The 72,089-nt window shown below is 38.1% G+C and overlaps 1 protein-coding gene across 3 annotated transcripts; it reads left to right on the forward strand.

Annotated features, from left to right (window-relative positions):
• Positions 1 to 9,316: 9,316 nt before the first annotated feature.
• LOC126299042 (DAZ-associated protein 2-like) lies at positions 9,317 to 52,088 on the forward strand. Of its 3 annotated transcripts, none has more exons than XM_049990694.1 (6): positions 9,347 to 9,503; positions 29,220 to 29,285; positions 31,540 to 31,667; positions 32,519 to 32,683; positions 45,463 to 45,664; positions 46,969 to 52,088. In XM_049990694.1, the coding sequence occupies exons 1-5, from the start codon at positions 9,488 to 9,490 to the stop codon at positions 45,643 to 45,645; spliced, it is 558 nt and encodes a 185-aa protein (XP_049846651.1). In that variant the 5' UTR covers positions 9,347 to 9,487; the 3' UTR covers positions 45,646 to 45,664; positions 46,969 to 52,088. The 3 variants fall into 3 exon arrangements, with proteins under 3 accessions (XP_049846652.1, XP_049846651.1, XP_049846650.1); XM_049990693.1 differs by having other exon boundaries at positions 9,351 to 9,503; positions 50,944 to 52,088; XM_049990695.1 differs by having other exon boundaries at positions 9,317 to 9,503; positions 45,463 to 52,088.
• Positions 52,089 to 72,089: the final 20,001 nt, after the last annotated feature.

A 72,089-nucleotide genomic window follows, 5' to 3' on the forward strand; every position in this document is an offset into this window, starting at 1 on the left:
ACTAAGCATGGCAGTCCACCTATCGTTCAGTGACCAACTGATTACCAAAATCAGGAACATTTCACCTCATGGCATGCATGAGATTTGTTGCAGCCACACCACAAAAAACTTGCTTTGACACATTTATATACTGGCAGCCTGGCCTAGTCAGTCATTGGACCGAATTGGCGAGTCATTGAGTTGGCATTTTCTGTAGTGCAGTCTTCTGCCATGAAGCAATTAGCACTCTACCATCATCCTGACAGGACTGCCTGCCAGGAGCTCCTACCACAGCACTGATGGGCTGAGGGTCGAACCAAGACCATTCCAGCCACAGAGCCAGTGAGCATCTGCCAGTGTCACACTCTGCCAACCTGCTAGCTTCACAGAGGCCAGAGCCTGACAATGCCACCATGCATCACAACTGACCCAGGATGGCCAGCAGCTTCAGTATGCAGACATCTCTAAGTCTCCATTCTGCTGTGCTGAGCCAGATGTAGCAACAGCCAGGCTGTGTCATCATTACTTCTTGTGCATCAGCTACACAGGTCACGATGCCTGCTACTCCAGCACCCACGGGTTGTGGGCATGAGCTTCCTGTAAATACTGTTGGGGTGTAAATAAAGGTTACTATTGACACTGAGCTACTTGTGACTCATTCTAGCCCACCATCCTCCACAAGAGAACAGCTGTCCACACTCACACTTCTACACTATCCTCAAGAACTGTGTTTCTGTTAATGGCAAAGGATTTAAGGGGAGTAGGACGTCAAACGGGTTGACTTGGACCAGGAGAGGCAGCATAGAGCATTTTAATTTCCACTGTCTATACTTTTACAAATAAATCCATGAAACTTTGTCACCATGACCAGGAAGGATTCAGGATTCCCACTTATAGCAGTGGAAGTTCAAAAACACAACGAAATAATGTTTTACATGTGAAATTTCATCATTTTTTCACTTACTATTGGCTGCATTTGTTGCTATATGTACACTTTTCTTCAGAAGTAAGAAAAATTCCTTGATGAATTTTGCATAGCATACAAACCTCACTTACAAGTGTAAGACACTCTAGAATTTATTTAATTTATGAGAAAACGAATGAGTTGTTACATTTTAAACTTAATGTTTAGAAAAAACTCAAATTTTATAGTTAATTATCTCAATTTTACCACAGTTTTTCATAGGTTTGGAAAATTCTAGAGTTTTTCATTAAAGAGTTTGTGGTTAATAAGCATACCAAGTTTGAAAGTAACAGGAAATTTATCTTCGATGTTACATGTACCTAAGTATAGAAAATGGTGTTTTGTGGAAAATGGCCATTGAAATTTCTGCTCGTATTTGTTAATCTTTTACAACTGTCCAGCACCATAAATCAGTTTTCTTCCTTTTCACATTCCTATGATGCACTCTTCTTGATTATATCACCTCCAAAAAGAATTTATCTGCTTTCACTACATGCTCTCTGTCTGTCGCATACAAAACTTTGATGCAATTCAGTCCAGGTTCAATTCCCATTTCCTCTAAAATATATTTCCTGCTTTGCACACCAAATCTAAAACATGAAACTGGACCATAAACATCAATAGCAAGTTTATTTCTTACCACAACAATGGTTTTTGGCAATCTTTCTCATACACATTGGTTAAAACTTTCATTTGGGTTTTGGATACTGCCATGAAGACATTTCTAGAATAAGTTTTCATTTGCAAGGTCCCTGAACATAGGTCTGATGGTTTCCATCAATAGCAGAAATATACTTATGTATGACAGAAGAATGCTGTGCAAAGGAGTGTGGCGCTGCATCTTGGTACACTTAAGACCGAATAACGTGCGTTATAACCTCACAAATGCATATGTTTTATAATCGACTGTTCAGGAAGATGTGCACTACAAAATAGGCATATTTTTGAAAAGTAGAATTTTTAATTTTTTTAAAGTTTTTGACGTCCTACCCCCCTTAAGCGTCTTTTAGCTTATTCAGCTTTTATATCTATTTTCATCAGAATTAACAATGAATTTAATAACATACTACTTACTTAATAATAATATTTACCAGTTTCACAACTTTGGTTACACATTTAATTTTTCGTTTGCAGATATCCACTCACATGTTATAAATCGCAAGGAATTATTATTTTGTACACAATGCAAGAATAGCAATCGGTCAGAACAAATGTTATGTGCACAAATCTACATAAAATACAGAAAGTTAAATAAAGCCAAAATCATAGGTTTCAAATTCTCCACCAGTCATTCACAGGTGAATATCCAATTCTTGCAGGTAAATTAATACTTGATTTAGCTCTTCTATTAAAGTATTGAATGCTTGCAATGAACATCGCTTTCGATGTACATCGTGGAGTCTATATCAGTGCCACAATCATAAACAGAATTCAGCTAGCCCAACTGACATAGAGCAGAAGCGTTTCGTCCCACACCACAGCACATCTTGCTTAGTTTTGTTCAGTTATGGAAAAGAATACTTCTAATTGCATTACAAAAGCTTGTCAGACAAAATAATAATATATTGGTCACTTTGGAACGCTGTAGATGGTATAGAACTGGTACCATGCTGCCCTCTGACCATCGACCACTGACACATGGAATGGGAGTGAAGTGATGTGTATGTATCAGCCAGTTTAAAGAAATTGCTCAGGAGGATGGGTCGACTTTGAGATGTGACAGGATGGTAGAAATGAGCTATTGTGTTGGGATTTGCCCATGACCATGCGGTGAATGAAGATGCCCAATTTGTTGGTTTGTCAATGTGGATTGTCCAAAGTGTCTGCAGGGAATGGTATACAACTCGCAGCCATGTAAAACGGCGTAGGAACGGAGGTCGTAAAAAGATCCTGACTGACAGGAAAACGAGAAGAGTGTCACGCCTTGTCAATGACAATCGACTTCAAACTGGACAGGAATTGTTGTTTCCAAAGAACGCAAGTCCATACTAATCTCTTTCAAAGCGAAATTTTAAAGCAACTGCATCTGCTGGACATTTATGTGGATACCTAGGGAAAGTCCATTTCCCACAGGAGCAATTAAAGGTGCAAGCCTTCAGTTAACCAAAAAACAGAAACAGGACACCAGCTAACAGGAAGCGAGTGATGATCCGAAGAGTCATAATTTTGCCATTCCAATAACCCCTATTAGGCGCTATATCCACAGTGTGTGGAGAGTGTAATTCAGTTGGATGTGGTTCTGTGATGTTTTGGAGTGTTTTTCATACTATGACTTGGGCCTACTCTTTCAGGTTACGTTGAAAATGAACCAAGATGTTTACTTCAATATTCTCAGTGACCAAGTGTTGCGCTTTCCCCTACCATATTTCTTCATGATGTGATTCACTATGGACATTCCCCTCCTCTAAGACAACAACAGCCATATTCACAAAAATGGTTCAAATGGCTCTGACCACTATGTGACTTAACTTCTGAGGTCATCAGTCGCCTGGAACGTAAAACTAATTAAACCTAACTAACCTAAGGACATCACACACATCCATGCCCGAGGCAGGATTCGAAACTGCGACCGTAGCGGCCGCTCGGATCCAGACTGTAGCGCCTAGAACCACACGGCCACTACGACTGGGCCATATTCACAGAGCTACACACATACATTCCTTGTTTGTGAACACTATCGAACTTCGACTGGCCCGGTTAATCGCATAAGCTTAATCCCACGGAAAATTTCTGGGACTATTTTGAACAGAGGGTGAAATGTAGCTATGAACAACTCCATACTTTGATGGCTCAAAAATGGTTCAAATTGCTCTGAGCACTATGGGACGTAACATCTGAGGTTATCAGTCCCCTAGAACTTAGAACTACTTAAACCTAACTAACTTAAGAACATCACACACACCCATGCCCGAGGCAGAATTCGAATCTGCGACCATAGCAGTCACGCGGTTCCAGACTGAAGCGCCTAGAACCACTAGGCCACACTGGCCGGCTTTTAAATTACTCTGCAGGATCTAATCATCAGTGTGTTTTCAAGTGGATATGGTGTACCTGAGGAAACATGTGGACTCTTATACTCGCCGAAGGCCACTGTTGAGGCCAGAGGCGAGATTGCGCAGTACTAGATTGAGATCTCCTTGGGATGACTATTGTTTGGTCCAGTGTGCTTATTATGGTCTCTTTCCATTCAATTCGCTTATGGAGTGTGGGAAGATGAAAAACTCATACGTGATGTAACCAAAAACAAACGATTTAAATGTAACTATGATTATTTTGTAGGTAATCATTATGGCATTGACGATAAGTTGGATCTTGAACAGTTGGATCTCACTCATGTCATCCAGCATGCATTCTGTAAACATTAGCCATGTGATACCCAACTCCAACTTTTCTTAAATGACATCTTGAAAGCTACGAATCAATACAATCAGGTGGATGTAGTATTTCTTAACTTTTGCAAACCTTTTGACTCAGTAACACAACGACATTTGTTAACAAAAATACTATCATATGGGGGATGAACTAAAATTTGTGGGTTGCATTACGATTTCTTGGAAGGGAGAACACTGAGCCCCATCATGGAAAAAGAGTCACTGACATATGTAGTACTAACTTGAGGGATTTCCCAGAGAAGAGTGTTTAAACACTGTTTGTTTGTGTTTTATATAATGACCTGATAGAAAATATTAATAGTAACTTTAACTTTTTGCAGATGATGCAGCTATCTATAAAGAAATATATTACGAAAAAATACAAAAATATCCAGTCAGATCTTGACAAGATTTCAAAGTGGTACAAATATTGGTATCTTGTTTTAAATGTTTATAAATGTAAAATTGTGTACTTCACAAAATGCAGATACATAGTACCATACAACTATGATATCAATGAGTCACAATAGAAATCAGTCGACTAATAAAAATACCTTGTTGCTCCAATTTGTGAGAATACTGGAATGATCACATAGGCTTAGTTGTAGGTAAAGTAGGTAGTATTTTGTGGTTCAGTTGTAGGATACTAGGAAAATGCAACTAGTGTACAAAGGAGGTTGCTTACAAAACTCTGTGTGACACTACTCAGGCAGGACTAATTAATGCCAAAAAGGACTAATGAGAGATATTGAATGTATAGACAGAAATGCAGCACAAGCGTCCACAACTTTTTATTCATGGAGAAGTCTCACCGAAATTGCGGAAGAACTAGAACTGGTTGTTGCTTCAAGATAGATAACAATTATCATGTAGCATTTTCAAGACAGTACTTCTGTTCCCCACAGAATCTTGTACTATTCGCTGTAGAGAAAGATGTGGACCATGAGTTATTACAGGAGAATATCTGCACTTATAAAGTCTCTAATACGTCTTCTGATTCGTTTTTTATAATTTTGGCTGGGTTGCATTTTGCCACTATTTCGATTCCTCGCCTCGAGTCGGCGAAAACATACCGTTACTGGCGTGAATAATCTTGGTTTCACTATGCATAAATACACTCTGCTCGTATATAATTCTGGCGACTTTCCCTGAGTACAATAAGTATATCCAGCATCTCTTAATTGGAATAATCCATTACTGAACGAATAACATAAACAAACTGAAGATTAGCAGAGTAACCTTTACCAATGGATAACCAAAACTACTCTTGTTAGATGCAAGTAATGATCCAAGCAATGAGTAGTCTACATGCAAGTTACTCTTCCTAGCGTCATAAGATTAGGTTCACTATGATTGAATAGCTTGATGTGGAGTGTTGCCAGGAAGAGATTTCTTAATATCATCGAAGCGACGAAAAATACAAAAAAATATTTTAGTTAAAAATGTTCAGTTCTGAAAGCTTTTTTCAACTGCTCTAGCTTTTTACCAATGTTCCATTTGGAATTCTGAAGTAAAGATTGTTTTCTCCCTCTCCAGCAGCTTCCAGGTAATATAAAATTCACCATTCTATTCAACCTTATCGGAACGCCTAGGACGCATTTCAGCCGAAAAAGATTGGATGTGCCATTTCCAAGGAAAAGTTTCTGGACATAGGTCTGAGGCAGCATACACACAAAAACATGAACAATAAAGGTCCAAACACTCTGCCTTCGGATACACCTCAAGTTACCATACCATTGTGGACTCTCCATCCACAAGAACATGTTGTGTCCTCACTGCTAATAAATCCTCAGTCCAGTCACAAATGTCGTTTAATACCTCATGTGATCATTCGTTGACAAGCGTCGTTGTGGTACTGAATCAAATTTTTTTGGAAGTCAAGAAATGATACATCCACCTGTGTGCTTTGATCCATGACTATCAGGATGTCGTATGAGAAGAAAGGCTTTCCCATTACTAACGTTTCAAGAAGCCAGTCCAGTTGAAATAGAAGAGATCATTCTGTATGAGATGCCTCATTAGGTCTGAGATAAGCATATGATCAAAAATCTATAGCAAGTATTGGACGACAGTTTTTTTGGATCACATCTGCTGCCAATCTTGAAGACAGGGTGTGAATCTGTCCTTACTTCCAACCACTGAACACATATTTTTTTTTGTTTTGTTTTTGAGTGATTTGTGGTATATGATGGTTAAGAGTTGGGCCAGAACCTGTACAAAATCTGGAAGGGATTCCATTCAGTCCTGGAGCATTGAAAAATTTTAATGATTTCAACCATTTCTCAACGCTACTGATACTAACATCTATATCACTCATCATTGCTAGATTTAAACTGTCACAGCAATTCTGGATCTTTCTTCGTAAAGGAATGTTTGAAAATGGAGATGATCATTGCTGTTTTTGCTTTGCTACCCTCAATTTCGGTTACTGTGTCATCCACGAGTGTTTGGATACTAACTGCAGTGCCACTGGCAGCCTTATGATGTGGCAAGAATTTCTTTGGCAGTTGTGAAAGGTTTTTCGATAAGATTCTTCTATGGTAGTCGTCAAAGGCTTCACTCGTTGCTCTCTTGACAGCCAAACACGTTTCATTTAGCAGTGCTCTACCAACTTGCTTTGTTTTGCACCTGTTGTGCAGTAGTTACTCAGTCCTTAGCAGTTTCTTCGCAAAGACTGTGTACCACGTGAACAGTCTCTCCCATCATGAACGCTTCTAAATACATATATGTCCAGTGCTTGTCACTGACGTTGTAAGGATGTGTGTCAGACAATTTTTGTTTCCACGCTTCTCCTGATATAAAGGACGTGATAGCTGATTCTTGAACCAACTTCCAGGCACTGTCTTCTGTTTCCTGATGGATTGGAAAAGAGATGTGGTCCAGTTCCCAAGACCATTATCTAATGAGGTCCTTTCGCCGTCAGATGCGAAGGGGCCCAAAGTTGCTCAGTGTGAATAAACGTAAGACAAGAGAGGAAAGTGTTGCGCCAGATATAATTCTCAATATATGGCGCAGATGTATGTCAACTAGTGGAGTGTGCACGTTATTCAGATATGCAGCAGATCTTTTTCACAGTGCTAAATCAGTTCTTCATACTCTCATTACATCTACTTCCCATGATGTTCTTACGGCTTTTAAGTTAATTAGCTAATTTCTGAAGATAGCACTGATAGGTTAAATATCTGTATATTATAATGTGTGACTTCTCAAACTGAATATTGTCTGTAATTTGCCTTCCTACTATTGGGATAGGACGTAGCAAGGTGGTGCAGTGGTGGACTCATATTCGGGAAAATGTGTTCATATCCCCGTTGAGTCATTCAGATCTAGGTTTTCCGTGAGTTTCGTGGATCACCTAATGCAAATGCTGGGATGGCCTCTGAAAGGGCATGGCCGATTTCCTTCCATATCTTCTCCAATACGAGCGAGTACTCCATCTCTAATGACCTAATCATCGAGAGAACTCTACAGCCTAATCTTCCTTTTTTATGGAGATGGATTGTAATTATTTCTATCTTTAGTTTACTAGGTTGCACGGTATATTTTATTTAGTAATTGTCCATCCTCTGTAGATCTTTTCACTGTACATTTCCTGTGTTACTGAAATTTCTTCATACCATCCTGAAACTGATGTTGACAGCATCAGTAAATATGCGGAAGGGGATGTCTGGGAGGCCAAGAATGTGCAAGTTGAATGTCATATGAAATACAAATAGTGACGAAGATAAAGTAATCCTCAGTCAGTTAGTGCGATATTTGGAATGAAATACATGAGGCGAGACTCTACATGAGTATTTTATTTAATTTTTACGTTAGAACGGTACCGAATACCTACACGTGACTGATATCCTAGACTGTCTACGTATTAGGTTAGCCCACAAGTCCTGGGGTTCGTTTAATGTAAATTTTGCGTGAGAAATAAAATGTTTTGGCAAATAGTTTTATATTATACTATGGATAATTATATGCTCTCTAAAATAATGTGTTTAGTTTTCTATGTAGATATGCTTTCTGTTGTATTCAGGTCATTAATAGGAGTGTCAAGTCGACACAAAAGAGCATTTTGGTCACCTTCTGCAGTTTGCTTTTAATCTGGGTTCCAAAGGCATAGGAGTTGCTTCAGACATTTGTAAACAGTATGGCGAACAAGCGATGCCTCTTATAACAGATAAAAATTCGTTTACTCAATTCAAATACGGTAATCCATACCTCAAAGACCTGTAAAACCATCGAATCCTAGCAGTGAATGCCGAATTTTATGTCCACCAAATGCAAAGACTCAACAACGCTGTCCAACAAAAACGAACTTTCCCGTGGCATGGCTTCTGCAACGTAACAGTGCCTCCATATCACCAAGGAAGCCATTCAGACACTTGGCTGAGACTTGACACATTCTCCGTAACCTCCCGACATGGAGTCTTGGTATTTCCAACTGTTCCGATCCCTCTCGAATTCATTACGTGGTGTTTCGCTTAATAATGACGTAGACTGAAGGCTTGGCTGGAGCATTTCTTCGAGTGAAAACCAAGAGATTTCTACCTTCGACGCACTGGACAGCTTGTTGAACGTTGGGACGAAGTTGTAAACAACGACTGAGAATATGTTATTGATTATTTAGCTGTCCGTTTCCTGTTTATTTGTGTTAAAAACGTTAAAAAAGCCAATCCTTATGGGCCATTGCAATAGTTGCATACAAAATAGACTAACATACAAAATCAACAAACAAATTAATTCACATGTCTTTTACTACATACTAAAATATTATTGTAGAAATCGTAACAACAATGAACCGATTTGTATATTTGAAAGTAAAAACAGACAAAAAGCTAACCTAAACAACAGGATGAATGAGACAAATTTTATATTTACCTCGTGAAATTAACAAAATTATTTAGTAATCATTTCGTTCTATTTATACTGAATCAAATAGAAACAATGGTTATTAGTTTCACCTACAACGCAAACTACGCAAGTGCTGATGACGCCGCCTTTCCTTTTGTTTCTGATAACCGCCACGTAAGGCGCTGGTTGTTTTTCAGAGGTTCCATTGGGGTGTAGGAGTCGACAATTTGTTTGCATCTATGCATGTTTCGACTTTTTGTGCTGCCATTAAGCCATTTTAGAGGCAACTGAGTTCTGCACATTAGACGCGTTACTTTGTGATACCGAAATAATGTCTGACAAGAAAGGTAAGGAAAGAAAACTGAATATTTCTATGAGAATTAGAGATAATTCCGTTATATAACTTTATTGAGGAAATAGTAGATTTCACTATTAGGGAGTGTTACTTCTTACGTCTTACGATTATAATGTTATTAGTTCAGATCAATACTCATTGTAAGCGATTCAGACGGTAATCGATGTATATGCTGTAAGTTTGATTATTGTAATGAAATAAGAATTGCGTGTTTCAGTGTATGAGATAATCAATACTTTGGGATAAACAAAATGGCCCCTAGGGTTATCCTGTCAAAAGATTGAGTAATTGTGTGTTCACTCCATTAATTATTGAGTCTTTTTATACTTTTCAGTGAGAGTTATCATATGTACTAATTATGTAATTTGTAAAAAGTCTAAGAGAAATCTTAACTCTTCAAATGAAATTAACAAAGCCTATTTGAAAGTGGCTTTTAGTGTTTCTTTTTCTTAAGCTCAACTTTACCATATTATTTCTGTTAGTGCTGCTTTTTGTTGTCTTTTTATTTCAGAGAGCTACTCTCGTGCACTAGGCGTATAAGTGCAGTTCATCAAATAGCCTACATGGCAAATTTGAACATGATCCCCGTGGGCTATCAACTTGAACAAAGAAAGAGATAATTATGCATTTTAAAAACAAAACTTTGTCCAGGGTAAACATTGTATAATTATTCCTTGCAGCTTTCCTGTTGTGGATGTTTCTTGGCGGGGATAATCTCGTTGGCCTGTTCTAGAAAAGTGGCAGCGTATTTAAACACAAAACGTATTCTTCTTCTACGTGTTATTCCGAACTGGCTGGCTGCTTGTCTTTATCATTCTCCTTCACTAGATCTCCTTAGTGTAGCAAATTGGAGTGCAAACGTCTGTTATATTTATTTTTCTTGTCAATATGTGAGACATTTTTGCATGGGTGGAATGCAGGAATAGACTAATGTCAGCATTTGAAGTCGTAAACTGCAGCAAGACTTTCGTTAATCTGTACACTATTTTTCCATGGCTTCCATAATGAAGGTTGTGGTGAAGAGTATGGCAACTGCAACTCGTGCTGCAGTTTCTTTGCGTTGAAGAAATATTTAAATATAAGTAGCAGTAATTTATTGAGCATTGCTGAACCTTGTGCTATTTCTGTTATCAGTGCCTAATATATTAGGTATTGGATAGCAAAGAGCACACAATTCTGGTAAAAATTAAAAAAACGTTTGAAGGCAAAATTTTAATATTAGTGGAAAGTTTTGGTAATCTTTATAGTACTTCATAAGAACATAACAATTTAGTTGTACTGAACAAAACTATCATCTGTGAGATACGTTCATCTTAAGTGTTGGTAGCCATTTTACATTCCTGTTGACCTTTTAAGCTTGAACAGTAAAAGTTTTACTTTGTTGCAACTATTTTAGATGCAATTTTACCTCCACAGTAATCCATGGAGACAGATAATGTAACGTTTCGCAAATAAGTCAATTTCTATGTGAGATACTGTACATTATTACAGAGCAATTAATCTAAAAGTTTTTTGTTGCCACCAACAGTCTTTATTAATGCTGGTAAGACAGTTCGTTGTCCCTTACCAATGAAACCACATCTGTAATTTTTCCACCCCCACTTCCCTTTCTATAATGCCACATCTTATGGGTATGCTGATGTGGTTCATATGATCACAGTACAGTGACAACTATCATTAGTGCTTTATAAGTAGTAAGATACCCATTTTCCTTTCATAGCTTCTTCGTTGTCTTACAGATTTCATATATTTAATTTTTGTTTGTGCAGCCACTTGAATTACTGTTTCAATCCTGTTGTATCAGGCTTATTAAAATTGAGGCACATCTCAACCCACTACTCTTTGATTTGGTTAGGAATAATGAAATTATGTACAGGTTTCTCTCCAACTGTATGTTGACACTTCATATAAATTTTCTAAATTTCTCACTCCTGCACCAGGAGTATTTTGTTTCGCTCTTGTGATAACTCTAATTCTAATCAGTGCAGTTGTTGTAGCAGCCTGGAACAGTGTATAAGGTAAAATATGGATCCAGAAAATACTGATACGTTGTTAGTGGCAAAATGGAATTTTAAATATGTTAATCATGAAGTGCTCAACCATTTCTTGAAAACATATTCAAAAATGTGAAACCTGTGAGGTATATGGGAGAAAATGAAATAAGTGATTTACCCATCTCATCTTTCGCAAATGATATAATAATTTGCAGTGCACATTTTAAGGAAAAGTGATGGTAAATCCAATTTTGCTTAAAATCCGAGGAAAAAGTTGTACAGTAGGCTTTTGTCTTTTGAACTGCCACTGCAGGAACTCAGACCTGTGCAAATAGATAAAATGAAATTGTTAAATAAGTTGTGTGTGAAGAGGAAGTGAGGAAAGTCCCAATTGTGGACAAGGGTCTGAAGCACATAGTTGGCATGGTCAAGGTTTTATCAGGTTGTGAAGTGGGGCATGGCAGGGGTAGCAGGGCAAATAATAGGTATGTTTGTTACATTCCTAATGATTTAAAGTCACTATTTCTAAGAGGCAGAATGGTAGGATCTTCAACTGTTTCACATCAAATCAGGGCAATTAAAATTAGTTTTCTTAAAGGGAGTATTTCCCAAGTAGCTTTCATTATTTAACAATTTGCTAATTTTGGCCCCTTGAACACTATAAAGCTACATAACAAGTAATGTTAAACTTACAGCTTAATATGTTCCACATATTGCACTCTAGCAAGAACAGTGCCACAACTCAACAATCTAATACTTTAGAAAGCTTATCAAGAATTACTTATGTGAAAGTTATATTGAAATATTCTTTTACACTTAGTTTTGTTGGCAGTCAATTCCATTATTTTTTGTGGACATATTGTTCAGTGATATTAATTAAAAAATACTGTTTTAACTTGGTGCTTTTCTTTCTGGTGTTGGGGGGGGGGGGGGGTGGAGCAGCAACAAATCTGATGGTTGCTGCTACCTTAAGTATTGCACAGTGGGCTTGATCACAACCTTTGCACATGTTATTCCCATTTGTAAAATGAGTGTGCAATCCTTGTGGTTTTTGTTACTGTAACAGCATACATGACTTGCAAATATGCTGTGTGTGTTTGTTATGCTTATGGATTTTATGGTATATACTGGCACAGTGACAACCCATGTGATGATTGCTCTTCTTAAATCTTGTACATGGACTAACCTGTAATGATGTCTGTGCCTACTATGGTTGTGTGAAACTTGTTATGGATGCCACCATCACATGTGCTTTTCACCACACTTGTCTGGAATAGATAAAGCTGTTTGTATAATTTCTGTTATGAAGCTTATTACGCAAGGGGGTTGAATTATCCAATTGCTGGACATAGTGTTTAAATTCAAGACATCTCTGTGGGAAAGACCTACTTCAAGAAATTTACAGTAGCTGTGGATCCATCCATAAAGGCTTTTGAAATTTTTCCACCTTTGTCATTGAACTTAATTTCACATTAATCCCTCTGGGTCAAAACATTTACTTTTGCAGGCTGGTTTTTTACAATAGTAAGTCAGATGTAATTTTAAACATAAAATATTAGTTAGAGAGAGTAAATGTAGAAGTTATTGTGGGTATAGTAAATGCTGCAGTACTGCCATTCTGCTTGGACCAATTAGGGAATTGGGACTTCGCCTGTGACATATGTTGATATTCATTTTTGAAATTAGTTATGTTGGCACTGATCTGTAATGTAATTTGTCTGGATAAGGTTGGCTGATGATAGTTTTAGTGGAGCCACTGAATTTGTGATGACGATCTTCTTTCCCATATTCTGAATTCTGTAGTTGTGTTCCTTTTGATATTAGTTAATGACAATGTCCCTGTCTAAATTTCATGTCATATATGGGAGCAGCAAACAAAATTTAATAGATTGAGGCTTTCTTTTTAGGGAAGATAGTGTTCTAGAATGTTGTCAGATGTAGAAGTAACTTTGTGTGCTGAAGGGAGGAGTGTGAGGACTTTGTGTTAATGTTGTACAGGTGCCTCATATGTATCACATGAATACCTTCATAGTTAAAACACTCTGAATTGTTTGGTGTAATCAGCCAAGTAGTTACATAGTGCTGACATAGTTGCACTGTCACTGGTCATCCTGACCATTTGCATTCTTTCACTCTCACTAATGAATTATCTTTAAAATGGGAACCATCACAGATTGATTTTTTAGTGCTAAGTAATGAGAAGTGTGAAAGATGTCTTAAATGTCTTGCTCTAGTTTCCATTTCCACACAGTGTGGCCACAAATTCAATTTTTGTTGGTCCAAGCAGGACTGTCTGCTTTATTACTCTGTGCCCTACTGATTTGGTTGTCAGATTATTGAGGTATGACTGATTAGTTTAAGAATGAGGAGAAACAAAGTTGCCATTGGGTGAGAGTAGAAATTTTAAGCCTGTTCTCAACCTTGGCATAGTTGAGGTAGAACAAAAGTTTTAAAAAAATCTTTTGAAGAGTTGTTCACATTATTCTCCCTCTCAACATCCTACCTTAGGATTTGACTAATTCAGTGTAGAGATTTAATTTTAAAGTTAAAAATCACTGGAGATACTATATCTTAGCTTCACTTAGTCAAGAGCTCACTTATTGGGGCAGTTCTGTATAGCTACATAACATGGAAGAAGCCACTTTGAAGAAATACGTAATTTGGCACTTCTGGTTACATCACAAAGAAAGAAAAACAAAGAATGTGGAACCTTTTATATGTGGTCAAAAAAACTGCTGTTTGGTTTAGAATAATAGTATGGAAAATGCTTGAAACATAATTCAGTTTTTACCAGTTTATTTACAATTTTCAAAATGTGATAAAGCAAGTAGTGACCATACATGAGTAGTCATAAAGGTTTATATTGCACCTCAGAAAATAATTTGTTTTGGAAAAACCTTTCCTACTTTGTTTACAGATAAGTCAGCTGTTTTGTTCACTTTGAAATCCTGTCACAGTATGGTAACATGACACTAAAGGAGGCAAAATAAAATATTGCAGCCTATTGATAAAGTGGAGTCTTGCAAAGTAAGTTGTGGTGGCAGTTGAACAATCCAGTTAACTCCATCAACATGTCTGGATTGGCCTGACATGGTTGCCAACAACTAATTACTGCTTGATACTCTGCTTTATCAGTTGGCTGTGCAATTTTTCTTTGGCTCCTCTTATGGAGTTCTGTAGTACTGTGGTGCAGCAATTTAGATTTGTACCAGTGTCCTTACAATATTTCTTGTTGCTCATGTAGGAAATAGCATACCATTGCCATAATTTTTTTCTGAAAAGACGGTTGTGACCTGAATTTAACAGCTATTGTGATTATATGTTCACTTCAAATTGCTAGTCTTTGAGAGATTGTTCTACCAGATGAGATATAAATTTAGGCAATTTGATAAGTTTGGTATGCATGAAAAATACTATGTAGGATTTGATTGAACATCTTCCATCAGTGTTAAAATTCAGGTTATGAACTATGGGATGCTGTCTGAGAACGATCTAGTTTGGAAATCATGGAAAAATAGTAATATATAACAGTTGGTTAATTTTAAAATAAATAGTTACACATTTGCAAAGTCATCGCAGGTTTCATCATTGTGATTTGTACACGAGTGGCAGAGTATCAATATGCTATTGTTATTGATACTTCTTAAGAGAATATGCCAAATCTTTGTTCTCAGGTGGTCCATTGTTGGAACAAAAATAGTGCTGTTAATGGATTTTGTTTGTTTGTCCCTGAAACAGACTTAACATTTGAAATTTGTATTCTGCAATGCACACAACTGTTAGCAATGACCGAACATCCTAAAGTTGTATACATTTTGGTGAGGATTAATTGGGCAGGAAGGGTGTTTGCTTGCACTATACTGAAGACATTGTCAGTGTTACTTGTATAGATATTGTGGGGAAAAATCTTTACAAGATTCATCACATGAGTAATCCTGATAAGCATGGCTAATGTTGATGTTATATTGCTTCTGGGAATTTCAGGATGTGAAAAATTGTAGTTGGGGAAATAAGAAAGGCATGTTATAATGACTTGTCTTATTCCCTGGGTATGGCTGTCTGTGCAGGTGTTCTATAAGAAAATATGTGCCATGCATCTTGCTGCAGTTTACTTGACCTCAAAACTGCAATATTTATAAACACTGGATTTTTGAGTATTGGCTTTTTTGCCATCACTCATCACATATTGGTAGAATGTAGGATTTCATTTGTAGCACTGTCATTCCTGCATTCTGCAATGGATTTTGCTGTACAGTAGTTTTATGGGTTAATAAAGGAAGTGTCACAGTGGTGTTCTTTGGCACTTAAATTAAGGGTACATCCATTGGCAGAAACTTCAGAACTGATAAAAATGTTCATGCTATGCTTGCGAAATCCTTGAGAAACAAAATTCCCATATCCTTAACATTTCAAATCTTCCTTCAAGACTACCTATATTCATTGTTTCTCAGATTCCTTTTCAGAGACTCATGAAAACATTTTGCATTTATTTTTTTTAACTTTATTGTTCCTTATTTTTGCAGTTCGGTAAATGGTGGATTATCTGTCATAAGCAGTTGAGGTCATATAAATCTCAGTAGTCCTTGCACCAAGAGGTGACCATCTTTGTTAAGAATATTTGAGCAAATACATGATCTAACAAACCTGCATAGTAGTTGTTAGATTTGGTATGAGTTTCAAGGGAACAACAGTAAAAAAGTTCCGTATGCTACTTACTGTTGAACTGCTGCACTTGTCATGAAAATGTCCCACAGCATACAAGTTTGTGATAAATTATTGCATTCACATTACATGCATGCAGTGCTTGATAACATTGTTTGACTTTTTTAATATGGAAAAGAAAATCCAGGGATGCTTGGGCACTTACTGTTGGTGGTAACTAGCTTGTAAATATATTTTACAAAATATCTTAACAGTTGATGGAAATTTCCAGCAATTTTCTGGTGATAATAGTTCTTTAATTTCTTTATTGTGCAGATCTGATGTTTTACATGTGGAAACAACTCTTGGTGATCTGCATGGCAGAAATGAAACATTTTTAAATATAATTTGCATTAGCAGCTAACAGATTTTTGTGTGAAATAATTTCACTGTTGTGCATTAATATTGCTTTAGGTAATTAGTTTGGCAGCTATATGAAATAGGTAGCAAGTTATTTTACCGTAACAAACTTACTTGATGGCAGTTACAGCACTCCTTACTGGGGTGAAGTGGCCTGTGTCCTTTAGGCAATCTTCTGTTTTAGCACCGAACTTTTCCTTTGGCAAAGCAGTTTTAATATTTTTGGTTTCTCATTTTTTGCTAAAGATTCTTCACAGGAAACTAAGCCCATTTTTTGTGGTGAGGATGAGGGTGTTGAAAGAACTGCAACTACTTAAGTGAAGGTTTATTTATGGATCTGTTCCTGGAAATTACACACATTACACTATTAAACCAATTTCTAGCTTGTTATCTTATGCTTTTTATGAGCATATTGGAAAATGAAAGCTTTGTTTCAACTAGTGTAAAACAAATAACCCAACCAGGAGGCCTTAATATTAACTTCCTTCTGTATGAACAGATACCTGTGAAGTTAGTCATGCGCATACTGTTGTGTGGTCAAGTGGTTGCCATCAAAGTGTAATTGTAATTTGCAGTAATGAAAACATATGAATAATTGAAAAACTTTTGCCAAAATAGATTAAATTAGAGCTAATTAAAAGAAACTACTTTCTGTATATTTGAGGACAGGCCCTTTCGGTCAATTTAACATGATGGTACTAATGTCAATTTTGATTTGTGGTGATGTAATTTTGATCATATGAATGCTAACAGAGATAAAACAACACTTTTTGCCTCTGTATGGCATGACCATGATTAGTGGTGATAAAGCTGGTCTGTAACATAGTCTTAATATCTAGGTTAGGTTGAAAGGTGATAATTCAGTTGCTGTTGAAGCTAATGAGACAGAGTATAACTGTAATAGTAGTTTTGGCACACTTTATGCCAACTGGATGGCAGTGATTGTGTGTGCAAGTTTGTCGTGGGCCAAAGAAGCTGGATGGCACTAGCAGATTGTATTTTTCTGAATTTTGCAAGTTTCATTGTTCATATAAACTGCATCCAATTGTATCTGAGATCAGCTTTGTGATGAGCTGGTGCATGGTTCAACAATCTGAATTGATAGGTCGGTGCCACACAAATAGTGGGAAAAGGGGCCCTTATCCCCAAAATACCTGTAGTGAAAAAAATTACATTCTAAAAGTGTGCCCAATGTTAAATTTTACATCTATAAAGTGCATAGCCTATAGTTAACTGATATTTTATCAGTTGAAGCTGATGTTAGTGTCCAGTTTCATTCCCTTATGGAAGTGGGTCCCTCTAATTTTTTCTACATCATTGTTTTTGTTATGAAGGCCCTGTTTAAATATACTTGGCTGTAAAAAAAAAAAAAAAAAAAAAAAAAAAGTAAGACTGAAAGTTACTTTCACATGTCACTGCCAAGTAACATAGTGATGGAACTTAGCCCACATGTTGAAACAACTGCTACGGTGTAGCACAGGAGAGAGGGAATACACCTTTATTCAGACTAATTACACTGAAGTGGCTAAAATTCATGGTGTTCTCTTGAACATTACAAAATGTAGAGCATGGTTCTTAATAGGATGTATGATTTGTGATCACCATGAATGGCAGTGTGTGCTCTGCAACTTTCTTCCATGCTGGCTGCAAGACAAGATTAGTAAGGAGTTCTTACATTAGGATGTTCTCAACCAGTGCAGTTAATTATTGGTAATGCTGCATGTGGAAGTTATGGAATGTTTCCCCAAAACATCAGATACATGGTCAAAGTCCCTAAATTTTTAACAGGGGTTGAAGACTTCATTGTTTAGTCCCATAACCCCCCTCACCCAGACAAAGTTGGAACAGGCTGGTAAAAGCATTTTCCAAATGTACTCTTGTGAAAAGAGCTGCTCCACCTTTGCTGTTTGATGTGGCCTTGCATTGTCATTCATAAAAATGAAGTCAGGCTGATTGCATTGCTGAGTGTGTGCATGGGAAAGGAGTAGTGTCACAGTAACATTGACTGGTGATTGTACTATTGTCTCAATCATAACATGTGGATGATGAAAATGATCATGTTTGACAATAATTGTCTCATATTGTGAGAGGTGGGAACATGTAATGCATCCAGGAACCTTGTTGAACATGTTTGTTTTGGTGGTCCAGGAGTCACTGTGTGGAGGCATAATGTTGCCTGGAAATACTAATGTCCAAATCTTTGAACATGGTACACTTACCTGTCAATGTTATTGTGACACTGTACTCTTTCACAATGTGCATCTTTTCAGGGGCAAATTTGACCCAGACTTTTTTATGGATGAAAATGAACAGTGCAGGTGTAACAGCTCTTGAAGCAAGAACATAGTAAACAAATGGACTGGCCTGTCTGTTCCCCTGAATCAGATCCTGTCAAGGATGTGTGGGATGTGATGGGGAGGTGTACTGCAACATACCCATATTCGCCAATGACCAACTGTGTTGGTAGAGAAATGGTACCCTGTTCCACAAAAACTCCTCACCAACCTCATTGCAAGCATGGGAGCACAGTGCGGAGCATCCAGTGCCCTCTTTTGTGATCACGCAACCCCTTAAAACAATGTCCCACCTTCTGTAGGGTCTAAGGAACCATCATAAATTGTGGGGACTTCTGTAATTGCTGTCTTTGAATAAAAGTTGCTGCTGTTCATCTCATTGTGTATTATTTTCTGTGCCAATTGCAGTTCTTTCTATGTATGGTCAAAGTTCCATAGATTTGTTACGTGACAGTAATGAATTGTGTGAAAGTTACATTCAAGTTTTGCACACCAGTGTATCTCCAGTCCCTCGTAAGTATCTTGTCCTAATATGTAATTGGGTGCCAAGAGTAATAAACACAATTACATGAGCAAAAGTGAAAGCTTTTTAGATTTCTCACTTTTTGAAGCTTTAATTTGAACTCACTTGTTTTTCTTTGGACATTAGAATTGCATCCTTTTTTACTTAAACATAAATCTGAACAGTTGTACTACCTCACATCTGCAGCTTTGTCATCAAATATGTTGCTCAGTGTTACCTTTACCTATGTGAGATCACAGTTGACTACCTAGGTGAGTGATGGCCGAAGAAGTTTTCCGCTTGGTGTTTTAAGCATATAAATTTCCATTATTCCTGGATTTTTGTGTGGATAGTATTGTGACTTCACTGGTTGTGGTGTGATGTAAATTTGAATAGCTGTTTGGTTGCTGGTGGCATAGTTTCATGGTAGTTAAGTCGTGCACTGTCTGTAACTGCAATATCAATATACTTGCTTATCAAGTTGTTCATAAGAGCATATTAAGAGGCATGCTGCATTTAAACTAATATGTATATTGGAGAGCAGGGTTAGAAGTCAGGCAGTAATGAATGTGTAATTTAATTCTTAAAAATGGTTTGTCTTGAATGCTATCAGAAGTAAATTCCATACCTTCTATGTGGACATTAATTTGGTTGTGCACAAGCAGTGTTTCACAGCTGATTATTTAGACTTGCCATTTGTATTAAAATTGATTAGATGTCACAATTTTTACTTCTAGCAAATAGTTATTTGGCCATTAGTGTGTGTGTGTGTGTGTGTGTGTGTGTGTGTGTGTGTGTGTGTGTGTGTGTGTGTGTGTGTGTGTTACATCTAATCAAAACTATACAAATGTTCACTCGAACTGCATAGTGTATTTACTTTGCTAATCCTAGTATACACCATTCTCAAACTCCCCTTCCTGCCAAGAAATTTTCGATTCTCAGATAAGCTTGTTAGGGATATTGTGCCAAATGAAATAGGTTGAATAATCTTACATATTCTGTAGCCACACATTTGTTAATTTTGTTGTGGTTTTACTGGCCCAATTCACTAAAGGTCAGATCTAATTTTGTTAGTTTCTAATTTATACGTTATGGTGTAGTGGTAATCTCGTCCATCTTCATTCGGTGATTTGTGAAACTGCATATGTAATCTCTCATTAATGCCGATACAGTTAATTTTCATGAACCTTTGATCCTTTCTGTCCTTTCCAACTATCGCAAGCTGTTGAGATCTTCCAGGAACAATTAATACCTTAAGCTGTAATTTCAAGATGTCATATCAACTTTCTGTTCTTTCTGCCAATATCACAATAAATGATTTTATTTAATTGCTAGGCAGTTTGCATAATTGCTGTTTCTGTGAACTAATATTGTTTGTCTATTTGGCCAGTTCACGGTACTAATGTCAGAGATGATCTCCAGTTTTTGTGTTATAAGTTAGTTGACGCATGTTGTCTCAGTGTGTTATAGTGCTTTTTTGCACTTGTTTTTAATGCTGTGAAAGATATAGCTAACTTGTAGCAAGAGGAATGAGTCCTGACAGTTTGGAATCTTCGTCTTTGATAAACTATAGCTGCTTATCTCATCTAAAAAAGTTAAAAAGTAAGGTGTATAGCAGGCTGTTTGAGTGAAGATTCCACATTGCAGCACTGTTCAGCTTAGCAGTTTTACATAATAACCAGTACCTACACAGATTAAAGATTGAAATTGTCAGTGTATTTCTTGAACAGAATGTTAGTGAAAATGGGGTACCAGATTTTGAACTGAGTGTTAGTGAAAACAGGGTAGCTGTGGAAGAAATTTTCTTTAATCTGCTGTGAAGGACTGGTTTGTAATGATGTATTAACTGTAATTTGCATGCTATAATGCTTGTTAAAATATCTCATTTGATTAATAGTTAGTGGTGGACAGTGCATAATACACTTGGATTGGCTTTCATTTTATCAGTATGGAATGTAACTTTTAGTCGTGTAACTTTTAGTCATGTAAGATTTACATGAAATATTTAAAGTTTTAAATTTATTAGACAAATTTCCAGTTGGTCTCCTCAAGAACTTTTTCTTGAACAATGTCGTGACTTAAGTCTGGTGCTCACACAGAGGAAGCATTGGAAATAATGTATTCCCAAATCACATTTGTGATAAATTCAAAGTGTCACAGGCAGTAAGTTTCTTTGTGCATAAATTGCCTTAAAATGTGAATTGTTTATTTTCTTGTTGCTAATGCTACTACATGGAGCCAAATATGACATATCTGAACATAACATACACATCTTACCTGCTATGGTGATAGCTAGTACCCCATGTCATGGTATGGATTTCTGTACAGATGCTAGTTATTTTTTAGGGCCAAAACTTTTGTAATTCTGTAGGCAGATCATCATTTGAAGAGTCAGTTGAATAGTTAGTATTATATATTGGTTGGTTTCTGAGGTGAATTTTGATGCATCTAGCTGCTGTAAATATTCTTTAGGATGGTATGTGGTCTCATTGCACAGGTAGTACTATTTTCTAGCTGTGTAATGTTCATGACTGAATTTTTGAGGGCTATATCATTTCATAAGAAGAGCAGTTTCCAGGTTTTGAAATTAAATGGGGAAACATTTTCTTTTTAAAATACTCAAAGCCAAAACTTTTTCATTGAGTGGAATTAAACTGGAGGGTATGTATGTTGACATATTTTCATCTTGAAACATCCCAAGTGTAATTTGTGATGCCAGAAAGAAGGCAAAGGAAGAGAGAAACTGCTCAGTTTGATGTCCCATATGTTATTCCTTTACATGCTGCTTGATGGGCACAAAACTTGCACTTGTGCAGTCTTTTTATTGCAGATTGTGGTCAGTGTTAACTTAACCTGTTGTATCTGAGTAACTTAAATTTGAGTAATAGCTTAAATTGTTCTTCAGTAAGCATGGCATGAGGAAAATAATAAATTTCTTTCAAAGGACAGTTTTTATTGAAAAGTGTTGCAATTCTCAGACATTGATACCAAGGCATAATTTTACATATGAAGTATAGAATTTCATGTGTGCTGTTAGATATGAAACCTCTTGAAGGAGTTTTTGGGGTTGTTGAAACAGTTACTCAAATTGTCACACATTGTGTGTGCATAACCTGTACATTACGAATATCTTCCCATAATACTGTTAATCAGATACACCCCACCTGTGTCAATTATATTCACCAACAATCTATGGCCTGTCAGTGGAAATATTTTTCGTAGTTTGTCATAGCATTGCACTTGGGATATAGGTGTTTCCTCTGCAAATGTTTATGCTAGGCTTTTGCTATCTTACTAACCCTCCAACCAACCATAGAAACACTTACTCCACAGATTGTGGGTGTTGGTTGGACACTCAACCAAATACATATGTTCCTTTAAACTATAATTGAGGAAACTACCATATTTGGTTCTCTCTGAAATTCTTTGCCTGTTTAACTTCAAACTTGTAAGCAAACCCAAATGTGCTGCTGAGCTTATAGCTCCTTTTATAACACCACTTGTGGTTGTTTGTGTAGCATGTAATGTTTTATGCTGTTGAGATTTTGTGAAAAGAATTTGTTCTTGTGAAAAAGTCATACTTGTCAAGATTCAAGTTACCAAATGCATCATTGAGTTTGCCACAGGCTTAGTCCGAACAACCCCACATTAGTCTGTAGCATGAAGCAAATTGCTTTATCATTTAAGGAAGCAGGTCTCTCACATTGAGTATCATGCATGAAATAGCTGAGTTTTGAAGATCTTATTTGCACAGTGGTGCATTTCTACAACATAGAAATAACTTCACTTACATACATAAAACAGTATCATTTTCCAGCGATGTATCTATCAGAATGTATAAAATAGGGCACTAGTTATAGTGTCAGTTAAGTCTTGTACAACACTTCTTTCAGATATTTTGTATGTAAAAAAAACCTGATGCCAGATAACTTGTATCCATGGAAAACAGTTTACAAATACTTGCAGCAGATATATTTGATGTAGTCTCTGAGAATGTTGGAACACTGCAAATTTTATGGTACAAGATGAGAAAAAATTATGTATGGTGATTAAATGGTATGTTGCAGAACTGCATTGTGGTGATACAAAGGGTTAAGTGTCCTGTTGAGTTTGCTAGGCCCACAACAGGTTCAGTTCCTACTGTCAATTATGATGTGCCGTGATAAGAATATAACTGTAGACAGAACATGTGTTGAAGTATGCATAAGGTGCATGGTGGGGTAGCACACAGTAGCAAATACTAGCCTACCATGTGACAAACCAACCAATATCATTTTCCTGTACCTGTCTAGAATGTGCGTCAGGTAGTGGGTTGAACATTCAACACTGATTTTTTATTGGTATATAAGGTTATAGCTATTTGGCCATTGCAGTGTTTAATGACTGACACAAAGGAAAAAGACAAAGTATTGTGCTAGTAACTATATAACAGTGATTTAATTTGAACAAGTTTCTTGAAAGAATGTCTGATTCAGTTGCCAGTGAGAACATTTGAAGAGTGTGGTGTTGAAGAGAAAGCAGTACATTGGCACTGCCATCAAATAGTGTGCATTTACTGCCCTGAGTGCACATTGTCTTAGTGGATGATCTTGCCTTGGTCTTTGAATACTTTGTTGGTAAAGTTGTCTGTAGCTGTTAAAGTGCTCCAATTTGAGACAATACTAGAATAGATGTAGTTAAGGACATCCTAATTGATAAAAGCAGAAACCATTACTACCTAGGGGTGTGTGTGTGTGTGTGTGTGTGTGTGTGTGTGTGTGTGTGTGTGTGTGTCAGGGTTTCTACACTGATAAAAGTATGTGGCCACACATCAACCAACTACAGGGTGAGTTTAATTTCCTGTTTCTTTAATTACTCCCAGGTTTAAATTATAATTAATGGAAACTATAAAACAGTATCTCAAAAGTTTAAAATTTCAGATGTTTTATTGGAGCTTTTAGTGATGTAAGCTGTTAGATTTAAGCTAGGTGTCTGAGATCTATCATCAAATTATTGTACCACATTTCCTGTAAAAATGTGCTATCCCTTTTATAATTATTGTGCTGTTCTTTTTAAAGTGCTGCACTGTCAATGTGGGTACTAAGTGTTGCATTATTCATCAAATTTGTCATTCATTGCCATGTAGAGAATAAACTTCCAAACAAGGACAGGACCATATGAACTCTCAGAAGATTCCATTGTTGGTACAAATCAGCTTATTATATTTTATTCGCTATAGTCTTATAAACCTATTCTTCGGCTATACCATGCCAAAATGGTTAAATTTAGGAAAAAGTTCCTGCAGGATCATCAGATTTTAATGAAATTTTGTGAACATTTGCACATGTACCCAATAAACATTGCTAAAGTTCTACTTTTGCCAATTTAATACTTGCAGAGTGTCATTTGTTTGACCTCATAGCACAGTCATCAGCAGTGCAGCCATGAGTTTTCGGCAAATGTCAGACATCTCTGGCAAAATTTTTCTTGAGAGAAACAAAATTAGGCCATCTTATTAAATTTTTTGCACTCTTAAAATAATTAAAAAATTCCTAAGATTTGCATATGGATAATCTAAAGCAAAGTATGCTGAAAAATATGACTAAGAAGTCTTTCGTGACAAGGTTGTACCAAAAAAGTGGAAGCCTCACCAGTCCACGACAGTCAGTTTTACCCCTGATGAAGATGGAGGTAGTCATCGAAAGCTCGGGATTTTATCCAAATTTAACACGAGTAAACTGAGAACTATTTATGCTATGCCAAAAAGATGATTAGAAAAATGTGAAGTTTTTTATATCTCTGGAAGTAATTGTGTGGTACTTTGCATGAGATAGCTTACCAATACAAGATCTTAGAATATAAATTTTAATTTTACTACTGCTCTCTAGTAGTGTACAATGTGAGGGCAGGAAAATAACATTTTCTACAAATGCTGAAAAGTACTTTTGGCCCACATTTACAAAAAATCTTCTGCAAACTTTCTAAAACCATTTTCATCAGAAAGACCATGTTCTAAATCACCTAAAACTATTTGGTTTTGTAGTGGAAACATCTAATGCCCAAACCCATAACAAGGTGGTGCATTGAAAATGGGCCTTTATCCCACTGGTACTTGAATTACATCTGACATATTTCATTATAATCTATAATTGTTTAGTACTCTGTGAAAGTATCAAAAAGACCACTTGGCATGGAATGACCCTCTTAAGTTTTAGTGCAGTCTGACATTAAGCAGAAATTGACACTTGGAAGTGTAGCAGATGGCTTATGAACAGCATCCGGGCCATTGATGCAGTAAACACTTGCTGTACAGGCATTGCATTACAAATGGGTGCTAATGTTGCATTATTTGTTGAGAATGTCTAGATTACCTTCATCAAATTAACTTACTCAGTTTTTTAGTCTTTTAGTAATCAGTGCACTTAATGTAGTAAGTTGTGGATGTCAACATTTCATTAATTTTCATGTCAACGTGAAATTAGGTAACGAGATATCAGGAATTAAATTTACTGTACATGTTACTCCTGAATGCTTTGACTGTGTGGGAACTCTGCAAGTCAACTCATACTTGTTTTTCAGTTACTGCATATGCTCTTGGTGTAATATGTCCAGTGTTACACATTGTCTACACTATGTGTTAAGGTTTTCTGTAAGCTGATACTTCTCCTTCCTGCCCCCCCCCCCCCCCTCCCTCCCTCAGTTAAATTTGTCCTGTCCATTTTGTGTATCACTTGAGGCAACCTTTCAAGGTGTTAAATTTGTTGCTTTAAGTTGTGTTGACCTTGGTGTAAGTGGAAAAAGATATACTTTATTGGGAAGTTGACACTGTGTTACAGGCAGTGTGTTACATTGCCCTTACATCATCTTTGCTTTCGCCATCTTGGCTGGTATTTTGGTTTTGTTACCTCAGTTTTTACATAAATTCTGTTTACTGGGACAGTAGTGTAACACTTCATTTTTTCTTATTTTTCCTTTCTGTGTACTTCATTCACTCTACTAACACTTCATTCACTCTACTTACCTCTAGTTTTCTTTTCACTGTTTTTCCACTAGAGCATGTGATAGCAAGATGTTCTTTCAAAAGTATTTTTCCTTATGCCACCCTTGTCTTTCTTCTGGCTGCTACACGTGGACTGCTATAAATCTCTACCTTCGTGATTTAATTTCTAAGTGATATGTGTAGAATTTTTCTATGCATTCAATGTTTTTGACCAAATAGAAGTTTCTCCATTGCCTTTATCATTGTTTCGAAGATTTCCATATTGCTTATCACTTGCTCATCCAATAATTTCTTTTAGATTACTGTCACGTTCATTGTTTTCTTATGTCTGTTGTCCATTTCTGCATTAGGTTCCTTAAACCTATAAGGATGACTGTTAAATTCCAAAGTCCATATTCTCCAGTATTACTGCAATGCCCAAATGAGTTGCAGTGTGTTGAAAGAATAATAGAAACATATTGTTGGACAACATGGGTTAGGTTGTAGGTTGCTTTCTTTCATGGTGGTATCTGAAGAGTTGTCAGTGCTATGAAAGCAGGAATAGTTTAAATTACTGCCATTGTGGAAGACAAGCATGTTTTTCAGTGATAACTTTAGACTTGGTTGAATTCCCCTGGTATTTTGAAATGGTTCTAGTCTTTCTGAATATTAGGACAAAATGGTTTACAATTGAAACTGTTTTTGTGAAGAGAAACATGGATGTTGGTCTTAAAATCTGACAACACTGCTGTACACTAGCACAAAAGTCTATCTGCTTCAGTAGTCATTTTGGGTTATAGTTAATAAAGTTGAAGCCATACCTGAGTGACAAGTATTGCATGTTTCAATGGTATCTTTGCCATTATATGTGGTGGTGACTTTCAAGGAACTCTGAGAACAGTGTGAGCAAAAGTTTCTGCAAAGAAATAAGTCAATTGTTAAAAAATAGTGCTATATGAAACTATTCTAGATTAAAAGTATTTTAAATGGTGCATGTTTATTATGAACTTAACTGCAGGATTTATTTAATGTGTAATACATTCCATGTGAATGTGTTGCACTCTTTTGGCGTACTTTTAATAAGACTGCTTAGGTTTGAGTTGTCGTGAAACTGTGTGGGAGGTAATAGCAATAGCACTGCAGTTCTGTGCCTGATGTTGGTATTACAGTATGTAAAACACCATGTTGAACACATACATGTTTACAACATTTGGGTGATTTTATCAAGTGAGAATGTTTGTCATATGTATAAAAATGTTTTGTTCTATCTCTAGTTTCCATTAAGAAGCTAATACTGCTGTACACTGTTGATGAAAGATGATTTCAACTAGTTCACTGTGTCATGTTTAGACACTAGTTGACTAGTACTTAAAACCCATATTATTAATACATCTTCAAAATTCTGACTTGTAAAGAGACCTCTGGAATTTTCTAAATCTGTTACTAGACATAAATGCACCTTAATATTTCATGTAATGCTTGGAATTTGAAACTTTTCAGACATTTGGTTTGCAATTGTATTATATAATTGGTATATTTGTTTTCTTTGTAAATATTTTATAGTCCATAAGTTAATGCAAGTATGCATGCACTTGCATGTGTAATTGTGCAGGTACACACACACACACACACACACACACACACACACACACAGTGAGCATGTATCCCAGTGTTCATATACAAATATATCTATAACATGCATGTTCCAAACTTGCTTTGCATCAATGTGTTTCTGTGTTGCTATTTGTTAGGTGTACTCTTGCAGTGCATAGCATGTTAGTTTAGTTGCATGACAAGCATTTTATTTTGAATTTTAAGACTTAAAGTTGTGGAAGTTTAAAAAGCATGCTTTTTGGGATGAGCTTTGTTTTTTTGTGTGTGGTCCATCTAGTTTGTGTACATTTTTAATTTTGGTGTGGGCTGTAGAAATTGACCTTTAATTTTTGAAAGTTGATTAATTTTTGTGTAATTGAACAAAGCAATGTGAGTTGTATTCTGCACTTAGATGTTTCATGTATACTATTTCTGTTTTGAACATGTTTATGTAATTTTAAGATTTTTATTTTATCTTTGATATCCCCTTTTCATCAGTTTTCAGTGTTAAACATAATTTTCCATATTAGCATTGTAAAGAACAATTTTGAACTCTTGAAATGTCCTGGTAAGATTCTTAAATATTCTGGCAGCAGAGTTAAGCTTAATGTTTTAATTTCCTTTTTTGTCACATAATGTCAGTACAGTGCTGGAAAGAACTTTGTGGTAGAATGTTCTATGTAATTTTCCCTGTCAGATTGTAACCAGGAGTCACTAACTGAAAACTTCTTTGGAAAAGACAAGTAGGCCACTATTTACAGTAGATTGACAAGGCTGACAAATTGTGTAATATGATGACTGCCTTTGCAAATTTGGTAGGTATAGATAAATGTGTAATTTTTGAGAATAGTGAGCTGCTTGTTTTCCATGCCACATTGTTTTGCAAGTTGTGAAAACACATGGAGCTACTTCTCAACATATTGACAGCCTTGTTGAAACTGTTTGTCTGGTGAGGGCCTGTTTCTCTTCTCCTGTTACTACTTACTAAGGTGACAATAGGAATACTTCTTAAAGATAAAATACTGCCAGAAATTAGTGTCAGTTAAATTGGTGAGAAATTATCAGCTTTTGTTTAAAATTACCAGGACATTGTTTCCAAAATTTAGGCAAAGCATTACTTGTATAAGACTTAGATTTGAAACTTTCAAAATTTTGCAAAGTGATAGTGTTAGGTGTCCATAATTACTTTCCCTCACCATGTCTGACAAAACTGGAAGTAGTTGTGTAACAAAGCGTTATTATTGCTTTGGTCAGCTACTTACATACTATAAATGTGTATTTCAATAAGAACTGGTTTGTGTTGCAGCTTACCCTGTTGCAGGACAGCCACCAGCAGGTTATGTACCAGCACCTCCACCTGGTACTTATGGAGGTAAGAAAAGCTAACATGTGGTGCTTGAGGGAGGGGGGGTGCATATTACATATTTGGAGATATCTGGTCTAGTTTATGGAACTTGAGGATTCCATATAGCAGTCATTTATCCTCACACATCAAAATAATTTACCATACTGTATATCTGCTGTGTAAGAGTACTGATGCTGAAAAAGTAAAACAGTAATTGTTGTATGGTAAAACTACTATTCAAACAGTAGAGTGCAGTTACCAAAATAAATTCTCTTGAATTTGAGTGAAGACCATAGTTAAAACTGAACTCTTATTTGAGGAATTGAATTAAAATACCCACCTTTGTACCATCATTTGATTTCCCTAAATCACTGAAGGCAAATCCTGTGTTAGTTCTGAAAGGCTGTAGCCGACTTGCTTCAGCATGTTAGTCTGGACTTACGCTTAGTTCTTTCAGTTGAGATATTAAAAACTGTATCCTTTATATATTATACTGAACCTCAGAAGCTACCTGTTAAAAATTCAGTGCACATAATAGAAATAATTATTGGTAGTTACTGGTGTTCTATGGGGGTTGTCATTACTAAAGACAGTGAGATAACTGTTGCATGGTAAGAAGTTATTGTAAACATTGGTGAAGTTGTGCAGTAAACAGAAAGATGACATCTTTCAGGTTTCTTTATTGCCCATTCATAATATGGAAAATTTGGAATCAAAATTTTAATATTAAAAGTGATAACATTCAGATTTATATCAGTGCAACAAATGTCTGGTCAAGAAGACAATAGTCTTATGATGAAAGTTTAATTAACCTTTCACTGCTGTGGATGTGTGTTCACGTCCTGCGCATTTCTCCAGTTACTGTGGACTTCGGTAGGTGTGCTACTTGTGTTACCCTACAGTTCTATGGATTAAGCCACCAACCTCTAATTGCTTCAGACGAGTTACTTCCGTATTGCGATGAATGAAGAAGTTTAGAGTATTTATCATACAACATATGCACCTAACTTTGTATTAATGTTTGCAATAAACCTCATTTCAACTCTTGAATAGTTTTAGATGACAATTATGACCACAATTCATGATGTGCGAGGGCGTGAATAAGTGTTGTGAGTGTCCGTCATATATAAAATGCAGAATGAAATTGTTTCATTGTATGGTAAATTTTAAATAAATCTCATGTCAACCATATGCAAAGTTGACGGAATGCATTTTTATCTCTGTAGACTCTTCAAAATTTTGTGCAATGTTTTATTTCGATGCAATTAAGTATGACAAATAACAAAAGAAATACAGTTCTTTGAGTGAAGATATTGAGCTGTAAGATGAGCAAAAATAAAATTGTTTTTCACCTAATTGTTTCTGAAAAATCGGATTATTAGTATTTGATATTGGCTGCAGTGCTTTCTATTAGCAAGGAATGCTGAGAGCATGTATGTAGCAGTGAAAGTTAGTATTATGTTCTGTCTTGAGAGAGAACTGTCAGACTGATAGTATGTCATAGAATTGCACTTGTAAGATGTTTGCTTATTATAAAATTTGGCAATTTCAGGGTTTATTGCATGTTAATCTTCACTGTTAACGTTTCATCATTGTCTGTGAAAAAATTAGTGTATGCAGAAACATTACTTTGTGAGTTCTGCAACCACTGTGAATGACTTGTCTGATTTGCTTTCAATTTTGTGCAGCTAACAACTTTATTGCAAAGTATTTCATTAAGTTAAGCAAAGAGATTGTCTACAGAACTAGATTTTATGAAACTGCAACAGTTGTGTTGTCTTATTTTGATCCAGAATTTATTAAGGTAGTTAGCCTTACCAGTTAAGTTATTTGAATAAGTGGTCAGTAAAAACTTGATGACATTGAGAAAATGGAGGGGGCTTTCTTCTATATAATTTGCCAGAAAAGTGACTTAAAATAGAGTAACATCAGGGAAGGATGTTTAAATGGTAAACACTAGTTCTGTAATTTGGAGATCTGGGGTCAACATGTTTGCCTTCGTGTATCCTCTTCACTTAATTATCATTCTTCATGGCATTGTTAATCTAAATGTGGTTTACAGGGTGATTTGTTCACTAAATTGGTAGAAAGAACCAAATGACAGTACTAAGTACTTCAGTTATCATGTGATTTATCATTTTTATCTGTAGATCATTGATCGTGATTGCATCCCATTGTAATGATGCTCAGTGAACAGTCAGAAGGTAGTATTAAAGTCCAATGAAAGTTGTTACCTTGTTATTGAATGAGACTAATTATTTTATTATAATTTCTGTTGAAGTGCCTGGAGCAGCTCCCTATGGTGTTTTTCCATCACAAGCCCATTTGTATGCTGCTGCAGCAGCTGCACAAGGGCCACCACCCACATATGACCAGTCTTTGGCACACCCTGCAGCAGTTAATCAGCAGGTAACATTGCCGTTAATCTCTGTTAAAGTTTATGGCTTGGTAATAAGCTGTTTGTTAGTTTTTCGTGGGTGCCATGTCAAATTGTAGTTTATAAAGTAGTATATCATAAAGTAACATATTGGAACAACTAATACATTTGCTCTAAATTATTGGTGGGTTTGTAGTGTTTCATGTCAAATTTGCTGTATGAACAAAATTTTCTTCAGGAAAGTCTGGACTTACCTTTCAAAATGACTGATGTGTATCATAGGAAACAGTGTTGTATATGTTAATGGTTGGTAAGAGCTACAAAAACTGCTTATTGGACATATTGACTGATTCCATAAAAGTCTTCTAACAAAGTTGCAAGCCTTTATGTAAATGAACTTGCAAAAGTAAATTAAATTCTTTGCTGCACAATTAATGTGATAAGTCTGTTGGCCCTAGGTTGGCATCACGCGAGATGTGTTATTTAATGAAGTGTGGGTATCGTTTAGTGTGGTTGGTGGCTGTTCAGAAATGATCACAAGGTACATGCTTGCATATTCAATCTGTGACCGAAGAACTCTCCAGTGACTGATATTAACTAGTTGTCGTACTGACTTCTCCCCAAAATGAAATACTTGCATTTACTTAATGGTAATTTACTATCCTGGAATACAGAATGTCATTTACAGTAGTTTTGGCTCCATGAAGTTATTTTCCTAACAAAGGCAACTAAGGATAATGTTGAATTCTTGCAAGTTTATATGGATGTCAGATTTTCATGAAGATGATTTTATACAGCATTTTTCTTGCATACAAGCTCACTGTAAATATTTTAAGCCAATTTCCTGTTCATTGTTCCTGGAACACTATTTTATTAATTACAGATGTATGCACAGAGTGCTGCAGCTGCACAGATGTATGCTCAAGGGTATCCTGGCTACTTAGGGTATCCGGCATATAGTCCCATGCAGGCATACTACCCATCTCTTGCTGCATATTCATATCCAGGAATGCAACCAGCTCAGTTAAGGCCAACAATAATGGTGCCGGTAAGTCTAATAAATGTAAGGTGCATTACAATAAAAATGTTGCAATTTGTGGTCCTGTCTAAGAACAGGTGAGACCAGTTCAGTGTTAGTGGTGATACAGGTGAAAGGGTTTCATAGTGATGTTCCTAAAACTGTGCTTAGTGTTGTGGATACAAACATGAAATTGTGACATACCGATGTGATAGGCAGTAATTTTACAGTTTAAATACAGTGTGAATGTGTTCATATAAAAGCAAGGACTATAAATTTTTATTACATCAACTATACTTTATGGTGACATTTGTCAGGTTAATATAACTAAAGCCTCCAACTGTTATTGCTCAATGTGTATGTATTTTGTAAGATATAAGGGTACAGTGAATTCATTCTGGAAACAGTTCTCCAGGCTGTGGGAAAGTTATCTTTCTGCAGTAGTCTTTCTTCTAAGGGTTCTAGTCCCACAAGGTATGCAAAACTGGTGTCAAGTTTGAAGGTAGGAGATAAAGTACTGATGGATGTAAAGCAGTGGGGGCAGATTGTGAGCTATGCTTGTATAACTGCCCATAAAATACTTGATCCAGCTAAAGCCAAGGTCCCAGGTTATAGTTCGTCTGTCAGTTATCTGCCAAGATGTATCAAATCGGTGCACACTCTGCTCCAGAGTTAAAATTCATTCTGGATACAGTCATTTTGCTTTGCATATTTTCCAGATATGCCCATAGTTATTGAAGATACATTCATCCAAATTTTTGTGTATGGCCATAGAACTTTTCTCTGCATTCCACACAGTGCCCTACAAGAAAAAAATGCAAGTCACTGCATTAACAATCTGCTGCTCTGTACGGTTTTTTTTCTTTAGTACAGCCTCAGCTGTTGATGAGGAAGACAAACTGATACTTCAGTTCTCTAACAAAAGTACCAGGAGAGGTGGTGCAGTGGTTAGTCTACTGGACTCGCATTTGTCTGTATGACAGTTCAAATCCACCTTGATTTAGGTTCTTCGCGACCTCCCTACAATCGCTCCTGGCAAATGCCGGGGATGGTTCTCTTGAAAGGACATGGCCAATTTTCCTTCCCTCTATTCTGACTTTGTCAGAAGGTTGTTAAACCCAGTCTTCCTTACCTCCAACATGGTATTGTATTGTCTTATTTAGAGATAAAAGAAATGTCAAATCAGTTGCTGTTTGCGTTTCACAGAAGATATATTTAGCTGTTAGAGCACTGAAACAAGGTCAAATAAATTGGGGAGAGGTCTTTTACAAAATTCTATGACTAAATTTCCCAATATTTTTTTGACGCAGGTTGAAAGTCTTGCTGCACTTCGGTTTGAAGTGAACAAACAACTGAAGGCAGCATTCAAGCAGCACCGGAAGTATACATTCTTTGTGCATTATATTCAAAGCTTGTGAATAGATGCATATTGCTTATTTAGCTTTCTCTGTTTGCTTTTTGTAATTTAATCTGAAATATTGTGTGTTTGTGTAGTATACTTCCCATGGATTGAGATTGCGAATGCTGTGTTAAGATGTGAGGGGAGATGGGAATTCATTAGCACACAGCTCCACATGTGCTGGTTTTGATCACACAGCTGGAGGCTGTAGTCAGTGGACATCATTGGAGAGTCAGACTCCGAATCGGAGGGATATCCTGCATGTTCCATGTTACACGCCCCCCTTCTCCCCTCTCCCCTGCCCCCCTCCTCCACCCCCCCCCCCCCCCCCCCCCCCTTGTTCTGTTGCTATGGTTGGCCTGATTACTGTCTGTGTTGGAGGCTGACCCTTCTCACAGGAGGTTGTTTCGAGGTGTGGCAGACAGTGAAATACTTCGTGGGCTTGATCTAAATGCCTCCCTTGGTCGTCTGACTCAGGTCTCATGTGTTGTGTGTGGCTGAGGTTCTGAGCCAGCTGCAGTTCTTTTTGTTTCAGAGGATACTTAAAGGGTCCAGACATTGATAGTGGAATTATTGGTGGTTGTTGGGAGTTCTAGTGTTTAACTCATGAAGGAGCCCCATAGAAATGTGTTCCGTGGAGGGAAGGAAATAAATTGTGTACACTTGTGTGCATATTGGAGAGTCCAGATGTGGAATGGTTTCTTCTGGGTACCATGAAGAGCTCTCATGCTGTAGCCAACTTGTCGGCGATGGCTTATATAAGTGTGAACAATATGGGTCGCTTTGAATCAGAACAGATTCTCTAGTTTCCTGCTGCTAAATGTGGTATAAGGACTGCCAGTCTTGCTTGCAAGATAAAGGCAGACATCAGCATAGACAGCACTGATGATGGACCTTCAGCATTGAGCTAAATTAACTCAAAAGCTGTTATGTGGTTAACGTATCAGGGTCTACTTTCGATTGGGGATCCATTGCACACAGTAGGTGGCTATACAGGTAATAAAGATTGTGTGGAGTGTACTGGATGGTTTTTGAAGCTAGATCATCTAACGAAACTACAAATCTCAGCCCCTGGGTATGTAGGTCAAGCATAGGGTGAGGGTAGATGTAGGAAACATTGGCATTATAATTCTAAATTCTGATACATATGTTCAGAAAGAAACAGATCACGAAGTGCTTGTAGAAAACACTGTAACAAAAAGTTACAGGTACTGAATGCTGTCTTAAGCTGAAGTTTTTACCAAGGATCTAACAGTGTTGAGAAAGGACAGATTAAATTCAGTTGGATGTGAATTAAAAGAACTGACTGGAATGACAGGAAAACGGAAATGATAGTAAAATCAGTAGAGAACTACTAAAAGTTTCAGGCTAGTACAAAGGAAGGCTCATTTAGGGCAGAAAACAAGGGGATGACAGAACATCATATTAAGTGAAACTTGATATTCTTGTGTGGAGTTGAAGACTGCTGCCAGACAGGAAGCTGTGATTGTATGTTGTGTTAATCACAAGAATAAACATGTAAACATTATACCACACATTCTTGCGGGTTTGCTGGAATCTCATTGAATTATGCTTCACATAAAGCTGAAGCCAAGCTGTGCATTTTGTGCATGTTAAGTGATATTATGGGACAGCTTTACCAGCATATTTAATTTGGACAATAGATGCCAGCCAGCTGGTCCAACTAAACTGCAATGATGTGAATAGTTGCAGTTAAGATATAAAAAGAGAGGGCAGAGAAAGACATTTAATTTAACAGAATTTACCAAAGATCTAGCAATACTGCAAGCGTCTTAAGGGACCAGGTTTGAAGCATAATATGCTCTCGTTCTTAGCTGTCATAATATCGTAATTTAAAGAGACTGATTATAATTCCTGACTTAAATACAGGTTAATTTTTCTGCCTTAGCTGTGGGTGATGTGAAAGCATATTTGAGATATTGACATATAGTAAAATATTAAAGCCACTTTTTAACTGCATTCACTCATGTTTTTTCAATAGGGAGCAGGAAGCAGCATTGGCCATTTTTTGCACTACATACACATCAAAAACAGTTTTGCATCACCCAGAACTCCTAAAGATAGTTGTTGACTGTGGATATTGTATCACAGTCCCTTTCTCTGTTCAGAGATGACACTAAACCTATGCAAAAATGTAAACAATGCATGAGCAGCACCTATTGGACATTGGTGGTCAGACAGCCCATCACTTAGTCATTCCAGCAGGAAGGAGGTACACGGCTCGTGTTGTCTGTAGTTCAACCATGCCTAGACGGTCAGTACTGCAGTTTGATAGCATCCACATTGTTACTTAGTGCCAGGAATGGCTCTCAACAAGGGAAGTGTCCAGGTGTCTCGGAGGGAAGCAAAGTGATGTTGTTTGGACATGGAGGAGATACATCGACAGGATATGTTGATGACATGCCTTGCTCAGGACTAAGTGAGGTGGTGCAGTGGTTAGACACTTGACTCTCATTCGGGAGGACGACGGTTCAATCACGTGTCCGGCCATCCTGATTTAGGTTTTCCGTGATTTCCCTAAATCATTCCAGGCATATGCTGGGATGGTTCCTCTGAAAAAGGGCACGGCCGACTTCCTTCCCTAATCCAATGAGACCGATGACCACGCTGTATGGTCTCCTTCCCTAAAACAACCAACCAACCAACCTTGCTCAGGTTGCCCAAGGGCCACTACTGCTGTGGGTGACTTACCTACAGATTATGGCTTGGGAACCCTGACAGCAATGCCACCATATTGAACAATACTTATTGTGCAGCTACAGGATGTCGTGTTAAGACTCAAACTGTGTGCAGGAGGCTGCATGATGCTAAACTTCACTCCTGACGTCCATGGCGAGGTCTGTCTTTGCAACATCACCATGCAGCACAGTACAGATAGGTCCAACAACGTGCTGTATGGACTGCTCAGGATTAGCATCAGATTCTTTCCACCGATGAGTGTCACATGACTTCAATCAGACAATTGGCGGAGACGTGTTTAGAGGCAACCTGGTCAGGTTGAATGCTTTAGACACTGTCCATTGAGTGCAGCAAGGTGGAGGTTCTATGCTGTTTTTTGAGTAACATTATGTGGGGCCGACGTATATCACTGGTGGTCATGGAAGGTGCCGTGACAGCTGTAAGATATGTGAATGCCAGCCTCCAACTGATAGTGCAACCATATTGCCAGCATAATCAAAATATCCACGGGTGTACTGCCGGTCTATAGTGTCCAACGGGCACAATATTTTGGCGATCAAACATGTCGCCATCATCAGGTGAACTGACGGACTGAGCTCCTGTGAATGTGCCGGCATGGAGATACGTACGCTATGGCTGCTCAGGGAACTGGGTTCGGTCGCGGCGGCGGCCGATTTAAATACCCTCCGCCCGCGGCGTGCTCCCTCCGCTGTCCGCGCCACGGTACTGCGGTGGAACAGATTGCGACGGCGTCTGAGATGACGTTGGTGTGATGGTTCTGTCCGCCGTGGTCGTCACAACTATGCGTTTGCTCGATTTACTCTTCATTAACCCAATCGCTGGTTCCCATGCCGTGAACACCAGAGGCACACTCAACTGATGTATCCGAGCAAGTCGGCGGTTGCTGAACATTGTTTGTCGGAAAATCACACTATGGAGTATGACCACACGAGGATTCTGGTACAGACGTCGAGATACTGGGACAGTGTTGGAGAGGCCATCGAAATTCGCACCAATGATGACCTCATAAACCGTGACTGTGGCTATAATCTTAGCAAGGCTTGGGAACCAGCGATTGGGTTAATCAAGAGTAAATCGAGCAAACGCATAGTTGTGACGACCACGGCGGACAGAGCCATCACACCGTCGTCATCTCAGACACCGTCGCAATCTGTTCCGCCGCGCTACCGTGGCGCAGGGCACGGACGGCTGAGGGAGCGCGCTGCGGGCGGACGGTATTTAAATCGGCCGCCGCCGCGACCGAACCCAGTTACCCTGAGCAGCCATAGCGTACGGAGCTCAGTCCGTCAGTTCACCGGAGCTCAGTCCGTCAGTTCACCGGATGATGGCGACATGTTTGATCGCCAAAATATTGTGCTCGTTGGACACTATAAGCTGGCAGTACATCCGTGGATATTTTGATTATCAAATAAGCCGGGAGAAAGTCAAGAATCACACATTGCCAGCATGTTGGCGAGGCATTAGTCTTCATGGATGACAATTCGTGCACATATTGTGAATGACTTCCTTCAGAATGACATCGCTCAACTGCTGGCCAGCATGTTCTCCAGACAAGAACCCTATCGAACATGCCTGGGATAGATTGAAAAGGGCTGTGTATGGACAATGTGACCCACCAACCACTGAGGGACCTACACTGAATTGCCACCGAGGAGTAAGACAATCTGGACCAACAGTGCTTTGAAGAAGTTGTAGATAGTATGCCACGACTAATACAGGCATGAATCAGTGCAGGAGGATGTGCTACTGGGTGTTAGAGGTACCGGTGTGTACAGCAATCTGGACCACCTCTGAAGGTCTCACTGTATGGTTGTACAACATGCAATGTATGGTTTTCATGAGCAATAAAAGGGTGAAAATGATGTTCGTGTTGATCTCTCTTCAAATTTTCTGTCCAGGTTTTGGTGCACTTGAACTGTGGTGATGCCAAACTTTTTTGTGTGTATTAAACAGCGTGACAGTAGTAGCACAACAGTACAGAAATGTGACTACACAAATTCCGAAATAAACTAGAGGTAAAGTATGATAAAGGAAAAATGGTGACTGTTAAAACATTAGACTGTTTTGGTTTCAGCAAGCTGAAGTGACAGTGGTTCTAGGTGCTAGTCTGGAACTCTGCGACCACTATGGTTGCAGGTTTGAATCCTGCTTGGGCATGGATGTGTGTGATGTCCTTAGATTAGTTAGGTTTAAGTAGTTCTAGGGGACTGATGACCTTAAGTCCCATAGTGCTCAGTCATTTAAGCCATTTTTATTTTTGGTTTCATTTCTTGTAATGTAGTTACAAAATAGCTAATATGTAAATAGGATCTATGGTCAAGAGCATAAAACCAGTGTACGTGTGCTGCAGCTGCTGAACAATTATCCAATTTGTTTACACAAAGTTAATTCTTATGATAAACAAAATTTAGACACAATGCTTAGTGTTCTGCATGGAGGATGGGGAAGCGATCATTTCAAATACAAAGGTGACTTGTACAATTGCAGTTAATGGCCACTTAAATTCACCTTTAATATGTTGGTAACTGACATGTTTAAAGTCAGTGCAGGCATCAAACATCAGCTGAAGCTATACTAAATGCTTTCTCCGAAAATTATTTTTAACTACTAATTTCGGAGCTCATGTGAAGTAAAACTGTTTGGGGTAACAGTAGATTTCATAGCGACAGTCATGAGCAAATAGGAAGCGTTGTGACGGATAGAGGGAGTAGTGACCACAAGTGTGGCCTAGTGACATTGCATATTGTAAGGTCAGAATCACCAAAATAAATGGAATGCATTATATCAGATTTGCAGTGCTTTACAGAAGCTCAAAACTTATTGTGGACTTAGATGCAAAAATGCTTTTAATAGTTTTCACAAAGAAATGCTGTGTGGAAGTCTGTCAGAAAATCCAGGTTTTCTGGTCCTAAATAAAGTACACCAGTGGCAAAACTTGGTAAATACCTTCACTGTATGGTTGAAATTGTAATGTTACCAAAAAGTGTAACTAAAGCAGAGTTCATAAATCTGGTTTTCCAAACTACTTTCATGAAAGGTTTTGGTGTAAATAAAGAATAATTTGAACAGAGAACAGTTGCTATCATGAGTAATTTAGTAGTAGATACCCTAGGTGTTGTGAAACAAATAACTTAAAAATGCAAGTATTTGGGTCCATGCTTCATCCCAGTTGGGTGCAACATAGGTTGCCTGTGCCATCTGATTAATGTAAGAGCTGAAAAGTTGCTGAAATATTAACACATAGAGTGGATGAGATCTTTGTTGATACATTTTATTTCTTTGAGCAGTGTGTCAGAAGAAACCACTACTGTCGGAAACCTCAGAACTTGCACAATAAAGAAACATAAAATTCTAAGGCATGAATGTATTAGGTGCTTATCTTCAGGCAGATGTTCTGACAAAATTGTTAACCAGTGGGGTCTACTTCTTTCCTTTTTCAATTAAGTATTATTATATGCTCAAAAAAGAATACTTAGAGTTGAACAGAAGGGATCCAGAGTAAGAGAAGAGAATTCTTGATTCACTGCTACACGTTTCACTAAGAGAGACCATTTGCTTCCAAATGTAACAAACTGACCCTGAAAAGTAAGATTTCTGCTGCATGTGAGGAAAAATTGTTTGTTCCTGTCCTCAAACTTGAACAAGGCCTTTTGCACTTTCCTTCGACTTCCTGTATTTGAAAAATTGAATGTTGCTCTTAAGGACTACTTTGCCACAAGTTCACTTTTTATTAGAACTTCTAATGGATTTGCAAAAACAGTTCTTCACGAAGTTTAAGCCACAAATTGTCCAAAGCTCATCATTGCTTGAAGTTGAGTAAAACTTGATTCAAAATCAAAGAAGTGGTGATTAGTTATTAGCATTCAGACTTAGAACATAATGGATGATCTCCAGGATATGGATAAATTCCTTTTTTCATCAGTGAGAAACTACTTTTGCACTGTTTGTGAGTACATCATTATTAAGTTTCCATTCAAGGATGTGTTACAGTGTACTCAAATTGCTAAGTTAGACAAAATTGAAGATGCTCTGTTTTCTTCCATTAGTTTTTTGTGCAAAGTTTCCTATCATTTTATGCAAGGAAGAGAATGAAACAAATGTGATAATGAGCTTTAGAGGCAGTTCACAGCTCTTCAGGGTAGATGACACTTTGGCTGCTAATCAATATGCTGCAAGTGATTTCAGTTGGGCACAAATATAAAGAATTTATGGAGCTGCTGGACTTCATATATATATAACTGAACTTGTCGAGTAATGCTGTCTATTCTCACCATACCCCAGAATGTGTTTTCAACCTTGTGAAGAAAAATAGAAGTGTGTTCAGATCACCCATGTCCAATGAATCAATGGAGTCTTTTGAAGACCATCAGTTCTGATTACTGTTATGACAAAACTTTCTCGAGACTTTCTGCAGGAAGCTAAGAAAACCCTAACTTCGACTTCAGTCGAACGAGCATGTGATTCACAGTGCGTATATTATATCTTGCCTGTGTTACATTAAACAAGTTTTATTGTGTAAAGCCTTTTTCAATTATTGCATATATGCTTAATGTATCAAGGAAGTCCTGTTATGTATGCTCCAAACAATAGTCATCAGGCCGGCTGTTCTAACAGACAGAATAGCCAATAATTTTTGTAGAGCTAATGTACGAATCTGGCTCCCCATGAACAAAGTAGCGACAATAATCACACACAACCCACAAAAAACCACTTACATAATCAGGGATTTGTTAAATCAAATGTGGTGAATTGGAAAATTTGTGTGGGACAGATTGAGCATGCAAGAACATAGTGAAAACTGTAAATCTTCATTTAATGCACATCTATGAAACAATAAAACCAGCAGTATTGAGAAATCTTTAAAGGTACTACACAACGTAGAGAAAGGCAGATTAATGGATGCTCTAGAAGAAATTGAAATTTAAGTGCCTTCAAAGAACCACAATTCTTACTCATTGAACAAATTTTATTATGTTTTGTAGATGCTTGACAATGGCTTGATGCCAAAACTGCAATTGCAAAACAAAATTCTAACAGCTGAAAGTAAGATAGTCGTTTAAAAAAAATTGTAAAATCTGGGGAACCATACTAAAAAAAATGTTGTCACACTGCTTGCAATGCTGTATGATGCTCATATATGATGGAAAGGTGTACAGTTCAGAACAAAATTTTCATGAATGTTTTGAATAGGAATAAGCCAGTGTTCAAATTTTATTGGACAGATAGCTTACTCATGCATTTATTGAATGGAAACACTGATAAATTTCTGCCATTTTCTAACATTTTATGCAGAAATCTTACTGTAAGCACCTACATTGGTTTTGAAAGTACTTACATACTCCACAAGCCACTGTAAGGTGCTTAATGGAGGGTATCTGAGGGTATCCTGTTCCACTTTGCAAAGAGAACAGTGGAAAAAGGACTATCTATATGCCTCCACATGAGAACTGATGTCTCATATCGTTGTGGTCCGTATGCAAACCTATGTTGACAATTGAATTGTTTTGCTGTCAGCTTCAGATGCTGGTTCTCTAAATTTCCTCAGTAGCGATTCACGAAAAGAACGACTCCTTTCCTCTAGAGACTCCCACCAGAGTTCCCGAAGCATTTCCGTAACACTTGTGTGATGATCAAACCTATCAGTAACAAATCTAGCAGGCTGCCTCTGAATTGTCTGTCCTCCCTCAATCCGACCTGATAGGGATTCCAAACACTCAAGCAGTACTAAAGAATAGGTCGTATTAGTGTTTTTATAAGTGGTCTCCTTCACAGATAACCATATCCTTCCAAAATTCTACCAGTGAACCGAAGACTATACGCCCCACATCTGACATGCAGTGCTACGCCCAAATATTTAATCAATGTGACTGTGTCAAACGCTACACTACTAATAGTATTCAAACATTATGGGATTCTTTTTTCCTATTCATCTGCTTTAATTTACATTTATCTATATTTAGAGTTAGCTGCCATTCTTTACACCAATCACAATTCCTGTGTCACCTTATCTTCCTACAGTCACTAGACGACGACACCTTCCTGTACACGACAGCATCATCAGCAGTCACACGTTGCTATCCACCCTATCCAAAAGATCGTTTACGTAGATAGAAAACAGCGGACCTACCACACTTCCCTGGGACACTCCAGATGATACCCTCACCTCCGATGAACTCTCACCATTGAGGACAACATACTGGGTTCTATTAATTAAGAAGTCTTCGAGCCATTCACATACTTGGGAACCAATCCCATATGCTCGTACCTTAGTTAGGAGTCTGCAGTGGGGCACGGAGTCAAACGCTTTCTGGAAGTCAAGCAATATGGCATCCGTCTGATAACCTTCATCCATGGTTCCCAAGATATCATGTGAAAAAAGGGTGAGTTGCGTTTCGCAGGAGCGATGCTTTCTAAAGTCGTGCTGATGCATGGACAGAAACTTCTATGTCTCAAGGAAATTCATTATATTCGAACTGAGAATATGTTAAAGAATCCTGCAACAAACCGATATTAAGGATATTGGTCTGTAGTTTTGAGGATCCGTCCTTCTACCCTTCTTATGTGCAAGCGTCACCTGCACTTCTTTCCAGTCGCACGGGACTTTAGGTTGGGCAAGAGATTCACGATAAATGCAAGCTAAGTAAGAAGCCAATGCAGTAGAGTACTCTCTGTAAAACCGAATTGGAATCCCATCAGGACCTGGAGATTTATTTATTTTAAACACATCCAGCTGCTTCACAACCCCAGGGATGTCTATCACTACGTTCTCCATACGGAAATCTATGAGAGACTCAAATGGTGGTATGTTTGTATGATCCTCCTGCGTGAAAGATTTCTCAAATGCTAAATTTAAAATTTCAGCTTTCGTTTTGCTGTCTCCCATTACCAGGCCAGATTGATCAATGAGTGACTGGATGGAAGCCTTCAACCCGCTTACCGATTTTACGTAAGACCAGAATTTCTTTGGGTTTTCAGCAAGATCTTCTGCTAAGGTATGACGGCAGTAGTGGTTGAATGCTTCTCGCATCGCCCTTCTTACAGCAGCACGAATCTCTAACTTTTGCCTGTCCTCATTCTCCCGATTTTTCTTGTATCGCGCATGAACCTATCTTTGCTTCCTGAGCATTCTCCAAATTGTGTTGTTCAACCACGGTTGGTCTTTTCCATCCGTAACCCAATTTTTCGGCACATACTTATCCAATGTGTTTAAAATTTGCCCACAATTCTTCCACATCCATTTTACTAAAAGTAAATGAAGTCAATTCATTTACTTAGTGGGATGCTAACAACTGCTTATCTGCTGTTTCTAGTAAGAATACTCTGTTAGCCTTCTTGACCGACTTCTAAACTTTCGTAACCATAGTTGTAATGTCAACATCATGATCACTAATCCCTGTCTCAACACTGACGCCGTCAATGAGGTCTGGTCTGTTTGTGGCTACCAGACCTAAAATATTTCCATTATGGGTTGGCTGTCGATTTAGCTGCTCAAGACAGTTTTCGGATAATGTGTTCAAAAGTAATTCACACGATGGCTTGTCTGCACCACCTGTAATGAATCCATAGACCTACCAGTCTATACTAGGTAGGTTGAAGTCTCCTCCGACTAATATAGCATGATCCAGGTACTTCTGCGATAGTGTAGACTCCCTTTGAAATGATTCTAGAACTGTTGCAGTGAAACGTCGTGGCCGGTAATAACATCCAACAATTAACTTTATTTCTCCTAGCCCTGTCAAATGTGTCCAGATAACTTCACAATCACACTCTACTTAGACCTCAGTAGACACAATATTTTTGTCAACTGCAATGAAGACACCACCTCCTGCGGCATCTAATGTCTTTCTGATACACGTTCCAACTCTCACTAAATATTTCAGAACTTCCTATCTCGGGGTTCAGCCAGGTCTCAGTTCCAAGAATAATTTGCGCGCCACATGCTTCCTGGAGGGCAGTAAATTCAGGAACTTTATTCCAAACACTCTGAAAATTTACTGTTAATATCTTGATAGCTGAAGAGTCTTTACACTGAGTGCGTCCCTGCCTGCATGTTGACTGGTGAGTGTTCATCAGGACACGTCGCACTACTGCCTAGCCTAAAAAAACCCCATGTGCGTGCCACAAGTACTCTCCTACCAGAGTAGCCACTTCCTTTGTGTAGTGCATTGACTGTTCAGGGTCTGACACTGAGAGCATGCTCAGTTCTGTTCAGTTTCACACTTTTAAGGACCAGCAGAAGTTAATTTAGCATGAAAAACATGTACACCCATTTCTCTGGGTCTGTTAAAATGGTTGAAAGTATCAAACTCCATTGACTGTCTTTTTGTAAAGACCACACACATTAGAGAAGAAATTTGTAATAATAGAATGACTCCTTCCTACACTCAGACTTCTTATGGTTGTAGTATTTTTTAGCAGATGTAAATATTATGATTTGTGATGAGCACTGGAGGTTGATTGAAAATAAGCTTGTGAAGATACAGTTCATCTTGTAGTTTTGATTTCATGTTTCAGTATGGGTTTTACTAGTGTAACAGATTAGATTGAATTACTTCGCTTTATTACTGAGCCTGTGGTTTGGACTAAATTATATTAATGGAAAAGTTGTCATTGTCATCCACTGTAAATGAAAACTGTTTTGTATAGTACACTAATTGATGTGTGTTTTATTAATTGTTCTCTTTCTCAGAATGGATTTGATGCTGGTGCTCGTTTTGATGGCATAGCTCAGCCTGTACTACCTCCAGCACCACCTGGTGTGCCTGCTAATGCTGCTCAACTTGCTGCCATGGCTGGTCACAATGTTGCTCTTTCTCAAAAGAAAGGCTCATTTCTAGCTGGTGGAAGTGAAGGAGGTTATACTTTTTGGTAGGACTAGCAACACAGAGCAGGTAGGCAAAAACAAAAAAGAAATGGAGAGAGGGAATGAAAAAGTAAACATTTCAAAATGTGCAGGTGGAGAATCTTTGTTTCACACCAGCATTAATTAGTAAACATTTTGTTGTCAAAACTTTCATTTCAGTTGCACAGTAGTTTTGCCTGTCAAATGAAGTCTATGATAAATTTTTATTTAAATATTTGCTGACTTCTGATTTCTGTCTGATGATAAAAGTTGCTGAATGAGATGGGTGACAGTAGTGTGTTTGGTTACTGAAAATAATGTAAAAAATGAAAAAGTTTTCCATGTATGTACCTAAGCCAGAAGACAAAAAGAAATTCTGACAAATGGATGATTGAAATTCTTAGATTTAATAATCATTCATACAATTTTTGAAATGTTTTAAGTTCATTTGTAGTTTATGCGATCTAATTTTTGCAAATTGGAGGTTGGCCTGGCACATACTTGCAAAAAGGAATTTGACAGTGTGGATTGTTAGTTGTGGTGATATGTAAGTTTGTAGGTCATTTCTCTTGGTATAAATCACATTAATAAAGTGAACAAAAAGATGTAAGCCCACAGTAGGAACATGAAAAGGTGACTGATAAGGAGTGATATTGTTCATTAGTGTACATTTTTTGTGATGTATACTAAGATACATTGAGGCCTACAGTGTCAGTTACAAACATTTAGCTAAGTCAACAAATTTCATATTCGGAAGGTGTGTGTGTGTGTGTGTGTGTGTGTGTGTGTGTGTGTGTGTGTGTGTGTGTGTGTGTCAGAGAGAGAGAGAGAGAGAGAGAGAGAGAGAGAGAGAGAGAGAGAGAGAAAATTTTATTTCTGTAAGTTAACACAGTGTTCAGTTAAGACTGTAAAACTTCTTTGCTTAATTAAACAGGTTGTTTATAAATGTGCATTACAGTGCACAAGACTAAGCCCCAAATTAATGTGCTTTGTATATGTAAAAGAATTGTTGTATTTAGCCAGAATGTTGCTATGCTATTTAGTATATGCTACATCTTAATTGTAGTCTGTACCAGAATTCAGCACCAAATTTTTATTTTCATTTTTATGCTGTTTGGTTTATATTAGTGTCTTCATTGGATATGGTGACCCAAACAGCATTTGCAACTTTGTCCAAAGTGTTTTAATGTTTGGTGCTAAGTAATCCTTCGTGTATAAAATTGAATTTGCTGGGAGACATTTGTGTAAGGAAGTCTCATAAACGAATTTAAGTATTGAAAAAGTTATCCTTTTAACATTTATGTATCCATTATGTCAAGTTTTGTACCCATACAGCTTTAATGATTTTTACAGAAGTTTTTGGACTCCCCCTCAGGAAAAAGAGTGTTGCTGTTAGATGATGCTTCAGCCCATTATTGCAAGTGTTTAACCCCATAGACACTCACAGAATCAGGTTTCTGTGGTAGGTGGTGTGATAAGGATTGCTCTTACATTGTAACCTGATGTTTGCAGCAGAAAGTGATGTGCCCAGGACCAGTTTCATTTGTAACTAATATGGGTGGAATTGAAGTGGGCTACTGACAAAACCACTACAATAAATTCTTTTATTCAATGACCACAGTTTTATAGTTCAGTATATCTTGAAGGATAACTTATTTGCCAGTGTTAAGACTTGGGTTCAACACAATTTGATCCTTGTGTACAGAACAGTAGTTGCCATCATTCTCATATTTCCACAAAAGTTAAAAATGTACCTTAATGTTCCATATGTATTGTAAATTTCTAGTTTCTACAGTTCACTTAGTTCCCGTTTCGTGACCTGATGTGTTCATTACAAAAACATTAAAGCATTGAGAAGAGTATAAACAGTAATTTTTAAAATGGCACTGTTAATTGCAGTATATTTGGTACTGAGTAATTGACATTCTGTAAATTTTTGAAAAGTTAGAATGTTCAAAATTTTGTTGGTTATCATAAAGTATTAATTTTATCCAGAAAAAGTTAAGCACCTGTGACAAATGTAAGAAAATTGCTTTTTGCTTCCAAATTTGTGTAATTCTTCATTTTGTGTTAAAGTTCAAACAGAAATTAATCACGTATACTGTGCTCAGAATTTGCATGTGTAACAAACTCAACTGATCCTCATAGGTACTCTCAAATATGGGTTTAGTACTTGAAACTGTGTAAAACATATATTCTGCAATATTTTTAAAAATGTGGAAATTTTACTTCTTAAATTAATTGTTGAAAATTTCATGTGTAAGGTGATCGTAGTGTGCATAATTGCAGGCTTTAAAGCACTTGTTTATTGTTGAGAACTACCTGAACTGTTCTGGTTGTTAGTCCTCACTGTGTGCTAAAAATGAGAAACTGTGATATTACAATTTTTGGCTTTAAAAAACCTGTTACTGTTAAATAATTGGTCATAATTTGGGGCATAGCAACAGCATAAATGTGCAGTTATGAACATTTGTATCAAACTGATAAAAATTTGCATTGTGGAAAGAGCTAAAGTTTTGTTTATGAGGTTTTAGTAATATGTTGACTGTTACAAGTAAGTTTCTTGTGTTTTAAAGGAAAAGTCCAAATCACTGTATGAACTAATTTTTGTTGAAAAGTGTAACTTCTTTCTTTGGAAACATTTGCAGTTTTTGTCAATAATAGAATAATTGTTTAGTGAGTGATTCATACAGTATAACAATTTTGTAGAACAATGCTTGAATATTGTGAAGCATTCCATTGTACATGCAGATTTATTAAATCTGGAATATGCAGCAATTAACACAGTTAGTACAAGTATTTACTTTTTGTACATTGTTTATGCTTATGAATTTTTGTTTACTATGAATTACTGATTCCTGAATATTGCAGTGGAAAATACAAATGTGTGTTTGTAATTGCTACTTGCAGCTTCATGGGGTACAAAATTTAAGACTTAATAGCAGGTTTGACTAAAATATTACTTGAATTCAGTGAGCTCAAAAATTTTGAATCTATTGGTAGAGACAGTATTAGATCACAAAGATTTTATTTCAGAATGAAAATTTTTCTGGTTTTTCACAAACTAAGTGGGTATTGTGTGAAAAAATAAGTGGTACAATCACTTGTGGTGACGAGTGTTTCAAAGGAATGGGAGAAATGTGGCTCTTGACATAACTGTGTTTTGTGTTTTATTCCACTTTCTGGAGTATAATTGGGCTGCCCACATGTTATGAAGTTTGTGAAACAATCAAGGCAGCTAATACATCTAAATTCAATGTTAGTGCTGTGATATTTTGAAATTTTTGTAGACACTTGTTTTAACACTAAAGTGTTAGATTCAATCTGGATAAAGTTATTCAACAAAATTTTAGACTTTAATAGTTTATTCAAAGCTATGAATCAGCAGTTGATATAAGAACTTAATTGGTGTAACAATGCATGCACGTGTGTGTGTGTGTGTGTGTGCATGTGCACACACACACACACACACACACACACACACACACACACACACACACACACACACACACACACTCTTTCAGGTAATACAGTCAACTGTGATCTTTTTATAGTGATGTGCTGATAGAAATGAAACAAACTACTGTAATTCAAGGACTTATTCTTTATTATGAAACATGGAAACTGGTTTGGAAATTATTCATGCTATGGAAAATAAGTCATTCACTGTTTTTTCATATTCACAAGTTATCTGCTTATCCTCACAAAGGGCTTTGTCTGCTTCAAAATAAGTCTTGTGACTTTAATAAGATTCTGAAATGGAATATGAGTAACTTTGATGCACAGATTTGCAGTTCTGAAAATACATTTAATATAATAGGTATTGATGATCTGGTATTAGTCTTGTTATCCTTTGACTGGATGTTACATAAATCAAGAAAATTGTCAGTTAAAAATTTTGTATCTTAAGACTGATATCTTAATATCTTAATGAGAGTATCATCAGCTTTAACTACTTCAGTCTTAAATTCTATTTTATTGAACTTCACAAGAATCTTTTCAGTTTTAATGTTGAGTACTACAAAACAAATAAAATATTTGTTTGGCATTTCTAAATAATGTGGCTGATGCAGGAAAAATAACTCATAAGGAAATTGCAAAATCTGAAAGATGTTTGTTTCGTTATAAATGTGAGTTTGGCAGATCAGTTGCTGTATATGCACGAGCCCTGGATGTGACATGTCTTGCTGGATTATCTTTCTCCTTGTAACATTCTTGTCTACCACATTCCAAAGCAAATGACTCAAATGTCAGGTCCAGTTTGTTGCTATTACTGTTACCATTGATATTACTTCATATGACATTGTTTGTAAATAAATCCATATTAAAAATATCTTCAGTATTTCAGTATTACATTTCATTCAAGCATTTAAAGCTTATTTATTTTGAAATTATACAGTCAGCCCACTTAAGTTTTTAACTCGTACTATTAACCTCCAAGATTTTTCGAGTGTTGCAAAGTTTTAAAATGGCCATGTATATTTTACTTGCACAGAAAAGGTGGATTTTTGTTCTTAAGTAATTTCAAAGGTGATCGGATGGAAAGGATGCTGTTAATGTACAAATTTATTGGCGTTATTGAACTTGAGTGCCAAACTAGACACAATTACATTACTACTGAAATAAAAGTACCTGGATTTCTACAAAAGTAATGTATTTAGTTACAAGCCAGTGTTGTACACAGAGTTCGAGTCATTTATTCTTAATAATCTGGCTTATCACACTCTTTGGAGCACACCTGTGTGCGCCATCTCCTTTTGCGCACACATTTTAAATATCTAATAATTAAGACATTTTGCTAAGTAATTTTGAAATATACATGTGGTTACTCATGTATGTAAGAGATATTTCTACCTCGAACTGACCTGCACTGGCTGTAAATGAAGAGGAATAATTTCCAGTTAAGCAATAAATTTCTATATAACAAATTTGGAGAAAGTTAATAATCCTTATTTCAGTGTGGGTATAATATGTATTAGTATATTTGTTACTGCTGTGATATACTCATTGTGGATGAAATTTTTTAAAATGAGAGATGGTATTTAAAGTGATAAAATGAAATTTTATATCAAAGGTTGCTTAAAAGTTTGGTCACCTTTTGCTCAAGAGCTAGAATTCCTTTTTTAGATAAACAGAGGCTATCTATTCATTATTTTTTAAAATCCATAAATAAATGGACACTAGTAGTTTCAGTAAAAATTTATTGAATTTGAAGGGTGGGTGTATCTTTATCAAAACACAAGCCAGCCAGCCTCCACTTGTTACATACTTGTTTTAATAATGGGTTGAATTTGGGATACCACAGTTTCATCTATACTTATTCCACAGGATCATCATTACATAAAGCTGTCTTACAGCAAAGGATTGTATAATTTAATCAGAAAGACTTCCAGTAATAACTCTGCAATTGCGTATTATCTTCAAACAAGAGTAGCATGTAGATAAAGGTAAGTCAGTGATGAAGGAAAAGTTGGACTTGCAGATCTGTAATGTAGTTAGTGTACTATTAGTAAATTTTCTTTTGAGACCAGCATGCTGGCATACAGTGAAAAAAATTGTAACCTCTGGAAGTGTAGTTCACCACAGCTTATTTCTCAGTGGAGCCATGTTACTGTTTGGTATCTCCATTTGTTACAGTGTAAATTAGGTACAGATGTGCTTATGGGTTCAGTTTCTTTACCCTTTTAAGGCAACAGTTACATGAAAATGACAGGACACTTATTGTAAAATGCTGTAAGCACCACTGAATATAAGAAGTTACTTTGATTTTGAAGTTGGAGAAACAAGTGCCTAGAGAGAAGAGCCAGCCTATGGTGGTCTGGACAGTTTTTCATTACCTTAAGCATGTTAATATGTTGTCACAGAAGTGTGCATCATTATTGTGGGGTGTCCTGCCAATAAAGTTGGTTCTCCACTGTAACTGAATGCATACACTGTGCTGACACACAAATCTCTCTCTCTCTCTCTCTCTCTCTCTCTCTCTCTCTCTCTCTCTCTCTCTCTCTCTCTCTCTCTCTCTCTGTGTGTGTGTGTGTGTGTGTGTGTGTGTGTGTGTGTGTGTGTGTGTGTGTGTGTGTGTGTGTGTCCACCTTTCAACCCTCCACCATTGATCTGTGACAGCAAAGAGAGATTCTAAATGAAACTATGAATCATATTGGAAATGTAGCTTTAATAAATTATAGGGGTATTGTAATGTAATGACTTTGTCAGTGTTAAAATTTGTAGACAATTCATGAGCAAGTGTCAACTGCATTTTGTAAACTTACCAACTAAATTATTCCTGTTTTCATTTTTATTTTTATATTATCTTGTTACTAGTTTTGTTACACTGTTTAATTTAAGTAGTTAGTGATGTACAAACAATTGGCAATGCAACAAAGCTGTAAAGAATGGAATGGTAAACTCTAAAGCCAAAAATGTAACGGCATTAAATGGATATTACAACAGTTAATAAAGATAAAACATTTTTATTCTTTGAGTATTTAACTGGCATGTTTCTTCATGTTAACAGTTGTCTTGTATTTTCTTCCCATTCAAAAGGTGTTTTAGCTTCAGTGAAATGTTTCTAATATAATTATTGTGTGGGTGCCCTAACTGTGTAGTTCCTCTTGTGGGAGATTGCTGGAGGGTAATCTTAGAATATCATTGTGTAAAGACATGATCTGTATTAAGACTGCCTTAAATATTTCAGTTGAGAGTCTGACCCTTCAGTCATATTCTGAAGTATCTCAAATTACACACATTGCACCATGGCTTACCACATTGTGCCAGCAGGTAGACAGATGAGTGTGCATAAGCAGGGGTCGGCATTCTAATCAAGTGGGCATTCAGGCAGCTGGGTGTCTGCTGTTAGGTGGGCAAATGCCGGGTGCTTGAGCAGTTGACACTGCACCTGCAATACCAGCTAGTGACTGAGGAATTAAGATTGTACTGAATGTTTAACAGAAAAGTTCAGGCACGGTGTTGCCAAAACATGTTCAAATGTATGCGAAATCTTATGGGACTTAGCTGCTAAGGGCATCAGTCCCTAAGCTACACACACACACACACACACACACACACACACACACACACACACACACACCTCTGCCGGGACCAGCCGCACAGTCCACGACTGCAGCGCCTTAGACCACTCGGCTAATCCCGCGTGGCTGTTGCCAAAAGATTGACATTAGTCAGTGTTGGATTTCCATGGTGGGACTTTGACTCTCCATACTACTTATACTTTTCATGCTAGAAGAGTTATAATCTTTCAGATGTTCTACATTTAAATTTCTTGTAATATTAGTGAATGAAAATGTGTGCATGTGATGGACCACGGAACAAAGCTTGAACTTCGAGAAGTAAAAACCCCCTGGAAGGGAGGTAGGAAAGGGGGAGACAGCCTTCCTCCTGCATGTCTACCTGTGGGCTATGGTCTTCTGTGCCCCATTGTGCAGTGTAGAAACAGCCTGCACTATGGTATAAGATATGGTGAGATCAATTATTGCATACAGGGAGGTATTTTGCTTGGCAGTTGATCTGAGGTTTGCTTTGTATCAGTACTGTTAATGCCATATAGGAGCTTAAAAGCTATTGTCTGTCAGGACTTGGTCTTAAATTAAATCCCTGGCTTGGATACTTCCACATAGAAAAAACTATATATGAAGCCCCATTTATTTTTGCTAAAGCAATACATCCCCTCTTTAATGGTGATGACAAATATTTAATTGTAAATGAGGTTCTGTCCCCAGCCCTCAAATTCTGACAATTAGTGTCAACTGCCATATGGCCACCATGGGCCACAGAACTGAAAGCCTGATGCCATGCGGATGGCAATGATCACGAGAGATACTTACTTGTATTTGTTAACTTGATGCAGGTCTACAGAAAATGGGGTACAACATTTTGATTCTAGGGCATTTTACATACCATCCAAAGATACACTACACTAAACAGTGGAGGCTGGGGTCACACGGTGTCAGGCATAGACCTCCGCTGTGTGACAGTGGCCTTGTGGCAGTCAACATGTTAAATGAGTCTGATAACTGACTTGTTCCTTCTCGCCATGGAGCTTCGTATGTACAGCAATATTAGTTTATGGCTAGGGGAACATTTACACAGTCCAAAGGTGTTAAGATTTAATCATATTTTGTGGTCATTAAATCTGTGTTGGTACTGTTAATGTTGTCAGCCAAACTGATTAATAATAATAATAATAATCCAGTTTCATAATTGCACAATTGACTATTTGATGCCTCAATGATAAATCTAAGTATGAAAGGACATATAACAAATTTTACATTATTAACTGAGACACTATAACATTAAGGAATTTTAGTCACTTGAATTTAAATAATACTTAAAATATATTGGAAGTTTGTAAAGTTGATGATCTCTACTAAAAATTTTTGAGATATGTCGTGTAATTTTCATTACTCTGGCAGCATAGAATGTGTAAATGTACTCTGGTAGCATATAAGCAGTAAGTTTTCTTGCACATCTGAATATATGGGTGTTTAGATTCAAAGTCACACAGGGATGGAAAGCAAGCTTTATGAAACAAAGATAACTTTGCTGAAAAATAAAACTAAATGCAATCTGTCCATAAGTGCACATTTGTAGCATAAAAATTTGCTGGTGGATAGCAATCGGTACTATTTTGTCCTGGACATTGTTGTATGTATTAGTCATCTTGAGCATGGTGTCCACAAGGTGATGCAAATATTGCTGCTAAAGCTGGTACTGTTTGGATCATGTAGTGCAGGGCAGGGGTGTCACACTAGTCATTACATTATCCTCAATAGTGATGACAGGCTTCATTCATTCATTTATGATACGAGCCCAAAACAGGTTTGACCCAACTCATTTGGTGGAACTGCATATATTAGTAGCTTCAGTGATCAGGTTCAGACAAATCATCCACCTGACAGTGAAGGACACTAGACTACATTGGGCCCATTCCAGGTGTTTCTCCTGTACTTACTTCAGCACACCATGGTGCTGGGTGTTTAGTATTGTTTATAATGTATGCCTAGAGGTCAAATCGATTCTGAGAGACAGTTGCATACTGTCTGGGTGGACCCATTTGTTGCATTATCTTTATGGTATCAACAAGCTACAACCTGAGTAGTCATCAGTTGGTCTTGGCATTGAAAGAAATCTCAAATTTTTTCTTGTTATAGTGACTGAATGTTTTAATACCATCACTGTGGCGTACGCCAAAACAGTGGGTATCTTGCTGTGCAGACAACAATACTTGTAAAGTGACGATGTGTGCATGATCTAGTTCTTAAATTACTGTTAGAGGTGTGTTGATGTATTGATCAGTGTACACTAGCCATATTGTCTAGTTTGTGATCACACAAATGCCATGCTTTGCTGACCTAAACTGAGAATGCAACTATATTAGATAAGTGGTTGCATATAGTGACTTGGTGTTGCCAAGTGTGTTTGTAGGGAGGTTTCTGATTTAGAAAGTAAAAACCATGAAAGTCAGAGTAGTAAATTTTTCAGCAGTGTGTGTGTGTGTGTGTGTGTGTGTGTGTGTGTGTGTGTGTGTGTGTGTGTGTACACCTAGAAATTAAATTAAAACTATAAGATGATTGTATCTGGGTCATAGAATGGAAGTAGCCCCTTGACAGATATTGGTCAAATGTAGTAACCAAATAAACAATGCTTAACTGCACAGGAAAAGGCCAACAGTGGTGTTTGGCAGTTCTGTTTCCCACAAAAATACGGATATCCCAAATGTCTCAAATTAGTAGTGAGGTTTGACAGACTGATCCTTTCTGCAAGTGTTGATAAAGAGGGAAGTTAGTCTTGCATAAAATAGTATGCTGTATCAAGCACTTTATCCAGAAACCCCATCTTTATTTGTAATTTCTATAGAGAATAACAAGCAGTGTTTAAATTCTGTAATTTAACATTGCATTAGAGTATTCATAGTATGTAAACACTAACATTTGTGAAAATTTTCACAAAGGACACATGTAACTAATATAATATAAACTTCATCATATAATATACATCAATACACAAATTGAATTTACGGAGGTGTAACTGTTCTGACAAAATTTGCAATCATAGATACTGAAATGTTACAGCATAGGTATGCTATGGTGTGAATTTTCAAAGTTTCTATGTGAATCCACAAATGAGTCAGCAGTTATGGGCCATTGACAAGTTAACTGATAATTTTGTAGACATGGTTAATGACAACGTATCAGGTGAATATGTGGATTTGGGGTGTGGCACCTAACTTCATTTGAAGAAAGCTTCAGCATTTATTTAATGTTGTCAGGCAAGTTTTTTTAACTATGGTATGAGGATATGTTCGAAGGAGTCTGTATTTTGACTCTAGCACATCACTGAATAGTTAATGTTCATATTGCCTATATTATGTTAGTAAGAATCTCAAATTGCCTCACTGCATCTGTCCCTGTGCTGTGAAACAATATAGCTTGTCAATTTGTAGCCTCCACCAGAGCGTATAGGACAGGCTGAAGTGGGACTCGTCACAAAACACTAAATTTTGCCTCTAAGTAGTCACTATGTTGATAGTGGTGCAGACTTGTTGGTTGAGCACTCTTGTTCTGCTGTGCTGACTGCATATAGTTGTAGACAGTGGTTACTTCTGTAGGTTGGTGAATAAGACCTATGAATTTTTTGATGAAATAAGAATAGTGGTGAAACTTCCTAGCAGATTAAAACTGTGTGCCGGACTGAGACTTGAACTCAGGACATTTGCCTTTCACAGGCAAGTGGTAGAGCACTTGTCCGCGAAGGGTAAAGGTCCTGAGTTCGACTCTCTGTCCGGCACACAGTTTTAATCTGCCAGGAAGTTGCATATCAGCACACGCTCTGCTGCAAAGTGAAAATCTCATTCTGGAAGAATAATGGTTTTTGTGGGCACCTCCACCAGAGTCCTCGTGCATGCAGTTAATGATCTAGGCAACAAGTACAGTGAATCAACTAGTGTTTATACTTTAACAGCAATACTAGTGATATTATGGATCACTGAGAACATGCCCTCTACAGGGCATGTCATACTGCAGATTTATCAGTGCGAGTCCCATCTAGGGAATCAACACACAATTTTTAAGCTGTTCGGTGTCATCAGTTTAGAGCTATAAAAATGAAAAATTTAACCTAGCCAGTAAATATTATTCATTTTCTGCTTATGTGTTTCTAGTAAATACTCATACCTTCATTAAAACAATCATGTTTGTTAGTTTTTTTTTTGTTCCTAGACTGTTGAATGATAATGTAATAAAATTGTAGGTACACTAAATTTTGCAATAATGCAATGACACATATAAAACTGAGTACCATAAATAATGCAGAAAGTATGACTACTATCCACCACAAACATGGAAAAAGCAGTTCTTTCTCAGAAAGATGTTAAAAAATGCACTTGTTTTGTGAATGTCAAGTGAATTCAGTATTTTGTGTAAAAAGTAATATGTAATAATTTGAGTTAAAACAACACTTGACAGAAATGCACACTTCTAACAGAGCGTGTCAGCCCGAAAGGAGGAAGGGAAATGTGTATTTTGTCTAGGTTTGTCATGCACCTGTTTGATGACAAATTGTAAATATTTCCACATCATGGACATGACACAAGACACCATACATATATTTTTGTAACTCCAAATTAATCCTGCCATTCTTAGTATCGCTACCAGCTTTCCTGTTGTGGAAGTGTTTTGTAAGGGGGGCCACCAGCATTTTGTGGGCAGCACAGAGTAAAGCTTACAGATGTGGCCCATAGAAACAGCATGTCATTAGGCTTCTTCACTGGATGCAGTACAAGCAGGGTGTGGCCAATTGAGTGAAATTCTTTCAAACAGGTAAGTTTTGTTTGGATGGCAGAAATAGGTGTAGACACATCCTCCACAGTGCAGTTACCTACAATCCCAAATGCCATAGAGAGAATTTCGTGGCTGATGTAAATGAGCATAATGTAGAATGCAAAACGAGTAATTTCTCACAAAGTAGTTCCAGGACAGGAAATAAAAATACTTTGATATGTGACTGGGGGAAAGACAAATTAAGCATAAGCATGTCAAGGCTATAATTAGGACTAGCATAATGTTTTTTTCCATGTGCAGACTAAGATTTGAACCAGAGAGCACTACACTTACAAGGCATGCCAATGTATTATGCAAGTTATGGTTACTGAAATCCTGTCAAAAGCTCCCAAGCCTGAGGGGGGGGGGGAAACTGCCAAATTTCAGCAGCCTGCAATCCTCTGTTTAAAGTCAACCAATACGTGAGTTACCTGAACTGGCCATGAAACTCTAGAATGCTTTACAAGAATCAGTTACAGATTTCATCTGTTGGATCACAGCTAATTTGGTCATTATGGATACTGAATCAAGAGATGATTGCATAACTGCTGCGTGAAAAAAAATTAGCATTAAAAAACTACAAAATATGAACTAAAGGGCTGGACAGAATGTCTACATACAATTTATCAGGTACTGGGCACATTTTATACCAAATTGTTGGAAAAAAAAACTAAACCTCCCTGGTGTTTTTAGTTGCGAGGAAATTGAACAAAGTCATCAATATTTTTAATATTGGACTTATGTGATGAGCAAACCCTTATCCCCTAATAGAAGTGAGCCTTAAGGAATATTATGTAGCAGTTGATACATATGTTGTGATATCTGTACAGACAAACACTATGTGTATTGTGTGAAATGTAGTGAGGAAAATGAAAGTTTTAACCTATCTAAAAAAAAAAAGTTGGCTGCTATTCATGAAACTTGTAAGATATTTGTCAAAGAGGGATTATTGCTTTACAGACATCAACTGTTGGGGCTAGAAAATTGCTCAGGTAGAATTTGGTTATGGATGTATCCAACTGAAACTAATAACTGAGAGCTAGCAGAACACCCAGGGCTTAATTTCCTCATATCCCAGGGATTTTTACTCACTTGAATAAGCCAGCACCAGAGATTTAAAATAGTACACGGGTATTTAATCGCAACGTAACTGCTGCACTGGCGGCAGTGAACATGATAATCGGCCAACATGAAGCGATGGGCAGGGGCGTGGGGCGAGTACTATGTCACTAGAACATGGTAGTTAATGAAATATTTTATCAGACGATTACATTTCTAGAAAATTCATGTTGAGATTTTTGAAAACATGGGATCACAAGTGTACAACCAAAACTTCACCAGTCGGCTACAGTGCTATTTTTTGAACATTGCGGCTTGAAGCAACAGAACGGATATATGACAGTTGTGAAGACTATGGACTTCCGCCATTATTTTATTGGACAGAACTAGGGGCAAAGTGACGCTGCTACGGGGATAGATGGTAGCACCTGTTGTTTCTATTAAATATGGTGGTTTCATTGTTTTGATTGGCGAGAAAATGCAGTCAATGGAAAGCAGTGGGTAGTGCCACGGTGTAAGTAGCCAGCGACGGCAGTACTTGTCAGGTCCCTCATCGGAGGACGTGCACAGCTGAGGTGACAAGTCATGGGATAGCTATACGCACATAACACATGACGGCAGTATAGTGTACACAAGGTATATAAGGGCAGTGCACTGGCGGGGCTGTCATTTGAAGATTCATGTGAAAATGCTTCCGACGTGATTATGACCGCACGGCAGGGATTAACGGACTTTGGACAGAGAGTGGTAATTGGAGTTACGCGTATGGGACATTCCATGTCGGAAATCTTGAGGGAATTCAATATTCCGAGATACACAGTGTCTAGAGTGTGGCTAGAATACCAAATTTCAGGCATTACCACGGACAACGCAGTGGCCGACAGCTTTCACGTGACGACCAAGAGCAGCGGTGGTTGCGTTGTTTGTGCTAACAGACAAGCAACATTGCGTGAAATAACTGCAGAAATCAATGTGGGACATACGACGAACGTATCCGTTAGTGAAGCGAAATTCTGGACAATTCAAGCGAATGATTTGGCCGCCCAGATCGCCCGACATGAGTTCCTTCAAACATTTATGAGATATAATCAAGAGGCCAATTCGTTCACAGAAGCTTGCACTGGCAACACGTCCGCAATTGTGGATGGCTATAGAGGCAGAATAGCACACTATTTCTTCAAGGGACTTCCAGTGACATGTTGAGTCCATGCCAAACCGAGCTGCAGCTCTACGCCGGGCTAGAGGTCCGACACGATGTTAGGAGGTATCCAATCACTCTCGTCACCCCAGTGTACATAGCCTCGGTCGGACTCCATATAATGTGGTAACAGGGAGTCATTGAGTACATTGCTGGGCGACTCACAAGCTCATGCTATAATGCTGGGCCATTTTCAAGACCCAGCTAATTTTATGAGGGTGGACTTAAAAGTAGTGCCTCCTGTACTATTAAACAGCGAAATGATCAGAGGTTGAACTGTCCTCCACACAACACTACCGTTCAACATAGTCACCATGCATTTGTACACATTTGCGCCATCGTTGAACCCAGGCATCAAAACCAGTTTGGAAAAACACAGGTTTTCGCTTCTTGCCCCTTGATTTTAAAGCCTTTTTGCCCTCATCCACGAAAAAAAGTGTATGGGGATGCTGTAATAGACATCAGCAATGTGCGGCGATGGTTGAAGAAGTTTGCAACGGAGAAACTTACACTGCAAATAAATCACACTGCGGTGGCTGTTATCAGTTATAGATGCCAATCGAGAACATGACGCGGAGAGAGACGCGTTAAGAGTTTGCAATCAACAGCAAAACGTGGTTTTTAAAAATCGTGTCAAGAAGCAAAATCCTGTATTTTTCCAAACTGGTTCAACGATGGCGCAAGTGTGTACAAATGCACAGTGACTATGTTGAATGGTAGTGTTGTATAGACGACATTTGTACGAATTCCGGTATTATATGTTCACTATAAAAAAAATTATTGCACAGGAGGCTTTACTTTTGGATGCACCCTCTTAATGTTGAGAAACCAGAGTGTCAACTTGATTTCAGCAATTAGACAGAATGAAAAGGAGGAAAACGTGAAGATCAGTGAAAATATTGTAACTCTCCCATCGGTATCCAGTTCAAACATCTACAATTCATTACAATACTATGTTGGCAAACAAAGTAAAAGTGAACGAGGTCCAACAGATCTGAGCTAGGTTAATATACAGGGTGACAATTATTGAACTATATGAAATAAAATCGTTATAACTTCTGAATGGTTTGTGTTAGGATGTTCAACATTCATGGTTAGCTGCAGTGCGTGATGGAAATTAGTATGCACTGTATGGTTTGGTTTAGCGATGAAGCCCATTTTCATTTGGATGAGTTCCTCAGTAAGCAAAACTGGCACATTTGGTGGACTGAGAATCCGCATTTTTTGATCAAGAAGTCTCTTCATCCTCAATGGGCGACTGTGTGGTGTGTAATATCCAGTCATTGAATAATCGGTGTGATATTCCTTGATGGCATGGTGACTACTGAACGGTATGCGAAGGTTTTCGAAGATGATTTCATCCCCGTTATCAAAAGTGACCCTGATTTCGACAAGATGTGGTTCATGCAAGACAGAGCTCGACCCCATCGAAGCAGGAGAGTGATGTCCTGGAGCAGCACTGTGGGGACCGCATTCTAGCTCTGGGGTATGCAGAGGCCACTGGCAAGGGCCTCGAATGGCCGCCACATTGTCAAAATCTGAACACTTGCGACTCCTTTTTGTGGGGCTATATTAAAGACAAGCTGTACAGCAATAACCCAAAACTATTGCTGAGCTGAAAACAGCCATTCAGGAAGTCGTTGGCAGTATCGATGTTCCGACACTTCAGCAGTTCATACAGAATTTCACTATTCGTCTGCGCAATATCATCGCCAATTACGGCAGGCATATCGAAGCGAATATCTGTAGTGACGTTTACATGTTTAATAAAGTGTGTGCATGATGTAGACTGTAACTATTTTACGTTTTTTTTTCGTACAGTTCAATAATTGTCACTCTATAAGTAGTACACTAACTCATGTATAAGCAGTAGCATAGGCTCTGGTTTCATATTGTAAGCAGAGCAACTGCAAGCAAACACTAGGCAGGTCGTTAGTACCAAAGGAATAGATAGACATACATAACAGAGGCTTTAGTAATCAATAACATATTGTCCTTCACTATTTACAATGATCTGCCAATGCAGGGGTTACTTTTCGCTTCCGCGACTGTAGAAAATAAGTGGTTTTGAAGCGAAGAACTCGTCAAGCCATGGTCGGAGAGCATTTTCATTCGGAAAGTAAGCTACTTGAAGGTTGGCTGAAGAGAGCGGAGTAGGTGAAAATCTGAGGGCGCAAGAGTATGTGAAAAAGGTGGGTGCGGAATGACTTCCCAACCCAGCTCCTGTATAGTGTTTTTTGTCACTAGCAGAATGCGGGCGGACGTTAACGTGGAGTAGCATCACTACACGCAGTCTTCTTGGTCGTTGCTCTTTATCTTTTGGGGATGCTGCTTTGTCTAGGCTTAACCATTCTTTTCTTTTCCTTATATTAGCATAAAATACACCATTTCTCGTCACTAGCAAGGACACAGGATAGGAACGGTGTTATTCACGAGTCAACTGATGACGAGCAAGCAGAGATGTACCCAGTGATTTCGGCTCAGAATACACCCGATTTTTGAACGTTTCCCAATGCACGTAAATGTTACACGAAGGTGGAATGATCACATTTGCCAGTTTTCGAGTACACTGACGTCGTTCATTGTGGATTAATGGTCTTAAACGATCTTCAAACCCTGAAGGCCTTCCTGAACATGGAACGTCACTAATGTCAAAAGTATCCTCCTTAAAACGAAAAAACCATTTTATTACCATGCTCTGTTCTATGGCATTATCCCCATACACGGCGCAAATGTTTCTGGCTGCCTCCACAGGTATCACCCCTCTACCGAACTCAAACAGAAGAATTGGTTAAGAAATGTTCCGATTTCTCCACGTGGAACTCAATTTTTATGCATCCGCAGTTTGACTCACAGTCTCCAAATGACAGTATGTAAACTGAAATAGCAATAGCGAAGTACAAATAAAAAATGACAATCGATAAATATACCCATAGCTAGCGGAATACTAACATGCAAAACTAAAACGTTACGAACCATGCAAAAGCAAAACGCTACGAACTTATGCACCAACCTGATATTAATGGACAAGGACAATTTCCAGACAGTACAACTGGAGTCGTCCAGTTAAACGGAGATCTGTTTTCCAACAACAGGACAAACCACCAGACTGCTGCTACAGCCAGGAGCTACGTGATTATTTTTTTTTTTTTTATCTTAAAGATCTTGATCACAAGATCTGTGTGGACTCCGTCAGGGATCGTGACAGAACTCATCCACTCCCAACTTTTTTCTGATTGCTATGTGTTGTTAGTGTCTCCTAACGTGCAACGCTTTTAGTTGAATGCTGTGAGGAGCATAATGGTGATTGCAGTGTGTGGACAAGTAAATGAGATACAGGGAGAGGATGCAGCGTGCCTACAGGAGTCGTATGGTCCGACTGACGTGGACACCACGTGATGCCGAAATTATAAAATCTCATCCCGATATCATGGTTGCTATTATCGTCCTAAATCCTGGTTGGATCGCACTCAAAGTGACGACGTGTTTATGATCGAGATTACGTATGGTTCAAAAATGGTTCAAATGGCTCTGAACACTATGGGACTTAACATATGTGGTCATCAGTCCCCTAGAACTTAGAACTACTTAAACCTAACTAACCTAAGGACATCACACACATCCATGTACCAGGCAGGAATCGAACCTGCGACCGTAACGGTCTCGCGGTTCCAGACTAAAGCGCCTAGAAACGCACGGCCACACCGGCCGGCTAGATTACGTATGGATACGAGTCATTTATAAATCTGTTATTTCTATGCCACAGAGACATGCACAGATAACATAGGTCTAGACATCAGGAATTGTCTTACTCAAATCTCGAGAAAAATTAGTGAAATTCTAGAAAATCTTGTAAAGCATTCTGAGAAGTATTGACTTGTGCTGTTCTCTCTTGACCAGAAATGAAAATCAATGTACTGTTGTAAGAATTAATCCGCAGGAGTGTGGGTATGTTTAGCTTAAAGTTCTTAATACAGATGTCGCGATCTCAAACGCGGTTGTAACGGACGCAAAATGAACTCCTGGCTTATCGATACGCATTTTTAAGTGGGTGCCTTTTTGGCTGATCTACCGGACCATCTGTTTTAAGTTAATATAGACATAACACTTTATTTACAACAAGAAATGACATAGAACCGAACCCAGTGCCGATGTTGTTCAGTAACAAATTCGTTTTATTGTTTCCCATTAAATGAAAGTGTACGAAATCGCATGAGAACAGAGTTTCTTCAGCTTTCAATAAAACCATTATTTTCTGTACAGAAGATGTTATTTATTCCGCTGATTTCCCGTATTTTTTGACCGTGCACATACAGAGTTGCAGCCGAAACATGTACATTCCAGCCATAAAATACGAATATGAGTCGGTGGATGCTGGAGGGTGCAGAATAATTTGGGCAGAGATTTGAGGTTTGCTTTTCATTGACAGAATAATGGGAATTGGTATACTGAAGGCAGACGTACAAGAATGCGAAAATATTGGTCTGAACAGGAAACAGTGACACATGAAGTAACTACCGAGAGACGCTGTATGGTGGCTTGCTGAGTACAGATGTAGATGAAAACAATTTTATCTTCTGTGAGAGTAGTGGCACAAACTCTACGCTGTAGTTCGTGTACAACACTTGCCTCCTGATCTACATACACAATGTGATCAAAAGTAACCAGACACCTGGCTGAAAATGACTTATAAGTCCGTGGCGCTCTCCATCGATAATGCTGCATTTGAATATGGTATTGGCCCACCCTTAGCCTTGATGACAGCTTCCACTCTCGCAGGCATACGTTCAATCATGTGCTGGAAAGTTTCTTGGGGGATGGCAGCCCATTCTTCACAGAGTGCTGCACTGAGGTGAGGTATCAATGTCGGTCGGTGAGGCATGGCAAGAAGTCGGCGTTCCAAAACATCTCAGGCGTATTCTCTAGGATCGAGGCCAGGACTCTGTGCAGACCAGTCCGTTACAGGGATGTTATTGTCGTGTAACCACTCCGCCACAGATGTTCGATTGTGTTGAAAGGTGCTATCGCCATCCCCGAATTGCTCTTCAACAGTGAGAAGCAAGAAGACTGACTCTGAGTACTATGGGACTTAACTACTAAGGTCATCAGTCCCCTAGAAGTTAGAACTACTTAAACCTAACTAACCTAAGAACAGCACACACATCCACGCCTGAGGCAGGATTCAAACCTGCGACCGTAGCGGTCGCTCGGCTCCAGACTAGCTCCTAGAACCGCACGGCCACTCCGGCCGGCAAGAAGCAAGAAGGTGCTTAAAACATCAGTGTAGGCCTGTGCTGTGATAGCGCCACGCAAAACAACAAGGGTGTAAGCCCCCTCCATAAAAAAACACGACCACACCATAACACCAGCGCCTCCGAATTATACTGTTGGGGCTACACACGCTGGCAGATGACGTTCACCGGACAGTGGCCATACCCACGCCCTGTCATCGGATGCCCACATTTTGTGCCGTGATTTGTCACTCCACACAACGTTTTTCCACTGTTCAATCGTCCAATGTTTATGCTCTTTACACTAAGCGAGGCGTCGTTTGGCATTTACCGACGTGATGTATGGCTTATGAGGAGCCGCTCTACCACGAAATCCAAGTTTTCTCACCTCCCGCCTAACTGTCATAGTACTTGCAGTGGATCCTGATGCAGTTTGGAGTTACTGTGTGATGGTCTGGATAGATGTCTGCCTGTTACACATTACGATCCCCTTCAACTGTCGGCGGTCTCTGTCAGTCAACAGACGAGGTCGGCCTGTACGCTTTTTTGCTGTACGTGTCCCATCACGTTTCCACTTCACTATCACATCGGAAACAGTGGACCTAGGGATGCTTAGGAGTGTGGAAATCTCGCATACAGACGTATGACACAAGTGACACCCAATCACCTGACCATATTCGAAGCCCGGGAGTTCCATGGAACGCCCGATTCTGCTCTCTCATGTTGTCTAATGAGTACTGAGTCGTTGATATGGAGTACCTGGCAGTGGGTGGCAGCACAATGCATCTAAAGTGAAAAACGTATGGTTTTGGGGGTGTCCGGATAGAATATCTTAGGATCCTACATTAAAAGCAATCATATTACAAATAAAAGCGATTGGTTAGACATTTCTAGAAGCTTGTGGCAAAATATCAGCAGCGGAAATGTCGCAACTTAATACACAGAAAAAAATGCCTCTACTTATGCTGGATCTTGATATGACACAATGTCTTCTTTTTTAAGTTTTCGTTGCGTATATATAAGAAAATTTCGGTTTTTTCAACTTTCTCTGCATATTGACAATGTGGCAGTAAATCGATATTCGCACGAGAATATCACTACAGGAAAGTATTTAAAGAAAGAAAACGGTGGGTGTCCGAATACTTGCTCTTTTAAAACAGGCGCTTGCTTTCAGTTTTATTTCACTTGCCACAATATACCGTTTTCATATTTCTACTACTATATAGTGTGGTCAGACACAGTCTGGAAAGCATGTAAGGGTGTTGCATGGTATGCTCAAAAAAACTCCGTCCGAACAGGCCAAGTAGGCTCAACGGTAAGGACCGGCCACCGTGTCGTCCTAAGCCCACAGGCCCCCTTGGATGCGTGGTAGGCTGTGCTCAGAATTAATTATGAAGAAAAAATTCCAACCGTTGTGCCGTTTCCGGCTTAATTGGCATTGAAGATAGCCAATCAGGCCGTTACGTTTGAAAATTCAGTCGGCCTGGCAGAGGTGCCACCAAACGTTTCCTTTTTTTGGTTTCCTAAAACCGAACAAGAGAGCAGTACAAAAACTGGGCATGGGATGGTAGTGAGGATCGAGCCCGAGCCAAAGTCTGAGCGGTCTCGTGCGTCATTATCTACGGTATGAGAACAACTGACACTAACTGTATCTGGCGAGCCGCTTGAATTTCCTCGCGAATCGAAAATGGCTCTGAGCACTATGGGACTCAACTGCTGAGGTCATCAGTCCCCTAGAACTTAGAACTACTTAAATCTAACTAACCTAACGACATCACACACATCCATGCCCGAGGCAGGATTCGAACCTGCGACCGTAGCAGTCGCACGGTTCCAGACTGCGCGCCCAGAACAGCTAGACCACCGCGGCCGGCCCTCGCGAATCGACATGAGTGGCTAATTTCAATGCAAATTACTGCGAAACGGTGCAACGTATCGATTTTTTTGCTTTTATACTTATTTCAAGCACAACCTTTCGTGCAATGCCCTCACAAGCTTTTCTGACTGTTTCTGAGCACCCAGTCATAAAAACAAGTCGTTTTTAATATTGTTACCAATATTCTCGAAAAGTACTTGACCGATTTATTTCATATTTTTACACGATGCTCTAATAAACATTCGGATTGATATATTGGTAGCAAGATTATCCTTCAAAAGTTCTCGACCAATTTACTTCAATTTTTTACATGATATATACTGAAATGCCGGCTATATATTTTTAGATCAAAACTGTGTGCCAGGCCGAGACTCGAACTCGGGACCTTTGCCTATTCGCGGACTAGTGCTCCACCAACCGTGCCACCCAAGCACGACTCACGCCCCGTCCTCACAGCTTAACTTCTGCAGTACTGTCGTGCTTGGGTGGCTCGGTTGGTGGAGCACTTGCCCGCGAAAGGCAAAGGTCCCGAGTTCGAGTCTCGGCCTGGCACACAGTTTTGATCTGCCAGGAAGTTTCATATCAGCGCACACTCCGCTGCAGAGTGGAAATTTCATTCTATATATTTTTAAATATATTTGGTGTATAAAAATATTTAATAAATAATTGCGACATGTTAGCAGAAATCTCGAAAAACTCTTGACAGATTCATTTCATATGTTTCCATCATGCTCTGTCAGACGGAGATAGGCTATATTTTTTAGAACGACAATGTACAGGTTGCTCTTAAAACAGCCTGTGAGAAAGAAAAGTCTGTGCCGAGCTGTTGTGAAAATGGGCGGTTTCGTTTTCCTTCTCGCAGTCAATTTTAGCTAGTACAGCAGGGAATGTTGCGAACCGTTAGAGAAATTGTTTGTCCCATATATATTCTTTCCCCTGATATCAATTTTAAATAAAAATTGTATACACAACGTTTTGTTTTCTTCATCGCCGTCGATTTTAGTGAACCAACAAAGTTATATTTATGGGTTATCGGCTAATGCTTAGAATACTACTATGGGTTCTGAATCGTCTGAAACATTGTAATTCTGCCGATTCGCTGATTTAAACTATGCGAAATACTTGCATTAAAGCTACTATCCTCACAGATACAGCAGTCCAGAGAGGTCTCTCTCATACTCCATATCAAGTCACCCATTTAGTTTAAGCGATTTCAGTTCCCAATCATGATTTCGTTTCCAATAAGAATAAGCAAGATTCAAAGTAAGAGATGAGGGAAAAGAGGATATGATCAGAGGGAGGGCGAAGAAAGGGGCACAGAAATGGGAAGGAGGAGAGAGAGAGAGAGAGAGAGAGAGAGAGAGAGAGAGAGAGAGAGAAGGGGAGGAAGGAGACAGACGGGTATAGGGGTGAAGAGGTGATGAACAAATAGGAAGAGAGGAAGGGGGGGGAGGGAGGAGGAGATGAAAGATGGACAGAGACAAGGGGGAAGGAGTTTAAAATGTATATCAAATTCTCATATATATTGAGCAATTGCGAAGGATTTCCACGTTCGGTAGTGTAAGATAAATAATACAGCATATACTGTGACGCATATTCTTGCTTACACTGTGATTAGTCTCCTAAACATGTTGCAAAGCCGAAATATCCGGGAATCGGAATACATTTTACATTTAGCGTAACTGATGATGGAGCAGAGGATGTAACACACATAACTTCTACAAAGAAAAACGATGTAATGCACAGGTTTCGCGTTTATAGACAAAATAATCAAAAACGTTTGACTCCTAACGAACATAGAAGAACAAACTTTCACCCCAGAAAATTAATAACATATTCTCGTTTTTTAGTTATAACTGCATTGGAGGTCTACAAATAAGAACTACTTGTTGTTACCTTACTGCCTTGACATATTTCGTGGTTCTCCAAATGGCGAGTGTTGCCCCTTTTATTTTGGCTTCCGAAACTAATATACTGAGAATAAGTACGATATTGATCTTCATATTGTGGAACTCTTGAAATATTCTCAGAACCATGATTTCCTCTTCACTGCCACCAATACACCCTGCAAGTACAGAATTGAGCACACCTCTCTTCTATTCACGCCAAACGAATGACACAGCTCAAATTGAATGACCGAATATTTCTCGTGTGTTGTTTGGCGTTGTAGGTCTACCAGATTGCACATGTGCTATTTGCTGTGAAGAGGTCACACCTCTGTTCATGACCCAGCCTGTTGGCCTATTCCACATCTGGAATGTATCTTTATGTTCCCAAGAGTATCTATGAGGCATGCTTCTAGAAGTGCACGGAGAAGTTCTTGTGTGTGTCGGGAGGTGCGCTCTCATTTCCCAAACTTACATAAACCACCTTGTTCAGTATTCAACTGGCACAAATCTCCCTCTTTGCAGGTCGACTGTTTTTTAAATCAAGGGGTAGGTTTTTGGGCAGTCAACTGCAAAAAGATATTTGAGGCTGGCCATGCAAACTTCTGTCTGAGTATCAAAACCTCCATTGATTTTGTACGTGCAGTGAATGTGTGATAGCAAAATGACTTCTGTTTAATCAGCCACCAGACCACATGGACCAGCAGTTTAGTCTTCATGTCTGTTGAATTTCATCTGCGTGTTGAGCATTCAGATGTTTAGAGAAGTCTATCAGTTTACAATGAGTAATCATATTATCACAATAACTCATTTAGGTAATGTAATACTTTGCTGCCAGATGCTTAGGACAAAAGGGCTGCACCTGGACATAGTGAGACTTTTCCAAAAGCCTCAGAAGACAGACAGGAAACGTTTTCTTAGATCTGAAACGGTTGTCCTCTTTAAAAGCTGACTGACAGTGGGGAGACGCTGTCAAGCCCCGAGCACCTCATACACTTGAGAGAAAGCTTACAAGCATTTCTGTTATGAATAAGTGGGCTTGTTTTTGGCTGCAGCCTTCTCGGCAGCTCAGGAATGGAGAGAGGCACTTGAAGGAATGCTCAGCTGTTTTCACAAGAAAATCTGGCTTTTATGCCACTATTTAATCAGCAGCTAATGGTGGGAAGCGCTACAACAGAGAACAGCATGAGAATGACATGAGTTTCTATGGTACACACCATCTGACACTTAAGAATTTTTCACAGCAGAACTGGAAACTTCATCACCCTGTATGGAGACTAGGTGGTGGCGGTTAGTGTTTAACGTCCCGTCGACAACGACGTCATCAGAGACGGAGTGCAAGCTCGGGTTCGGGAAGGATTGGGAAGGAAATCGGCCGTGCCCTTTCAAAGGAACCATCCCGGCACTTGCCTGAAACGATTTAGGGAAATCACGGGAAACCTAAATCAGGATGGCCGGACGCGGGATTGAACCGTCGTCCTTCCGAATGCGAGTCCAGTGTCTAACCACTGCGCCACCTCGCTCGGTGATTTGGAAGTCTTTGGGAATTCACACTACAGGACTTTGATTCAAAGGTGATTAGAAATCCATTCTGAGGTAACTCGAGCGTCACAGAGATCTTTTCAAGACATTCACATGTGTCATGCTATTTGATATGCAGCATGTTTAGCATAAAGTATTCTGACTTAGCCCTCTGGAGATGTGTCAGCCTATTTTCTCCTCAGTTTTCAGACTTTGAGTCAGATCTATGCATTAATTTCCATATCTTTGGTCACTTTATAACATCTTCATTTTCCATTCCATGTTGGATGGTCTTCCTTACAGTTTGACGCTTGAATCTTTAAGTATCTGTTTCCCTCACATGATCTTAGCACTGTGAGCTAATTACTAAAGACAATAGACTCAATGAGGAAGGCCGATAACACATCACTGGCCACAGGGCAGTTTCCACCTGGAAAGGAGTTAGGCTGGGAGTATGGAAGGAAGGAGTTAAGCCGCCTAGAGCACCATCTGAAAGCTGTGGAACATGGAGATGAAGACTGTTGGCTGCCAACCATCAGTCACACAATACCATAACAGATCTGGCAGGAGATTGACTGTCACAGTGATACAGTATCACATCACCCACCCACACATGTAAACAATCAGATGGAGAGAGGTGAGGAATGAGTAGCATTCAGTGAATATAAATTGACTCAGATGGATCGATCAGTGAGTTGGAGGAATTAGATAAATCAACTATTCACTCTGTCAAGTGGTGAGGTAACGTGGTTAATTCCTCCCCCATCTCGCTTCCACCAGTACATTAGTGACGAGGGAACATTCCCAAGTGTAAATAAATGATCTTAATGAAACTTGACAGGTGTGAAAAGAGGGCATAATAAAGGAATATGTATTTTTTTTTCCTTTTTTGTTTGTCTCGTTTAATATTTAAGGGCTAAAACACACCCCTAAAGGTAGTCTGGCATATTAGGTTTAAAGATAATATATTTGAAACAATGATCTATAAAAATGTTTTTCATATAAAACTTGACATATAATTAACATTCTTGAAAACTGTATAATACCCTTTGGAATAATTTGAAAATTTGCAAAATACCCCATCACTATTAATTAATTCTGAAAAAGTTTGTACAATACAAATTAAAAGAGCTTTCAAGACCCATATATAAAGTTGCTTTCTGAAGTACTGTTTTTGGAAAATAAGCTGTACATATTGTGCAGTTGGAATATTTTCAACATACATAATTAAAATATCTAAACATTCATTATTAATCTAGTTATTTTTTACTTATATTTGGTTCATATTTTCAATTGCTGTATTGCATTTTACACTCATGTTTTCTTATTTTCTAGTTTAGCATTTTGTATGTGCATATTTTGTTAGTTGAAAATAATAAGTAACTCATTATTATGATACAGAATCATTACAATAATGATAATCTGTGAAAAATGCTTAAAACATAACACTCTTTTACATCATGCATGCAAAATGATTGAAATTCCTCCACATAATATAAACAGCATAGAACATGATAAAAAGTAAAATCCATCAGGATTTCAAATTGTCATGGGTAGTCCTGTAAACATCAAAATTGATTACATATTAAATTGATTAACACTCCTTTACACAATGCACATAAATTGAATGAAATTTCTCCTCATAATATACACAGCATAGAAGATGATTAAAAGTAAAATCCATCAGGATTTCAAATTGTCATGGGTAGTCCTGGAAATATCACAACTGATTAAATATTAAATTGATTATGTACTAGTGATTGCAGCTTGATTATATTGTTTTTCGAGTGGAGATTGACATCATAATCATTAAACATAACTAGATCTGAAAATCTTCTCACAAAGTTCTTCCCACATCAAAAGCCATATATG

Source organism: Schistocerca gregaria, chromosome X, assembly GCF_023897955.1.
Source record: "Schistocerca gregaria isolate iqSchGreg1 chromosome X, iqSchGreg1.2, whole genome shotgun sequence".
NCBI lineage: Eukaryota > Metazoa > Arthropoda > Insecta > Orthoptera > Acrididae > Schistocerca > Schistocerca gregaria.

Coding starts and splice junctions, on each gene's coding strand:
- LOC126299042 (XM_049990695.1), top strand. Junction 31,668..32,518: donor CTGCAGCAGTTAATCAGCAG/GTAACATTGCCG, acceptor TATTAATTACAG/ATGTATGCACAGAGTGCTGC. Junction 32,684..45,462: donor GGCCAACAATAATGGTGCCG/GTAAGTCTAATA, acceptor TCTCTTTCTCAG/AATGGATTTGATGCTGGTGC.